The sequence below is a fragment of the Plecotus auritus genome, assembly GCF_963455305.1.
Source record: "Plecotus auritus genome assembly, chromosome: 1".
NCBI lineage: Eukaryota > Metazoa > Chordata > Mammalia > Chiroptera > Vespertilionidae > Plecotus > Plecotus auritus.
Genome location: NC_137770.1, coordinates 177,860,594 through 177,932,682, shown reverse-complemented (window position 1 = coordinate 177,932,682; position 72,089 = coordinate 177,860,594). Strand labels below are relative to the sequence as shown.

The window sequence follows — 72,089 nt, the reverse complement described above, 5'->3', positions numbered from 1 at the left end:
TTCAGAGGTTAGTGGGAACTGTGGTAGATAAAATGGATCTCTTTTCCCAAGACAAGACCCAGATCTTCTCCTTTGAAGCAGTGCATTATTCTATAGATCTGAAAAAAATAAATTCATATGTGAACACATAACACATTCATATAAAAAGAGACCTGTGGTCACAAAGTCAATTGTAAATTTCATGTTGCCTTTAACTCTGCTCTAGAACACCAGTTTATCAAATTTCAAAACTTGCTCCATTGGTTCTTGATCTTAGAGGGTCCTGAATGAAGCTTTCTAGTATATTGGATAGTGCTACTTCTACTATGAAGCAAATTGATTAAATACTTCAATGATACTTACATATTAATTACAAGGACTGAATTCAATGAGCAATGTATGCAAAATACCTAACAAGTTAAGGACTCCATGAATATTAGATATTAATAGTAATAACTTGTGTTTTTCATGGGAAGTAATAATATTTTTAAATTTTGAGGAGAAATCTTGCCATCATTAAAATACTATTTTTTATTTTTAAGAGATTTTTATTTTGTTGCAACATGGAATTTGTATTACCTTGTATTATTTTAAAGTTAATACTTTAAAATAATATTTGGTATTTCATAATACTCATCTCAGTAATTATATTTCTATTTGCCAAGCACATCATAAAATGATTTAAAATAAGTCAACAAAACTCTTGTGGGACATTCCGAGTGTTTGTACTCTGGCTCTCACAGAGAAAACTGGAGTGAACATCTTTGTGGTTTTGGAGTTTGGCTTCTCTTAGGTTATTTCCCAAGAGCCTCAGGAGACATGCAAACAAAATTCCCTCTCCAAGCAAGGTTCCCAGCTCCACAGCCACAGCATCATTGGCGAGCATTTCAGCTCCCTCGACAACTTGGCTGCAGTGTTAAAATAAAAATAAAATGCTAATTGTATAGTAATTAATAGTAACTAATGTGGGTATTTCCCAAAATGGCTCTAGAAATTTAAAATCTTGGCCCGGAGTTCTATGTACTGGTACTAAATTGCTCCCTGCTCCTCATTTTGCAGCTCATCCCCCAACCTGCTTTCAAGTCTTCAGACTATTTCTGTACACATTTGGTGTTCATTTTTTTTTCTTTTTAGATATTTAAAAAATAATGTTAATCTCATCAGTTTGTCAAGAAATTTAACCCTCTGGAAATGAAAGATTTTTAAAAAATGTATTTTTATTGTTGAAAGTATTACAGATGTTCCCCTTTTTACGCCTATTAAACCCCTCCTAGCTGCTCCCTCCCCATCCCCGACCTTCATCGCACTATTGTCTGTGTCCACGGGTTATGCATACATGCATACAAGTTCTTTGGTTAATCTCTTCCTGCCCCCACTTTTCCTCTGAAATACGTCAGTCTGTTGTATGCTTCAATATTTCTAGCTCTATCTGTCTTCTAGTTACAATACTCTCTCTTAGTTTCTTATCAATTATGAGGCCTCTAGGTAAAAAGGAGACGGGTCTCTTGCAGAGATGCTGGTTTTTCCCTCCTAAATTTTGGAGTCAAATGCCAGCACTGCTCATTATTAGCTGAGTAACTGTATTAGAGGTGCCAGTCCTTGCCTTCCTGTTAATATTCCAAGTGAGTCTGTAATTTGTTACAATAGCAATTAAAACTAATGCTGTTTGTAATATGTCCATCTGGTGGCTGTGCGTAGTCATATTGCTCTTTCTGACCACATCCTGGAAAGATTCGCCTATTTTAAAAATACATGTCATTAAATTGAGTCCATATAGACAATCCAAGACAATCTTCTCATCTCAAGATCTTGACTTTAATAACATCTGCACAATCCCTTTCTCCATGTAAAGCAACACATTCATAGGTTCTGGGGATTAGAAGTGGAAATCTTTGGGGGCCATTCTACTACCTACCACAGGGGGGAGCCTTAACCCAAGCTGAACAAAAAATATCTTCTGGAGAATCTGAATTTAGAAGACAGTGCTTGGATTAAAAGGTTATATAAAGTTGGGCTTAGTTACAGAAAAAAAGAGACACACACAGAGAGAGAAGTATAAGTGAGAGATACTCTATGACCCTTTAGAGGTTGACAGGATTACCTTTGGACATTCCAGATGTGGTTCCAGGCCGGTTACATCCCTCTTGATATCGGAACCAATTGTGTATCCTCTGCTCTCTCACTCAGCAATCTAAACTTACAGAAGGCAGGGTAAGGGCTTGTGAGAGCAGAAAACTTTGCCACATGGCAGGAAGGAAGATGCCCTGACTCTGTGGAGCTTGTCCCAATGTGGCATTGGTAGTTCATGGGGCCATGTACTCATGCAGTGATGGAAGGCCATGATTTTGTCTCAGGGCTCCAGATTCACTGGGGCCTGGAAAACAAGATTGTAATGGCTCTAATTCCCCTCAAATTCTAGGCTGTCAGGTGTGGGAGATGAGTAAACAGGAAAATGTGTAAAAGAGGATATTAAGAGAAAAGTATTTATTTGTTTAAGGTTCTCCATTCAAGCTGTTAATTCCATCTATACCTCTCAAATCCAACTCATCTTTCTAGATAAATTTTAATAAAATATTGCCGAAACCGGTTTGGCTCAGTGGATAGAGTGTCGGCCTGTGGACTGAAAGGTCCCAGGTTCGATTCCGGTCAAGGGCACGTACCTTGGTTGCGGGCACATCCCCAGTAGGAGATGTGCAGGAGGCAGCTGATCGATGTTTCTCTCTCATCGATGTTTCTAACTCTCTATCCCTCTCCCTTCCTCTCTGTAAAATATCAATAAAATATATTAAAAAAATAATAAAATATCTTTCCTTCAAGGCTTTCTTGACTCTATAAGTAGAAGTCACTCCTTTAATTTAGTGGACAAATATTTGAGCACTCACTATGTGCCAGGCATTAGGTGCTGAAAATGCACAAATGAAAAGACAGGGTAGAGTCTTCCTCCTTTGAATTCCACTTTGGAAATCTAGGGCACTGACCACTTCCTACCTCATATGAGAGTTTCTCTATCTTGTTGACCTGACAAATGCTGACCACACTGCTAATCTGCAAGCTCTGAAAGAGGAGGTGCTGAATTGTGCTCAATATGGGACTCCTCACCGTCAGCATGTGCCCGCCCTAGGGGAAATGTGCACAGGTATCCAACCATTCTTTATTAAACACCTATTATATACATGGTACTAAATGTAGTTGAGCACATTAATGAAAGCTAAGAAGACCCATGACCAAGGATTTCCAGTAGGATTTGAGAGATTGATCTGTACACTTAATACAGAGAGCAGGCAAAGAAAATGGGTCCCTAATGCCACCTTAGCAATACTGGTGCTGAAAGGATGACTGTGAGATGGAGCTATCTTATCTCCATGGGGGTTGGGGGTATGACCTGGATCTCAAGGTTTGGACAAGATTTGAATGGGCCCAGAGGAAAAAAATTGGAGAAGGAACATGATCAACAAGAGCTGAATGAAGAATGGATTACCGTTTAGGGGATAAGGTGGATACAAGCTTTTAAAGAATATAGGCCCTTTATTGGAGAAGATGGAAAATTAAGGTAGATGAGAAGGTTAGAGTCAGGTAATGAAGATCCTTCAATGCCAGACACAAGATGTGGGACTTTCCTCTTTCCCTCAGTGCTTTCCAAGCTGGAAGCAACTTGAAGTCACAGGGCCTTCCTTTGCCTCTCTGGTAGGTGAGTGCTTCTCAGTTCTCAGTTGTTTTTCAACAAATACAGGGTGGGGCAAATGTAGCTTTACAGTTGTTCATATGGAAAATAATATAATAATCCTATGTAATAAAAGCCTAATATGCAAGTTGACCGAATGGCAGAATGACCGGCTGCTATGACATGCACTCACCACCGGGGGCAAACGCTCAATGTAGGAGCTTCCCCCAGCCTGCAGGACCCAGGCCAGCCAAGGCGAGTGCCAGCAGGGGCCCTCCAGTCACCCTGTTGGTCACCCCACAGATTGGTCCTGATCACTGGCCAGGCCTAGGGACCCTACCCATGCACAAATTTTGTGCACCGGGCCTCTAGTTAGCAAATAATAATACAAGAGTAAACTCGTGTTTCATGTACTCGCAACTGTAAATCCACGTTTGCCCTACCCTGTGTATAATTAAGGCTTACTAACACAGCCATGAACCAGTCATGGAAATGTTCCCTTGGCAATTCTCAATTTCCATAGAGAAACATGTCCTCTATGTTATTTTATTCACCTTGACAGACTACATCTAATTAAATACAAAGGGTTTTAGGAGGCCTTTCAATGTGAACAAAAGAAAAGCCGAATTCCTGCTTTCTGGAAGCCACACACATACTATTTACACTGAACAAAAAACAATAGAAATGACCCAGTGAGGATTTTTCTCCATTCTCCAAGATTACTTAAAGTCTACCACAAGTGCCTGCTCATCTACAAGGCTCCCTCTGAGTCCTTCATTCAGCAGGGCACCTGCATCTCTGTTCCCAAAGCACGAACTTACACCTGTGATATGGCCCTTCCAGACTGACAGGACTGTCTTTTCGCCCATAGATTGATTGTGAGCTTGCTTTTATGCATAATTACTGTTGCTAATATTGACGGTTGTTCTTTCTATCAGTCTCCTTGATAAGCTCTTTAAAGAATTATATAATTTTCTCATCAAACAACCCTTTGAGGTGGTACTATTATTCATCCTCATTTTACAGATAAGGAAATTAAGGCCAAGGACAGTTAAATAATAAGTCCAAGTTCACACAGCTAGTAAGGATAAGGTCTGCCTGAATCCAAGGCTATGTTGTAAGCGCTGCTCTGTACTGCCTCCTCGCAGGGGAAGAGGCCTCTTACCCATCACTGACTCCTCACTGTAACCAGCTGAGTGCCTGGAACAGGGAGGGCTCTGTCAGCTGATTGGTATTGCGTGGAGCAGGAATGCCAAGGTCAGCGAGCACTTCTGCTGTGACTGATGGACATCTGACTTCTCTGCTCGGAAGAGGAGGAGAGTTCTGGAGCGTATATCAGTCTCCGTGGAAATGTGTTGATGTAGTAGCTTTACACTAATGCAATAGGGATTGATAGAAATGAATGTCAACTTAATCAACATGAAGTTCAAGGCTAAAAACAGCTAAGCAAACTTAATCCCTAATAATAAAGATCCTTAAACTGCCTTGGATACAGATCCAAACCCAGTTCTCCTACATAGACGAGTAAGACGAGGAAGAAAATGGGGAATAACAAAAAGAAAAAGTCTACTAGGTTTTTTTTTTTGTGGTTTTTTTTTTTTGATTTCTGCATTTTTTGGCTCAAATCTAACCTAAAACGCAGTCTTTACACACAAAACAAACAACAAAAGAAGCTATGCATGCTAAATTCCAAGTGAAGTACACAAACAGACATCCCCTCATTAGTATGTGAGGAGACAGAATAGTAAGGGTGGAGCAGACACACAGAGAGTGATGGAGAGACCCTCCCAGGCAGACAGGAGGGAGAAGGAGAAGCAGGGAAACAGGAAGCACATGGAACAATAAACACAGACTGGTTTGAAGCATACAATTGAGTAAGGCCATAATAAGGATTATGTAAACACACACAACATCTTTTATGAACCAAATATTGGTGATATAGAATTTCATGCACTGACCCACAGTTGTGGTTAGATAACATGTAAAGGTCTGCATTAGGAAATACAGTCATGAGCTGCATAAAATTGTTGTCAGTGACAGACTGTATATACAAAGGTGCTCCCATCTATAATAATAAAAGCATAATATGCTAATTAGACCGGGCTTCCTTCCGAACATCCTTCCAGACAACCTTCTGGACAAAGCTGGGGCTTTGAGGGAAGTCCGGGTCCAGGGTGCTGGAGGGAAGCTGGTGCTGGCAACCGAGGGAAGGAAGGCCTACTCCTGCACGAATTTCGTGCATTGGGGCTCTAGTAAGATTATAATGGAGTTGAAAAATTCCCATTGCCTAGTGACTTCATAGCCGTCATAATATTGTAGCTAGGAGAAACCAAGATGGTGGCATAGGTAAGCACCTAAACTGCTGCCTCACACAACAATTTCAAAACTACAACTAAAAGACAGAACGGACACCATCCAGAACCACAGGAAAGCTGGCTGAGTGAAAATTCTACAACTAGAAGGAAAGAGAAAAGCTCACAGAGAATTGGAGGTACGGCAAAGGGTCTTTGTGCGCGCAGAGAGGAAGGGCAGCTGAGAGCTGGGCTGACTTTCTCTGGCGGAAGGGGGAAGGAAGCCCCCGACCGCACTGAACCCCAGTTCTGACTGCACTGAACCCCAGTTCCGGGCGAGCCCCTGGGGACCCATGCTCTTACAGGGGGAGTCTGGACTCTCGGGTGGAGACTCAGGAGCTGGGGAAGTCAGAAGTCTGAAGGCGCGCGTGCCAGTGCGCACAAAGGCTGCGGAGGCTGCCACAGGCTTTCCCTAGTGGAAGGGAGTCGGAGGCTCCTGACTGCACTGGGCCCCAGTTCTGACTGCACTGAACCCCGGTTCCAGGCGAGCCCCTGGGGACCCACGCTCTTGTGGGGGGAGTCTGGACTCTCAGGTGGAGACTCGGGAACCGGGGAAGGCAGAGGTCTGAGGGCGCGCACGTGCGTGCAAGGGCAAGGCTGACTGGAAGCCAAGACTGAGACTCCACCCCATCCAAGCTGAGCACAGAGGCTATTGCAATTTGGCAAGTCTAATCCTATAAGGCTGTCTCCAGCACCGAACTTCTGCCAGCATAGACACAGCTGATCCTTACAGCCAACTGGCCTGGAGGTCAATTTTTCCCAGTGATACCAACAACCATCAAGACTTAATTACAACAAGGCTGTACACACAGTCCACAAAGGGGTGCACCAAGAGTGTCCACCTCAGGTTAACTGGGGAGGCAGACCCACTGGGCCATATTGGAAACCTAGCACACAAATCTACCTTACCAACTCAGGGAAGCAGTGAAAATGCGGCGTCAAAGAATCAGATCACAAACGAAAGAAATGGAGGAAAACAAACGACTGGATATAGAATTCAAAACCACGGTTATAAGGCTTTTCAAGAATATCCTAGAAAAGGCTGATAAATATAACGAGACCCTTGAAGATATGAAAAAGGACCAACTAGAAATTAAACATACACTAACTGAAATAAAAAATATTATACAGAGACCCAAAAACAGACTAGAGGAACACAAAAATCAAGTCAAAGAATTGAAATACAAAGAAGCAAAAAACACTCAACCGAAAAAGCAAAAAGCAAAAAAAAAAAAAAAATCCAAAAAGTTGAAGATAGTGTAAGAAGACTCTGGGACAACTTCAAGCATACCAACATCTGAATTATGGGGGTGCCAGAAGAAGAGAGAGAGCAAGATACTGAAAACCTATTTGAAGAAATAATGACAGAAAACTTCCCCCACCTGGTGAAAGAAATAGACTTACAAGTCCAGGAAGCGCACAGAACCCCAAACAAAAGGAATCCAAAGAGGACCACACCAAGACACATCATAATTAAAATGCCAAGAGCAAAAGACAAAGAGAGAATATTAAAAGCAGCAAGAGAAAAACAGTTAGTTACCTACAAGGGAGCACCCATATGACTGTCAGCTGATTTCTCAACAGAAACTATGCAGGCCAGACGGGAGTGGCAAGAAATTTTCAATGTGATGAATAGCAAGAACCTACAACCAAGATTACTCTACCCAGCAAAGCTATCATTCAGAATTGAAGGGCAGATAAAGAGCTTCACAGATAAGAAAAAGCTGAAGGAGTTCATCACTGCCAAACCAGTATTATATGAAATGCTGAAAGGTATTCTTAAAGAAGAGGAAGAAGAAAAAAGTAAAGATAAAAATTATGAACAACAAATACATATCTATCAACAAGTGAACCTAAAAATCAAGTGAATTAAAAACCTGAGGAACAGAATAATCTGGTGAATATAATAGAATCAGGGGCATAGAAAGGGAGTGGACTGATAATTCTCAGGGGAAAGGGGTGTGGGGGGTGCAGGAAGAGACTGGACAAAAATCATACACCTATGGATGAGGACAGTGTGGGGGGAGGTAAGGGCAGAGGATGGGGGTGGGAACCGGGTGGAGGGGAGCTATGTGGGGAAAAAGGAGAAACAATTGTAATAACCTGAATAAAGATTTATTAAAATAAAAAAATATTGTAGCTAAATGCATTAGTCATGTGTGTGCTGATGCTACTGTAAACAAGCCTACTGCACTGCAGCCATATAAAAGTATAGCACACACAATTATGTTCACTGCATAGTACATGGTAATGATTATAAAAGACGATGTTACTGGTTTATGTATTTACTATACTATTCTTTATATCATTATTTTAGAGTGTACTCTTTCCACTTATATGTGGAATCTTAAAAAAAATATCGCAGATTGGTGGTTGCCAGAAGTAGGGAGTGTGGGGTGGGCAAAATGGCTGAAGGTGGTCAAAAGGTACCAACTTCCAGTTATAAAATCAATATATCCTAGGGATGTAGTATACAGCATGGTGACTATAGTTAATAATACTGTATTGTACATTTGCAAGTTGCTAAAAGAGTAGATCTTAAAAGCTCTCATCACAAGAAAATATTTTGTAACTGTGTGGTGAAGGATGTTAAATAGACTTACTGCAGTGATCATTTTTGCAGTACATACATATATCGAATCATTATGCCGTACACCTGAAACTAATATAATGTTATATGTCAATAATATCTCATTTAAAAAAGACTTGGTGGAGTCTGGCTTTTAGCAGCATGTCATTTGGGCGGGAGCCTCTATGCAGAGCAGGGATCCTCTGCTCACTGTTGCTACGGTAACACCTCCCTGAGGGGAAAGGTCACACAAGACAAGGCATCCCACTGCCCTTTCAGAAAAAGGGGTAATAGTTCTCATTTCCACTATCCAGGCATCTCTGGCCTTCCTAAACTTTTCTCAGTGAATATAAGACAGTTTTCAAAAAAATTTATTTTCAGATTGAATAGCATATACCATTTTGCTTTTCAATTTATATATTTTTAATTAATTTTTTGTTATGAAAATAATATAAGAGTGCATTTTAATTGTAATCTCAAAAAATGCATGTTGAGAATATAGAATCTATAGAAGTGTACTGTCCATGTGGTAGCTACTAGCCTTTTGTGGCTATTGAAGATGTGACTATGGCTAGTCCACATTAAGATGTGCTGTAAGTATAATTAAAATAACTAATCAATACTTAAAAGTTTTTAATTATGTGTTGAATTGATAAAATTTTTGTATATGTCTGGTTTGATAAAACATAATATTAAAATTAATTTCATCTATTCCTTTTGACTTTTAAAAATATATTTTTTTATTGATTTCAGAGAAGAAGGGAGAATGAGAGAGAGATAGAAACATCAATGATGAGAGAGAAGCATTGATTGGCTGCCTCCTACACGCCCCTAGTTGGGAATCAAGCCCGAAAGTTGGGCATGTGCCCTGACCGGGAAGTGAACTGGGACCTCTTGGTTCAGAGGTCAACCACTGACCCACACCAGCTGGGCTCCTTTTTACTTTTTATATAGTATAGAGAATTAAAAATTCCACACATGGATTGCATTTGTTTAATTTTTAGTAACTAGCTGGAATACTCTAGGAAAGTCTATTTCCCTTCCCCTGGTGAAGTCTCTGATGTTGCTCCTCTGAGGGCACAGCCATGGCGAACTCCTCATCACCAAGGGATAGCAATGGTTTTGGTATACCTCCATTCTGGCTGTTTCCCTGACCATGCTCGTCCCTTGAGCTCTATGGGTTGCTAGATGATTGCTTTATTCTTTCCCCAATGCCCTTGGGCATAAATTGCTGCATAGACTGAGCTAATTCAATCTGGATTTCTTTGAAGGGATAGTTTTGAAATCCAAGTTTGATATTTGTTTTGAGTCGGAGAAGCCCCCACTTAGCTGACTCTCTTTCCACAGACCTCTCTGACAAGCAAGCTGGCTCTGGCAGAGGAAGGGGAGACCGCCTCATCATTGTCAGGTAGGTCTTTTACCCTTAGGTGGGGCTATGAATCAGGCTCCCCACCCAGCCCTCATTAATTCCCAAAGAGGAGACTGCTCCGTGTTACCTTGGGGCAGAGATGAGAATTCCAGCTCCCCCCCAGGCCTCCTCTGACACCTCCCTGGTTGGAAAGTGCCTCGTTAGCATATGGCCTCAAGGACACCACCGGGCCTTCTCTAACGCCATCTCAGGAAGGAGTGGGAGGGGCACCTCCTTATTGCTGGGTGTGCATGGAAGTCCAGGCTCCCCACGAACACTTTGAGGTGGTTGCTTGTTACTCCTGGATGTGGTTGAAATTCCCAGACGATCTCTGTCTTTTCTGATAGCATCCTAGTGAGTGGGTAGTGGGTAGGGTTTGGTGCCTTTTTACCGTCTGGGGCGGGTGGAAGTATAAGCGCCTTACTTAGTCTTTGCTCCATGGGTACAGGTGGGGCCATGTTGTTGTTGCTGTTGTTACCTTAGATGTTTGCAGGGAGTAGAGCAGTTATTATCTAAAAGCTTTCTGCCTTGCTAGGCTGCCCTTTCTCAGTTCTTTGGCTAGAGAACAGGCCTTTGCTGTGCCTTCTTTTTGTCTGTGCATGTTGGTGTTTCAAGGTTTCTGGTCTCTTCACTCCAACTCTGGGATATATGAGGCTTAAAGAAGACCCAGGGAACACACACCCGTACCCTTCCTTGGTCTCCAGTTCTCTAGCCTTTCTGCCTGTTCTACACCTTTCAGAATTTTCTTATGTTTGTTCTATGTAGAATGTCCAGGGGCTTTATTATATTTAGTGGAAGGACTAGGGAATATATCTACTCCATCTTCCCAGAAGTCCTCTATAACATCATTTAAAAAATTCAATGTGTTGTAATCAGTGAAAGACATTATTACTCTTATTACTTTGGATGCCTGAATTGTCCTAAATTTGGCCAGTGGGAGCCACATCCAGATGGCTGCTGTGTTTTTTTGATATGGTCTTGCTTGTCTTCGAGCATTCCTGTCCCAGCAAAGGGGCTCCCTTTGTACTCTCATTCATGGTAGAACTCCTGTTTCATAAAAAATGTGATACATTAACTTAATAGTATCTTCTAATGTTATAACTCTGTTACTACTAACAATAAATATTCTGATTAAAGTTTAACATTTTTTTTTGCAGTTTTTTTTTTGTACTGGTGAGTTTAATCTGTCTACAGTATTTTGATTGGTAATATTTTTTGAATTATTTTTATCATAGTGAGTTTTTTTTTCTTTTTTTTAAATCCTGCTTTTTCAACTCCATTAAAAAAAATTGTCCTTTTCTGGCTTATTTTAAATTGACTGAGCTTCTGATTCACAAATTGAAAATATATGTTTATTGCAGAGACCTAGAATGTGACGTACTTAGACTATTATAGTAAAATTTCCTGGCAGTTAAAATAAATTCAAATTTAATTCATCTGCGAGCACATCTGTTTTCACAAAATAATAAGAATTTTTTCCCTCTCCAAGGCTATGAAAAGACATTATAGTCTTTTTTTTTTTTTTTTTTTTTCTGCTGGTGGGTGGATCATTTACTAGTCCCTCTGGTTTACTTGAGGTTCAGCTCCTGGAAGATGTGGGATATGCATGAGTCTTCATTCCAGCTCCCCACCTTGTACCAGGTCCAAGCTGCATATTTCTTGCTTTGACTTTAATACCCAACCCACAGTTTATTGATCAGCAAAAACCATCAGGTCAGATGTAAATTTACTGCTCATTTTTAATTTGGTTTCCTGCTCCCCTGGAGCTTTCCCTACTTCCTTGTTAGCTCAGACATATACTTAAAAGGATGTTTGTTACATATTATTTACATTTCTAGGGGTTCCCTAGAATGCTTTTCATATAATCTAGTCTCTAGCCAAAGGCAGAGCCAAACAACCATCTCTTCATTATCCTTGTAACTATACGATTGTTAAAGATATTGAATGGTGATTTTTTTGCCCGAATCCTGCCAACCACTCTTTCTTTATTCCATGGTTTTTGGTTGATGGAATTGGCACACCCAAACTGCAGCCAATTTGGGACCAAATCATGTTGCTAATCATTGGCCAGATTTCTCTATTCAGTCATGGGCTGGGGAAATGGAGCAGAGAAAGGGAATGGAAAAGGCTTAGTTGCACCCCCAAACTGTAGGCCCTCCATGAGAACAACATATTGAGAAGAAATAGAAAAGATTCCTGTGACTATTTTGTACCTATCAATTGGTACTTAATTCCTTCCCCCTTTTTACCAGCCCTCCTACTCCCCTCTCATCTGGCAACCCTCAGTTTGTTCTCTGCACCTAGGAGTCTGTTGCTGTTTTATTTGTTCATATATCATTGTTGTTTGAGAAAGACAGGTAAGACTGAGTGTCAAGGAGTTTGACCATTTTTGAACGACTGTTAACAGCCCCCTCGTCTCCAACTAGAAAAACAACGCCCAAGAAGGCTGACTATTGGTAGATGTCCTTTTCACAACAGGTCAACTCAGCAACATATGGAGCGGTGGAGAGGGTTCATGCTTTCAATCAGTTTTCAAAATATGCAAGCTGTCTAATGAAGCGTATCCATCATATAATACATTTAAAGTGAAATCGTTAGGATGGGTAGAAATGCATTCCATCACTAACAAATCCCTGTTTTTTTCTCTTTAAGCGTTAGGCTGAAATGCAAACATCAGTTTCAAAATAGTTTATTATAACAGTTTTATTTCTTAAAATTCCAGAAGGGCTCTCTTTCCAATTTTGGGTTCTATATATTGCAATGGAGCCATCAAGGTGGTGAAAAAGGAAGCCAATAGCATTGCTGAGGATGTTCATGCTCCATTTTATCATCTGGGAATCTCAAAACAAGAGGACACAGCGGATACTGAAACACAAAAATTCAAACATTGAAATGACTGATTTGCCTGCATAAATGTAGGCAGCATGAAGTAATTGTAGCATGAGCATTTTAAGAGACATTTGTTATCTCTATATTAATCTCCCCTGAAGGCACCAGAGTGTTTCTGAATCAAATTTAGTGTGTAGTCAGTAGACATGGCATTTGATTTTTAGTAATAAGAGGCAAAGATGGTAAGGCAAGAGAGAATTATGCTCCCCTGAGAAGTCATCTCAGGAGAATCCACAGTTACAGGGTGCATTTCATTCCGTGGCTTTTAATCACCCTTCAGCTGGCCATGAGCTTGTCTGGTGGGGACAGAAGAATTACCATAGCCCCCTCTCCCTACTTTTCAGTTGTGAATGGCTACGTGACGACCATCACTTCAAACATTAGCTTCTTAGTTTTGTTCCTCATCTCCTATGGTGCTACACCCTCACTTTTAATAGCTGTGAAACAGTACTCTATCATGAAGAATAATGTACATTTACATTATATATTGGCAGGTATCCTAGATGCATGCAGTTCTAAATGCATTTGTGTTAGGGACCTTGACTCATTAATTCACTCATCTAAAAAATTTTTACTGAGCAACTCGCATATTTCAGGCATTGTACTAAATGCTGTGGTAATGATGATGAATGTGATAATAGAAAAATTAATAGTTTAATAGTACAAACAAATAATCAGACTATTACAATACAGTGTTCAACATGTCATTATGGGGGATGTAGAGGGTGCAATGGAAACAGAGAAAGTGTATGTAACCTGGATTTCTGAAAGTTTGGAGGCCTTGCTAAACTGTGATTTCAACAATGACTGGGAGCTAAGAACACAGCGTTTGGTGGGGTGGGGTTTGGCATGGATGGGTTCCAGAACAAGGAAGTGTGAAGGCTGAGAGACAAGAGGGGCAGGGACTGGGGGAAGATTGAAAGAAGCTCAGCGTGATTGAGGCATGGTGTGCAAGGGGTGAAATGACAGGATGTGAGAGTAACATGGAAGATTCATGGAGAGAATTCATGTAGATCCGTGGTAAGAATGCAGGAGAATTTGCTGAGCTGGTAGCTGGCTATGTGATCCTGGTAAGTCATTGTACTGTACTTCCCTGGGTCTTGATTTTCTTCCCCATAAAATGAAGGCGACAGCCAAGTGGCCCCAGGGGTTCCATGTGTTTATACCCTACAAAAGTTAAGTGCAATAAGGCCCCTTGCACAAAGCTTTCTACAACTGGCTTGTGTTAGTGTGGTTTGGGTGGCTAATAATATTTGAGGCTAAGAGTCTTTCTATAAAACCCGCAGGCTTGGTCTGCATTTGTATTCTTTCATGAAAGTTCATCTCAGGTTCTTTACACCCCACTTTGTTCTATTACCACATACACTGTTAATGTTACAAAGGGTAATGTTAATTTATTTTACCAGTAGTGTCAAAGTCTAATGTTTCTAAATAGTAAATAATTATCAAGCCAATTTCAATAAAGTAAATCTGAAAAGGGGTAACAGTTCCTGATAGTCCAATTCAGCAATGTAAATTGCTTGAGGACTTTGTGAATAAGTTGGTGAAAACTGTCTTCTTCTAGGATCAAGTTCTGAAATTAAGTTTCAAGGTAGAAAATATTACTATTTTACAGGGGAGGAGGAGCGGGCTGGGTGGTGGTGGGCAAAAAGAGGGAAAATGCGGGACAAATGTAATAGTGTTTAACAACAAAAAGAGATTATTATTTTAAATAAACAGTTGGGGCTTATTTGTAGTCACTACCCAAGTTATAGTTAATGTGAGGGGCAAAAATGGCAATGTTTCTGGTCTTTTTGTTTTTAAAATATGTATTTTTTTGACTTCAGAGAGGAAGGGTGAGGGAGAGAGAGATAGAAACATCAATGATGAGAGAGAATCATTGATTGGTTGCTTCCTGCACACCCCCCAATGGGGATGAAGCCTGCAACCCAGCATGTGACCTGACCAGGAATTGAATGGTGACCTCCTGGTTTATATGTTGACACTCAACCACTGAGACACGCCAGTTGGGAATTGTTTCTGGTCTTTTTATGTGCCTGTAAGTCAGGTGTCCTCAAACTACGGCCCGAAGGCCACATGCGGCCCGCCGAGGACATTTATCCGGCCCGCCGGGTGCCGCTGCCTGTCCTGCTTAGCAGCCGACTCGTCCCGTGCCTGCAGTGCTCATAGGAATTTGTTCATAGTTTTTTTTTTTTAAACTATAGTCCGGCCCTCCAATGGTCTGAGGGACAGTGACCTGGCCCCCCGTTTAAAAAGTTTGAGGACCCCTGCAGTGCTGCGATCATCCTATAAATAGCATCAATGTCCAGCTCAGCATCTCAGGAAATTCGATTCATATTTTGCATTTTTTTCCCTTCAATTTTGGTAACCTTGGTCTTTATATTTTTTTGAGAATAATAAATTAACAGTGTTTGAACATCTGTGTTATTGAACTTCCAGTTTATATTTTCTTGCATACAGCATTTATGAACAATTGTGTTAGCATCATGCTCTAAATAGAGGATCTCTCTTGATTTTGCTAAATTGTCACCATGTTTATGTTTTCCTATGAAGGAAAAGCATCTAGTCCACTGGCAGTAAAGTGTAAACTGTCTATTGTTTTTCTAGGACTAATGCTCTCTCACTATTGGCAACCGATGGGATATATTTATTTAAATACTGCATAGGTATAGGAGTGGAATATTTAACTAAAGATTTTAAAGGAGAGCTACGAAAGTGTCCATTTCAATGTCTGATAAATCTTTTTGGGTCACATTGTTTTAGAACCCATAACTCCAGTCTTATCAGCTCTGAACTCAATATGCATAGGAGCATCTCAGAGCTGAAAAGTGGTTTCAAGGCCAAACAATCCAAAACCTATATTTTTCAAGTGCTTTGGAACTTGACTGATTCCAGCCAATCTACTCATTGCACTTTAATAATTTCAACCAAACTATGTTGATTTATGTCAGTCACTATTAGATGGGATGTCAAAGCAATATCATATAGTCAGGCCCAGTGAAGGCAAGATAATACCCTAGGGCAGTGGTTCTTGATCCAGACCTGGCCCACCCTTGTCAAGCCCTGCTGGACAGGGGGCATAGCCTCAGGTACCCTGGCCCGGTGCCAGGACGGGGGGCATGGCCTGAGGTCTCCCACCCCAGACTGGGGTGGGGGGCATGCCTTGAAGTCCTCCATCAAGCCCTGCCAGGTGGGGAGGATGGCCTGAGGTCCCCCGTCAAGCCCCACCAGGTGGGAGGGCGCAGCCTCAGGTCCCCTGGCCCAGCACTGGGAAGGGGGGCACAGCCTCAGGTCCCCTGTTAAGCCCCACTGGGCAGGGGCATGGCCTGAGTTCCCCTGACTCAGCACTGGGGGTGCACCTTGAGGTCCCCTGTCAAGCCCCTCTGGGTGGGGAGCATGGCCTGAGGTCCCCTGTCAAGCCCAGCCAGGCAGGGGGGCGCAGCCTCAGGTCCCCTGGCCCAGCACCAGGATGGGAAGTGCACCTTGAGGTCCCCTGTCAAGCCCTGCCGGGTTCGGGGTGCAGCCTGAAGTCCCCTGTCAAGCCCCACCTAGTAGGGGGCACGGCCTGAGGTCCCCCAGCCTGGTGCTGGGGCAGGGGGAGCAGCCTGAGGTCCCCTAGCCCAGCACCAGGATGGGAAGCACACCTTGAGGTCCCCTGTCAAGCCCTGCCAGGTGGGGGACACAGCATTAGGTCCCCTGTCAAGCCCCATGGGGGTGGGGGAGGGTGTAGCCTCAGGTCCCTGCTGATTTCTTGTTAAGGCTCCTTATGGGACCTTGGCCTCAGCTGTGGGTGCAACCATCTTTGTGATGGAGTGATGGTCAATTAGCATATTCCCTCTTTATTAGATAGTACTAGAGGCCCGATGCACGATATTTGTGCAAGAGTAGGCCTTCCTTCCCCCAGCTGCCAGCACCAGCTTCCCTCTGGCACCCAGGACCCGTGCTTCCCTCGCAGCCCCAGCTTTGTCCAGGCTAATTAGCATATTACACTTTTATTATTATAGATTTGTTCTCTGAGAAGTTATTTTATTATGATTACATTCAAAATGCACTTGTTTTATTTTGCACAATCACACTGCATTTCCATCTCTGATGCCCCTTATTCCACTGCACTGGAACCATCAGGAAAGTGAAATAGGAAAAGAACGAAGTGTCCAATGATTATCTTGTACCTTTTATCATCTTGGATCTTAGAACAGCAGGATACAGCGGATGCTGAAAACATAAAAGTGCAATGTTAAAATGTTTGAATTGCTTGAGAAACAGTGATTTCAGCAAAGCAATTATGCACTATATCATGAGAGTCTGCATTGCCTAACCATGTCCAACCCCAACTCCATCTTCACCTTAGTTCACCTGTATGAAATATCACCACACCACCTGATTGGGATATCTTTCGTATCACCATCTGGACCAGCCATGAATGGAAGCCCCCAGCTTTCAGCACTGTTTCTTCTAGCTGCATGACCACAAAAACATTAAAACCCTCTGCTACAGCTTCTGATAAGCTTTGACTAGCCCTAGAATATAGTCCCATGTCTAGTTAGGGAAGAAAAAATGGGTTCCCTTGGTTCCTTTCCTTTGGCAGTATATTTACTGCTTGCTAACTCCCTTCCCTCCACTCTCCATAATTTGTTCCTATAATTTCATAAGAGATTTCTTGACTTTTCATTTCTGATTTAATGGCTGACATGCTCTGACAAGCTAGGTCAAAACCAACAAGGTATAGCAGTGTGAAATTTAAAAACATAGATTAAACTTATTTAAACATTGTTTAACAAGTAAAGAATATAGGTACAGTTGGAGAAGGAAGATGTGCTTGCAATCAGAATGAGGAAATCAAAACATTCATCACAGGAGTAATTCCCCATTTATTGCTTATTGCTTGTTTTCCACTGTATCTTTAGCACTTAGGACACTCGTGGCATAGAGGGTGCCATCACTACATATGTTTTGACTGAGTAAATGAATGTATGAACACAATGAGTGAAAAATCTATCCCTGAAGGTGTGCTAGCTAAAGCAGACTCACCATTTGTCAGAAATAATGCAGAAAGGATTTGAGTCCTGGGTGGAGTCTAAACTTTTGCCGCTAAGATTCCTTGTAAGACTCTAGTAAAGTCAGCTCATTTATTCTAGTTTATTTCTTTAACCAGAAAAATAACACATCATTGACTAATGTGGGTTAGAATGTTTCTTAGTGTTATACTAAATTCTTGAGCATTTCTTTGAAATAGGTTGATGTGGGTCTTTCCCAAAGAAGGGCCTGAAGATAAAACTGTTTCTTATCCTAGTAGGAAATAGGGTGGAGCATATAAAAAATATTGAAGGTCCAAGTAGCCAATTCTTTCTAACAAAACCTCTTAGAAATGCTTGAAGAATGATTTTCTCTGAATGTAGTTCAGAATATGGAAGATTATAGAATAAAACACTCACACTTTTCCAGCATGGTACAACTCGAAAGCTTTGTGGATTTGATCAAAAGGAAGCTGATGGGTTGCTAATAAATCTATATTAATTTTATTTTGCAGGTAACAAGTCACTAGTTGGGGAATACAGTCTCTGGTTTTATAATCTGCAAAACAAAAAAGCTATTGTAATAAGATCTGAGAAATACCAAACCAACAAAAAGGAAAAAAAATCAAATAAATCATGGAGATGGGTAAAGTGTTCCTCTGAAAATTTACCATTGAACATAAAAAATAATTGATTTGTACATCAGAAGCCATCGACTTCTGCTGCTAAATGTGGCTTCCATAAATAGTTCTGTTATCTAGAACTCTTTTGAAGAAAATGTGGGTTAATCTTTACATGCTACTGAGTGGAAAATGATCCTTTTCACCTACCAGTCTTCGACCCACCTCCTGGGTTTACTATTGCACAACCATTTTCTCCTCTCTTTATTTACACATATGGTGATGGCTTGGGAACTTACCATCAGAAGATGGGAATGTTAATTTATTAAAGCTGTTGCCCAGTGTTGCTCAGAAATCAGGGCTCCTCTGGGAAGGCAATAATCAGTGCCAAAACACCAGGTTGGTGGATATAATTATCCAAAAGGCATTGCTGTTAAAATAGCACAACAAACTGGAGCCACCAATGTAGAACTAAAGTTGGCTGAATTATTTCAAATATTGAAAAAATGCCAAAGCTATTTTGCATGAAATAATATTTTATTTAAATTTTAAAAAGTTGATTATTTAAATAAACTAAAATTGATTTGCAAAATACACAAACTCATTGGAGGAGAAGTCTTTGGAGACTTCTACCATTATAGCTGCATTTCTTCAAGGAGAGGAATTTTGAATTCCATGTTTCTACAAAGTTAAAAATGATTTCATGAGATCAACAAACTGGTTCCATCTATTCATCCACCTACCTCCTAAACATACACCCTTCATTGTCCGTCCAGTGATAATCGTTTCTGCTTCAAGACAAAGCTTTGTGTTTGATGGAGCCACCCCAACAATCAGACAGACACCATAGCTCAGGTTGCAGGAATCCCAAGCAGCAAGCTGACAATGATAATCATCAATATAAGTACATTTCCTTTTATAAACAGCAATTACCACCAGTGGTGGGAGGAATTGTGAAGTTCCTAGATTTCTAACCTCTTCCTGGGCAGATGTTACTTCAACTTCAACTTCAACACTGCCAATGATGGGATCTCATTAGAGAACCAATAGAGTTTAGTGGTAAAAGCACAGACTCGGCTATTTGTGTGACCTTTAGGTAGGTTACTTAACCTTCAAATGCCTCAACTTCTTTATTTGTAAAAAAAATAATACTGTCTACTTCATAGGGTTATGAGAATTAAGTGATTCGTCATTCTTAAAACATTTAGAACACTGTCTGGCAAATAGTAAGCACCATGTGTTTATTAAATAAAATACCCACTGCCTCAAAGACCATACACTATATTCTTTGTCTAACCTTCTTACTTGCCATGACTTTCTGTCCAATTCATTTCTATTACAACAACAAAAAATAAACAAACAAACAAACAAACAAATATGTACATATTTGTGTGTGAAGGTTCATTTTTTTAAATCTAAAAAGTCAATTTTCTAAAGATGTACAGTGTATTTCTTCATATCTATCTGTTTTTACTTCCTTTCTGGTTCTTAGCTCTGCTGTCTTCCCCCTTTTCCTCCATTTTGACTTATTTGTCTCTTTCCTATTGCCTATATTACTACTTCTACTTCATTATTTGGCTAAGTACATTAGCTACATACTGAAATGTATTGAATGTCTATATTCCCTCTTCTAAACTGTAAGATCCAAGAGCGTGGTGCCTATTTTATTCACCCTTGTATCCCTAGAATGTAACACAGGTGCATAAAAGCTCAATTTTTCAAATGAATGGATGATTCTGATATAGGACACACATAAATATCAGATGTGAATTAAATAATGTATATAATGAAATATAAATACATATATGAAGAAAGAGCTAGGAATAAAGAAAACGGAATATTGGTATTATGGGCCTTAGCATGTTTAAACTTTGTATACTATAATGACATATCTTTAAGTATATATTTCTTTTATTTTCAAAATGAATTTATTGGGGTTACATTGGTTAACAAAATTATATAGGTTTTGAGTGTACAATTCTATAATACATCACCTGCATATTGTATTATGTGCTCACCATCCTAAGTCTAGTCTCCTGTCAGCATTTATTCCCCTTTAGCCTCTTCTATCTGCCAACCCCTTTCCCTCTGATAATCACCATACTTTTGTTTGTGTTTATGAGTATTTTGTTGCTGTTGTTAATCCCTTCACCTATTTTACCCAACCCCCTTGCTCCACTCCTCTCTGAAGTCTGTCAGTTTGTCCTCTATCAATGAGTCTGTTTCTATTTTGTTTGTTTATAAAATGAATGCTTTAGAGTAAATTTATGTTCTATTTTTTTGATTTGGAGTTCATAGTTCCAAAACATATGTTCAGGAGATTTTTACTTATCTGCACGAGGATATTTAAGGTGTGTTCATTGGTTAAACATCTACTCATTGTGCCCCAAGCCTACGTACCATGGTATCAGTGAGTCCAATGGCCTCAAAGGCAAAGTCAGCACCAACGACTGTCATTTCCTTGATCACCTGCTGGACTGGCTTCTTGAGGTTCCGAGGGTTCAGACAATCAGTGACCCCTAAAGCTCTTGCCCGGGGAAATTTTTCCTCATTGATATCAACTCCGATGATTCTAGAAGCACCAGAGGCTTTGCAGCCCATGACAATGGCTGAGCCTATTCCTCCAAGTCCAAAGACCACACAGATAGAACCAGGGGTGACCTACAAATTCACAAGACATGTTTGTATTGGGAATCAAACCTGGACATGTGTAATTAAGAAACCAACCAACCAAACAAACAAACCAACAAATAAAAACAACCATTGAGACTTTCGGAACACCAGTTGAAACATTGGTCTAGTTTTAATGTTTTCTAGGCAAATCACCATGACACATACTATTACACAGGGGTCTTCCTCACCTTGGCTGAGTGAACAGCAGCCCAATAGCCTGTAGGTACCTCACAGCTTATGAGACAAATTTTATCCATAGGAGCAGCATCATCAATTTTTGCCACTGCAAACTCAGGCAGAACAGTGTATTCAGTGAAGGTGCTTGTGCGGAAAGCGTGATAAATCTTTTTTCCTTTGCAGGTAAATCTGCTCGTCCCATCCATCATTAATCCAGAACAAGGTAGAGTACTAATCCACAGTGACACAGGCACAGGCACAGGTACCGGCACAGACATGGAGTTTAAAGAGAAAAGTGAGCAACTTTAGCTACAGGCCAATGCTTGCACAATATAAATTATTTAGTAAAAGAGTGAGGGGTTAATCTACTAACTCGTGTTTCTCACAGAAGTTTCCCTTGAGGTGCAAGCAGGAATTGCATTCTCTACACTGTGGAATAATGAGTGTGAGGACTTTATCTCCTATATATAGGAAAAAAAAAGTGATCATTAGTTAAAATTATTATTGGAGCAGAAATACAATAATATGTTTATAAAGATTTCATTGGATGACTTGAAAACTTGGTGTGGACAGATTACAGCAGCCAGTATAACATTTCCCATGGTTGTTTTGCAGAAGAAACCATATAACCTGGTTTGAGAAATGCCATTATTCTTTTGGGAAAATAATGGAAATTTGGAGATATTCCCTGTTTGATAGAGAGTTGTAAGTTGGCTTGCCTCTTTTCTGGCAATAGAATAATGAAATCAGGAATGAACCTTAGAGATGTCATCTAGTTTAATCCTTTTGAAAGATTTAAGTTCCACAGTAGTTGTCACCTGCCTAAAGTGGCCTGGCTAGATAACAGCAGAACTCTCTTTACTGAGTTCCACTGCCCCATATTCATGCTATTCATGTATAGTTCATCAACTATAATGCTATTGCTATCACATATATGAAATAAAATGCCCCTGATTATTATATCCACTCTCACTATTATATTGTTATTAGGAGGCCTCCTCATAGTCTCCCCACACTGACCCATAGCAGACAGACCTCTGACATGTTTTCTTTAGTGAGGCTAAGTTCCAAGACATGGTAACTTCAGAGAATAAAAGTAATCCCTCTTCCTGCTTCTGGAGCACTTCCTATGGAGGGTGGCTTTTAAGTTGCAGAGTTGTGGGAAGAATATTGATTACAGTTGGATCCAGTCACTAGCTAGACTTCCTGGACCCTAGGGTGACAGACTAAGTAGGGTCAGGGAAGAAAATTAACATGATCATCACAACTCTACCATATTGTTCCTATACTGGTCCTTACAAACTTTTATAGTGCAGAAACTACTCCCCTTTGGCCTCTTGCAGAGCTTAGTTGGCATTAAAAAAATCGCTTGTAGGTTTTACCTTCTTACCATCTTACTTTCACTGACCAAAGGTACTGGACCTCATATTTGGAAGTTCTGCTCTCATCCTTTCTCTTCAAGTGCTCATCATTTTCAATAAAACTTGCACTGAAATTTTTCTAGCTGAAGAAGAGTTACAGTATATATCCATCCTATTTGCATTATGTTTTTGGAGATGCAAAGGCCATGACTTTCTACTTTTGTCCCTCCTACTATAACTAGTGTCATATGTAGAGCAGACAGCCATACTTGCTTGACAAATGAATACCTTGATGGCAGGTTGTGAATGTTCTGACCATGCACTTTCCTAACTCTTTGTGTGCATGGCTACTGGCTGTGAGTGTTTCTAGTATCTTAATCTGTGTGACTGCTTTTATTCACTCTGATCATTTCAGACATGCTCAGAATAGGTATGCCAAGGTCCCTTTTGATTAGTCTGGGAAAGAGCGTATACTTGCTTTCTTTGATTCTTTGAAATATCATTATCATGCTATTAATGAAAATTCAAGTTCTATGTTCTAGTTGTTTAGAACATTTATTCATTTGTCACACGCATTCAATGTATTTTACCCCTGGGACAGGCCCTGTACTAAGCATTTGGGAAATATATATATATATATATATATATATATATATATATATATATATATATAAAATCTGTCCCTGACCCTAAGAGCCTTTCAATCTATTTAGAAGTCCACTGGTCCTCTCTCAATTTTCATTTGGCTATGTATTGCTGGTGGTCTTGATCCAGCATCTAGAAGGGTTCAGCAATCTGGAGAAGGGCTGTGTGTAAATTAAATAAGAGTCCAAAAATGAAACATAATTTTGAAAGGCATTTGGGGGTGGGGGTGGGCAGAGGAGCCTGGCTAAAAAAAACAAGTTCTCCTCGTCTCAGGACCCCTTGCTTTTTATTAACACAAATTGTCCTAAGGTGAGGTAGATATACACATCAAAGGGTAGGGTTTCTTATACACAGTCCATTGTCAGAATGGGAAATTACCTCCGGCTGTTCAGGTGTTTGGCCAGTAGGAGGCAATAACTTGTAGATTAAGAGGTCCTGAGCTGTCTGGCAGCAAGCAATGATTTTATGCATCCTTTTCAGGTTTGGGGAAATGCCTTTAGCCATTCCCCACAGGCGATAACATATGTGACTCAGCCCTTGTTGAGTCCCCACGTTCCATCAACCTTTCGATGAAACTCTTGCAATTATGACTTGCTGGAATTGGCTTCCAGCAGCTATGAATATATACTTGGCCCAGCCACTGCCCCTGGATTGCTAGAGATGACAGCAGGGAAACTGTGTGACTCTTGGAATGACTAGATACATTTAAGATCATGATATATGATTAGTTAGAAGAATCTAGAGGTAAACCAAGTTATTTCTTCTATAAATATGTTAATGCATTGTAAGTTTCTTCACTGTGGAAGGATAGCTCTTTGGCAGGTTGTTCATAGAAAGGCTTTTATGGCCCATTACCCACCTGGTTTCACTGAGCTCACTCCTGTGCCAATACTCTCCACAATACCAGCTCCTTCATGGCCTGGGATGAAAGGAAAATGCATGGGGAATAATCCTTTCAGTGCATGATCATCAGAACCACAGATCCCTGTAGATTTTAGCTGCATAGGAATTAAGTGACAAAAGATCAATTGGTTTGGATTTTTTTCTCTTTCTTTTATCTGAGGCTGACTATTAAAATTTTTACATGAATTATCTCTTTGATATTTATAACAGCTCTCAGAGGAACACAGGGCAGGCCTTATTACTCCAAACCTAGAGGTGAGGAAAGGGGGATTCAAAGATTTGGAATGACTTGCCCAAAGTTACATGGTGCATGTTTCAGACCTGGAAATAAACTGAGGTTTTTTTGAAAACTACTTGGTACAGCTCATGTCATAAAACAGTTTTGAAATATGAGGGGCAATTACAACAAAGGACTTTTTGACCACGTATCAATAACACCATCTTTGAGGTGAAAAACTGAAAGCTTTTCCTTTAAGATCAGAAACAAGACAAGGATGCCCACTCTTGTCACTATCATTCAAAATAGTAGTAGAAGTCCTAGCCTGAGTAATCAGGCAAGAGAAAGAAATAAAAGGTACCCAAATTTGAAAAAAAAATTAAAACTGTCACTATTTGCAGATGACATGATTATATATATAGAAAACCCTAAAGATTACACCAAAAGACTATTAGAAACAATACACAAATACAATAATGTTGCAGGATACAAAATCAAGGTATAAAAATCCATTGCATTTCTATATACTACTAATAAAAAATCAGTAAAAGAAATGAAGAAAACAATCCATTTATTATTGAAGCCAAAAAGATAAAATGCCTAGGAATAAAGTTAACAAAAGAAGTGAAGGTTCTATACATTGAAAACTATAAGACATTGTTGAAAGAAATTGAAGAAGACACACAAAAAAAGAAAGATATTGTGTTTGTGGACTGCAAGAATTAACATAGTTAAAATGATCATATTACCTAAAGCAATATACAGACTTAATGCAATCCTCATCAAAGTCTCAATGGAATTTTTCAAATAAATAGAACAAAAAATCTTTGAATCTGTATGGAATCACAAAAGATCCTGAATAGCCAAAATAATCCTGAGAAATAGAGAGCAAAGTCAGAGTTATCATACTCCCTGACTTCAGATTATACTACAAAGCTACAACAATAAAAAAAAGTATGGCATTGGAAAAAACAACAGACCAATGGAACAGAATTAAGAGCCCAGAAATAAACCAACACATACATAGATAACTATTTTTTGACAAAGGAGCTGAAAAAATATAATGGAGAAAGGAATGCCTCTTCAATAAATGATGTTAGGAAAACTGGAAAGTCACATGTAAAATAATGAAACTAGATTGCTATCTGATACCATACACAAAAAATAATTTGAAGACTTGAATATAAGACGTGAAACAATAAAATACATAGAAGAAAACATGGGTGCTAAACTTATGGACCTTGGTCTCAGAGAGTCTTTTATGAACTTGACCAAAGAGGTAAGGGAAGTGGCACCAAAAATTAATGAAAGAGACTACATCAAACTTAAAAGCTTTTGCACAGCTAAAGAAACAATCAACAAAGCAAAAAAGCAACCAACCAAATGGGGGAAGATAATTTCAAACAATAACTCTGATAATAATATCCAAACTGGCTACTATATGACCCCAGTAATCCCTTTTCTGGATATCTACCTGAAAAATCTGGAAACCTTATTTGTAATTACATATGTTCCCCTATGTTCACTGAAGCATTATTCACAATAGTCAAGACATGAAGCAACCTAAGTGTCCCTTGATGGATGACTGGATAAAGAAGATGTGGTACATATATTCAATGAAATAGTACTCAGCCATAAAAAAGATGAAATATTGCCATTTGGAACAACATGAATGGATCTTGAGAGTATCATGCTAAGTAAAATTAGTCAGATGGAAAAGGACAAGAACCACATGATTTAACTCATATGTAGGCTACAGAACAGAGAGCAACACATGAACAAGCAAAACAAACAAACAAACTCATAGACACAAACACAGTATTGTAGTTACCAGAGAGGAAGGTAGGTGGCAGGAGAATAAAGAAGGTAAATCAAATATATGGTGATGGAAGGAGATCTGACTTTGGGTGGTGAACAAACAATGCAATGTACAGATAATGTATTATAGAATTGTACAACTGGAGCACATATAATGTTATTAACTAATGTTACCCCAGTAAACTTAACTTAAAAATAGTACCACTATTGGAAAACAAAGAATTTTAAGCCTAATATTGGGGAATATTTTTCCAATACTTTGGGAAAATAGATTTAAAAAAATTTTAAGTTTTACATTCAAAAATATTCTTTACACTAATAGTGTAAAATGGGTTTAAGTTAAAGTAATTGTTGCAAAATTTAACTAACATAGCTTCTATGTCTTCTTGTCTGTGAATAGGTTCAACCCAATTTTATGAAATGATCATAAAAATGAGACATTTCATGTACCACAGCTTCTATATTATTGCTTTGCCTAGAGGATGGCCAGAAAAGCATATGCCCAGGCATACTGACTAGCTTTCCAGTACCTGTAGTGGGAAACACAGCATTTCTGGCTGAGACACTGAGAACAACTCTGGTATATGATTTCAGTAAATGAGTGAGGAGATATGCTCACAAGAAATATGCTGTGGTTTTGGTTCTCACAGTGCTAAAATAGCTTTAAGATTCAAGGCTAAAAGTATTATATTAGGTATGCAGCAGACTAGAATATCCTTATTAATTTTATTCTACACATAAAATAAAAATATGCAATTATTTGTCGGAAGCTGTCCTTAGTATAAACTGGAGGTAGGATGGCCTGTTTCTTGAGCAAATCCAGTCCTTAACCTTGAATATATATATATATATATATATATATATATATATATATATATATATATTAATTATTTTTTTAAAATCCTCACCCAAGGACATGTTTAGAGAGAGGAAAGGGAGAAAGAGAGAAACATCAATGTGAGAGAAACATATATATACTAGAGGCCGATGCACGAAGATTCATGCAAGAATGGGCCTTCCTTCCGCTAGCTGCCGGCACTGCCTTTGCTCCAGCTGGAGCCACCTTTCTGCTTTCACATGCTGCCCAGAGGCCCAGAGTGGCTGGGGTGGTGCGGCACGCCTGCGTTGTCACCATGGTGATGACACAAGCGTCCCACCTCCTGCCGCTAGGAGACTTTGTATGCAAATTTACCCACCACCTTTGTTGGATTAATTTGCATACTCATTCCTGATTGGCTGGTGGGTGTCATGAAGGTACGGTCAATTTACATCTTTCTCTTTTATTAGTGTAAATGGGTTAGCTTCTGTATGTGGCCTGATCGGGGGTCAAACCCACAAACTTTTATTTTTTAAATATTTTTATTAAGGTATTATATGTGTACATATCTTACCATTGCCCCCACACCCTACCCCACTCCCAAACATGCCCTCACCCCCCATGTTTTGCATCGGTTGGTTACTCTTATATGCATGCATATAAGTCCTTCAGTTGATCTCTTATTTCCCCCACCTCTCCCTAAACTTCCCGCTGTAATTTGGCAGTCCGTTTGATGCTTTACTGCCTCTGTATCTATCTTTTTGTTCATCAGTTTATAATGTTTTTTATTATCCACAAATGAGTGAGATCATGTGGTATTTTTCTTTCATTGACTGGCTTATTTCACTTAGCATAATGTTCTCTAATTCCATCCAGGTGCCTACAAATGGTAATAATTCCTTCTTTTTTATGGCAGCATAGTATTCCATTGTGTAGATGTACCATAGTTTTCTGATCCAGTCATCTGCTGACAGGCATCTAGGCTGTTTCCAAATCTTAGCTATTGTAAATTGTGCTGCTATGAACATAGGGTTTGCATATATCCTTTCTGATTGGTGTTTCTGGTTTCTTAGGATATATTCCTAGGAGTGGGATTACTGGGTCAAATGGCAGTTCCATTTTCAGTTTTTTGAGGAAACTACATACTGTTCTCCACAGTGGCTGCACCAGTATACATTCCCACCAGCAGTGCACGAGGGTTCCTTTTTCTCCGCATCCTCACCAACATTTGTCGTTTATTGATTTGTTGATGATAGCCATTCTGACAGGTGTGAGATGGTATTGCATTGTGGTTTGATTTGCATCTCTCGAATAATTAGTGACTTTGAGCATGTTTTCATGTGTCTCTTGGCCTTCCATCTGTCTTCTTTCGAAAAGATTCTATTTAGGTCTGTTGCCCATTTTTTTATTGGATCATTTATCTTCCTTTTATTAAGTTGTATATGCTGCCTGTAGATGTTGGAGATTAAACCTTTATCAGTGATAACATTTGCAAATATGTTCTCCCATACAGTGGGGTTTCTTGTTGTTTTGTTGATGGTTTCTTTTGTTGTGCAAAAGCTTTTTATTTTGATGTAGTCCCATTTGTTTATTTTCTCTTTGGCTTCCATTGCCCTAGGGGCAGTATCAGTGAAGAAGTTCTTTTGGCATATGTCTGAGATTTTGCTGCCTGTGTATTCCTTTAGTATTTTTATGGTTTCCCGTCTTATGTTTAAGTCCTATATCCATTTTGAGTTTATTTTTGTGTATGGTGTAAGTTGGTGATCTAGTTTCATTTTTTTGCATGTATCTGTCCAATTTTCCCAACACCATTTATTGAAGAGACTGTCTTGACTCCATTGTATGTTCATGCCTCCTTTGTCAAATATTAATTGCATATAGTGGTTTGGGTTGATATCTGGATTCTCTATTCTATTCCATTGGTCTATATGTCTGTTCTTGTGCCAGTACCAGGCTGTTTTGAGAACAGTGGCTTTGTAGTACACCTTGAAATCTGGTATTGAGATCCCTCCTACTTTATTCTTCTTTCTCAGGATTGCTGTGGCTATTCGGGGTCTTTTTTAATTCCAGATGAATTTTTGGAGAGTTCTTTCTAGGTCTGTGAAATATGCTGTTGGTATTTTAATGGGGAGTGCATTGAATCTATAGATTGCTTTGGGTAGTATGGATATTTTAAAGATGTTGATTCTACCAATCCATGAACATGGTATGTTCTTCCATCTGTTTATGTATTCCTCTATCTCTTTTTTCAGTGTCCTGTAGTTTTCCGCGTATAGGTCTTTTACCTCCTTGGTTAAGTTTATTCCTAGGTATCTTAATTTTTTTGGTGCGATGGTAAATGGGATTGCTTTTTTAATCTCTCTTTCTGTAAGTTCACTATTGGTGTATAGAAATGCCATAGATTTCTTGGCATTAATTTTTTATCCTGCTACATTGCCGAATTCATTTATTAAGTCTGTTAGTTTTTTGATGGAGTCTTTCGGGTTTTTTATGTACAATATCATGTCATCTGCAAATAAGGACAGCTTTACTTCTTCTTTTCCAATTTGGATGCCTTTTATTTCTTCTTGTCTAATTGCAATGGCTAATACTTCCAGTACTATGTCAACAGGAGTGGTGAGAGTGGGCATCCCTGTCTTGTTCCTGTTCTTAGGGGAAATGGTTTTAGTTTTTGCCCATTGAGTATGATGTTAGCTGTGGGTTTATCATATATAGCTTTTATTATGTTGAGGTATGATCCTTCTATTTCCACCTTGTTGAGAGTTTTTATCAAGAAAGGGTATTGGATTTTGTCAAATGCTTTTTCTGCATCAATTAATATGACTATGTGATTTTTATATCTCAATTTGTTTATGTGATGTATCACGTTAATTGATTTGCGGATATTGTACCATCCTTGCATTCCTGGGATAAATCCTACTTGGTCATGGTGTATGATCTTTCTGATGTAGTGCTGGATCCGATTTGCTAGAATTTTGTTGAGGATTTTGGCACCTACGTTCATGAGGGATATTGGCCTGTAATTCTCTTTCACTGTGTTGTCTTTATCTGGTTTTGGTATTAGGGTGATGCTAGCTTCATAGAAGGAGCTTGGAAGTGTTCCTTTCTCTTGAATTTTTTGGAATAGTCTGAGGAGGATAGGTTTTAGTTCTTCCTTGAATGTTTGGTAAAACTCCCCTGTGAAGCCGTCTGGCCCAGGGCTTTTGTTTGCCGGAAGCTTTTTGATGACTGCTTCAACTACTTCCATAGTTACTGGCATCTTGAGCTGTTTAGATTCTTCCTGATTGAGTTTTGGAAGGTTATATTTTTCTAGGAATATGTCCATTTCCTCCAGGTTGTCCAGGTGGTTGGAATAGAGTTGTTCGTAGTATTTTTTTAACAATCCTTTGTATTTTGGTGGGATCTGTTGTTATTTCACCTCTTTCATTTCTGAATTTGTTTATTTGGGTCCTCTCTCTTTGCTTCTTGGTGAGCCTGGCTAGAGGTTCATCAATCTTGTTTATCCTTTCAAAGAACCAGCTCTTGGTTTTGTTGAGCTTTTGTATTGTTTTTTTTGGTCTCTATGTTGTTTATCTCCACTCTGATCTTTATTATTTCCTTCCTTCTGCTTACACTGGGCTTTTCTTGTTGCTCTTTTTCTAACTCATTGAGTTGTAGGGTTAGGTAATTTATTGCCATTGTTTCTTGTTTTTTGCAGTATGCTTGTAGAGCTATGAACTTCCCTCTCAAGACTGCTTTCACTGTGTCCCATAGATTTTGGATTGTTGTGTTTTCATTGTCATTTGTTGCCATGATGTTTTTTTATTTCTTCCTTGATCTCTCTAGTAACCCAGTTATTGTTTAATAGCATGCTGTTTAGTCCCCATGTGTTTGATTTTTTGGATTGTTTTTATTGTAGTTGATTTCCAGTTTTATGCCACTGTGGTCTGAGAAGATGCTTGATATGATTTCTATCTTCTTGAATTTGAAGAGACTTTGCCTATGTCCCAACATATGGTCTGTCTTTGAAAATGACCCATGTGCACTTGAGAAGAATGTATATTTTGTGGCTTTGGGGTAAAATGTTCTGAAGATGTCAATTAATTCCATCTGGTCTAGTGAGTTATTTAGGATTGATGTTTCTTTGCTGATTTTTTGTTTAGAGGATTTGTCCAATGGTGATAGTGGGGTATTAAAGTCTTCTACTATGATTGTATTGCTGTCAATCTCTCCCTTGATATCCTCAAGGAGTTTTTTTTATGTATTTGGGTGCTCCTGTATTGGGTGCGTATATGTTTACCAGAGTTATTTCTTCTTATTGGATTGCTCCCTTTAGTATTATGAAGTGGCCTTTTTTATCTCTTTTTATGTCCTTCACTTTGTGATCTAATTTGTCAGATATAAGTATTGCTACCCCAGCTTTTTTTTTCATTTCCATTCGCCTGGAAGAACTTTTTCCATCCCTTCACCCTCAGTCTGTGTTCGTCTTTTTTTCTGAGGTGGGTTTCTTGTAGACAGCAGATATATGGGTCATGTTTTTTTATCCAATCCGTTGCCCTATGTCTTTTGATTGGGGCATTTAATCCGTTTACATTTAAAGTTATTATTGATAGGTACTTATTTGTCACCATTTTTATTCTTTACCCCTGTGTTCCTTCTTCGCTTCCTATTTTTTTTTTTTTTTACAGCTGACCCTTTAGCATTTCTTGCATTGCTGGTTTGGTGGTAATAAATTCCCTTAGTCCTTTTTTGTCTGTGAAGCTCCTGATTTCACCTTCAATTTTGATTGATAGCCTTGCTGGGTACAGTATTCTTGGATTCAGACCCTTCCTTTGCATCACTTTGTATATTTCATTCCAGTCCCTTCTGGCCTGATGAGTTTCTGTTGAGAAATCAGTTGCTAGTCTGATGGGGGTTCCTTTGTATGTAACTTTCTGTCTCTCTCTTGCTGCTTTTAAGATTCTTATTTTGTCATTGGTGTTTGCCAATTTAATTATAATATGCCTTGGCGTCGGTCTTTTGGGGTTCATTTTGCTTGGGACTCTGTGAGCTTCTTGGATTTGTGTGGGTTTTTTCTTCCCTATATCAGGGAAGTTTTCTGTCATTATTTCTTCAGTTTTTCTATTTTTTGCTCAGTTTCCTCTCCTTCTGGAACCCTTATTATGCGGATGTTATTTTGTTTCATGTTGTCCCAAAGTTCCCTTAGGCTCTCCTCCTGCTTTTTAATTTTTTTTTTCCAGAAGCTGCTCTACTTGGGTATTTTTTCCCATCTTGTCTTCTAGCTCACTGATGCAGTCCTCTGCTTCTTCTAGTCTACTCTTGATGCTTTCTATTGAGTTCTTTACAGCAGCAATGTCATTTTTCATTTCTTCTTGGTTCTTCTTCATTTCCTCTTGGTTCTTACTCATATTGTCGAATTTGTCTTCCATTCTTTTCAGCCACCTTATGACCATTTCTCTGAATTCTTTCTCTGGAAGGTTGCTTGCCTCCATTTCATTTACTTCCTTTTCTGGTGATGCCTGCTTTTCTTTCATATGCGGGCTGTGTCTTTGTCTCCCCATGTTCTCTCTTCTCCAGATGTCTGGTTATGTAGTTCTCTCTCTCCTTTCCGTGGTGGAGTGTAGAACTCCTCTGAATCCGCGTGTTTGCGCCAATTGGGGACCGGTGTTCTGGGGCTCGCAGCTGTTCCATGGGTGCCGCAGTTGTGGGTTTTCAGGCTTCCGATAAGCTCCACTTTCCCTTTCAAGATGGCACAGTCTCCGCGTCCGAGCCAGTAGCTCCGGGAGGGGACCCAGCTGCAGTGGGGGCTGCCTGATCAGGGGAACCCCATCTAGCAGTCCCCCACCTTCTCCTGGAGTTTAGCTGTCCCTTAACTTGCCAACAAACACTCCTTGTGCGACCCTCAGCTGTTCTTTCTTTATGCTCCGGGACAAGGCTCGGAATATGTCTGTCTATTCCGCCACCATTTTTTCCCCTCCCCCACAAACTTTTGGTACAAAGAATGACACTCAACCAACTGAGCCTCTCTGGCCAGGCCTCAACCTTGATTTTATTCAGGATTCAAAGTGATATTGTTCAAGTCCTTTCTGTGTAACTTTCACCATGTTAAGCTATTCTGGATTTATTATTTAAGGTGCAGCCTCTGTAGTTAAGGAGCATATCAATGTAAGAACAGAAAACATTGGCTAATTACTAAATATTTCAATGATGATGATCTAGTACACAATAATTAAGGCTTAATTAAATGCCCTTTGTATGAATGAAATAGATGATGTAACTTATCAATAATGGTCAGTTACCAAACACCTTCCTTTGTGTACATTATTATCACCTTTCATTTTTCTTTTGAACCTCTCTCATTGGTGAAAGAAAGTCTTTACCATAACAACAGACAGTTGATAATTTATTTAGTGTTAGTTCTCATATTTTCCTGTTTTTTGTTTCATTGCCCAACTATCTTTTTCTACTTTCCTCCTTCCCTCCATCTCTCTTTCCTCTGGCATCCTTCTAATTCCCTTCCTTCCTTTTCTCTGTTACTCTTTGAACCATCCTTCTATACCTTCTACTTTGATTCATTATGGACTAGAAGCACATAGCTTTAAGTGTTTGTTGCATTCATTGAATCAAGTGTTGAATTTCCTGGTCTTAAATTAGAAGATAGGTGATTTTAATGTTTAATAAGACTTTAAGCAAAAGTACTCTTAATCTTGAGTATTTAATGATTTCATAAAATTTGAGATATACTGATTGAGAGGTTGATTTGAGAGGGGTGAGGGGCATTTGACAGATCAATGTTTTCCAGTCACTGGTCTAAGCTCTGTTCAATAATTTTTAATGCTTTCAAATCACTTTGAATACCATCACGGAGTCCAGCTGCTCGTTCTTAGAAATTGAAATTTACACATGTTGCACTTTTTCAGAGATATTCTGACATTTGTTTTTAACGTCTGAGTACAACATAATTGAGATATAAAATAAGTCTGTTAGTCACTAAATACTCATTTGTATCATAGAAATATGGGGAAATTCATTCTTTGTCCTTTTCCCCAAAATGAAAAGTACGTAACACTTAAAAAACATTCTAGATCACATTGTCAAGTATATTGGCCTATGATATTATATAATTTAAGTAAAAAATTTAATAATAAGTAATACTATAATAAAAGTAATTATATTGGTGAGTGAACTGCCAATATTTTACTATTATTAAGAATATCTCAAACATTCATTGACTGCATTCATTTATCTTAATTTTTAAATCTTCTTTTACTAAGTGAACAGACTAAAACTACAAATTATATAGTTAAATACTAAGACAGGGTTTCGTGCATTTATCTTCAAAGGTAAAGATTAAAAGTCTTAGATTTACCTTAATACGAACTTCCCCAGCCTTTGGAGGCTCCACCTGAACTTCCTCAATTGTAAGAGGAGAATTTGTTTTCCAGGCAATGGCTGCCCGGCACGTAATTGTCTGTTGACAGGACAATAAAACAATAAAACGACATCATTAGCAATAACATTTAACTTTTATTCTGATCACACAAATGACACTAATGTGTTAAAATTTGTAAAAATGTAAAAATAATAAAGACACAGGAAAAAGATCATTGCAATTTCAGGATCAAGCTGTTAAAATTTTAGCATATATCCTTCTAGTCTCTTACAGTATTTTTATGTAGTTGAGATCATGTCACATAAGCATTTTTTATTCTTCTTTTTTTGCTAATAACAGCCATCATGTATTGAACATTTACCCTTTACTTGTTCATAAGCATTTTCTCATGACTTTAAAATGCTTTGAAATCATAATTTTAAGTGGCTACTTTTATTTCATCATTTGAATGTGTCCTAATTAATTAATCAGTAATTACCAAGACAGGTAGTTATTTACATTGTTTTGAGTATCATAAAGAATATTGTGAACAACTTTGTTTATAATTTTGACTTGCCTGACTTTCTTAAGTAAGAATTACTTTGGAAAGGATAGAGAAATTGTTAGGACTAAACTGATTTCCAAATCTCTTTACAGGAAGGTTGAGATATATGGCACCATTCATAGAAATAGAAAAGAATATCTATATCATCATTGATTTCACTCTCCTTAGCATTGATTATAAGTCATTAAAAATATAATATCAGATAGGCAAAAAAAGCTAGTTATTTCATTTAATTAGTGTATTTTGAATGTTAATGATGTTCACTGTTTTTTATGTTTATATTAATTGCACATATTATTCTATATTGTGGAGTGTTTAGTCATATAATTTATGTAAGAATCTACTGACATCTTGCTGTGTTTTCTTTTAATCATTTGACCTCATGAAAGCAGTCACCTGTTGTCTGTCAACTTGTCACATTATTTTCCCCTGCTGATTTCTGACCTGTAATTTTTATGAAGGTATATGCATGCACACACATAAACACACATTTTTAAATTTTGGTTTATGAAAGTATCTTTCTCTTTTTTTTTATTCCATCTCTATATTTTGAATATAAATATTTCTTATCCTCTTTCTAGATTTTTATAGTTTGATTTTAAAATATTTCTTTTGAATTCAACTGAAAATTATTTTGTTGTGTGAAGTTATGGAACCTAAATGAATCATCCCAGGATGAACCCTTATTTCTTCTGTTTCTGCTTAAATTAGGGGGAAAGAGGAAGGACATCTGTAATACTTTCAACAATATAAATAAATTAAAAATAAAAGAACTCAGATGATTCTAAACCAAAGATATCTCAACAACAATAAAAGAAACATGAAACTACACCATTTTTAACATTGCTAAGTTAACTACATCCCTCCCATGGTGGAGACCAAAGAGAAATAATAATGTGTATCAGTAGATATTACAGTTACAAATACAAGATATAAAAAATTAACAACTTTACTATATGTGTTTACATTTACAAGTTTCTTTTTGGAAACTGCTGCTATTCTGCTTATCTTTCTCTCTATTCTTACACCAGCACCTCAATGCTTCAAATACTTAAACTTTTTGATGCATCTTAATACCAGACACTAGTAGCCTTCATAATTTTATGTACACTCTATTTGCAAGTTTACTACCCTACTAATTGTAACATATACTGAACTGGATAAATCTGGTATGTCTTTAGGAATTTAGATATTAAAGAAGAGATAATAAATGCCTTAAAATACAGAGAAAAGGGCAAATGCCACAAAAAATTTTAAAGAAAATATTACTTTTTCCCTGGGGATAGAATTATTCTGCTTTCACTTATCAAATTCAAGTGAGAATATATATTTTATGAAAAAACTTTCCTAATTTCAAAAAGGATACACACTCAAGGAAAAACAACTAGAAAACTCTTCCAGTCAAGGTAGCAGAGTAGGTAAATGCTGTGCTCACCTCCTCCCAAGATCACATCAAAACTACAACTGAATTATAGTACAACCACTCTTGAGAACCACTACATTAGTTGAACTGAACGCCTATAACTAAGGCTATAAAGACGAAGCCATGTTGAGACTGGCTGGAAGGGCAGGGATGTGAAATGGTGCTGCTCCCAACCACGGTTAAGAATAAGGAAGATATCTTGACTGCAGAGGACCCCTCATGCAAACTGCACTTCAGAAAGAAGCTTGCATTGAACTACCTGCCTCTGTACTGAACTGCCTGCCTATGTGTTTCAGCCATCTGAACCAGTCCTTATAAAAGAACTAGAGGCCCGTTGCACAATATTCATGCAAGAATAGGCCTTCCTTCCCCTGGCTTCACTCCCAGCCACCTGGGAGCCAGCACATCTCCGCTCCTGGCCTGCCTGGGAGCCAGCAAGTCCTTACTTCTGTCCAGAGCACTGCTCCTGTAGCTCCCTCCGCTGCCCACCTCCCCCTCATAGCAGGCATCCTGCCCCTTCTGGCAGCTCCGTGCCTGCATATGCAAATTAACCCACCATATTTGTTGGGTTAATTTGCATACTCACTCTGATTGGCTGTGGGCGAAGTGGAGGTATGGTCAATTTACATATTTGTCTATTATTAGGTAAGATTCCTGGAATCCTATCTCAACCAATAGAACTGAAGCTTCCTCCATCCAATCAGAGCGGCTCCATTTTGACCAATCACGACAGTGTGTTTTGAACCAATCAAACTTCGAGGAATGGGAGTCCTCATTTGCATTAGGACAAACCTATCAGGAACCAGGGGTGGGAACTTCTGTCTATATAAGTCAGTTCCCCTGTAGCTGGGGGAGAGCACTTTCCCTTTCCACGGAAGGCTGAAGAATGTGTATCCACTGGAGCAGACCAGCACAAGGCAGACTGGTGCAGAGCAGAGAAGAACTTTTTAGCCAAAGAGGGGTTTGGCCCCAGGACAACCTCTCCCAGGCCCTCCTAACAGCCATGTTATTTTCACAGCTGTGCTGTGTCACAATTGAGATGTTTGGATTGCATAAAGTTTTCTTCTTCACTGCACCCCAAACTGGGAGTCCTGTTGGTTTTGAATTGATTCCATAACCATCGGTTGACAGAAGCAAGAGGTCCCAGCTCCACCCCAGGCTCCTCAGCTCAGCACCAGTGACAGGAAGAGGAATCCCCACCATGTCTGGTTGTGAAAGTCAGTGGGGATCCTATCCGGGTGCGAAAGAGGGCTGCTGTACACCCACAGGGCTCGAGAATAGATTCACAAAGAGTTGCCCTAAGCTCCAGAAACAGAAGCTTAGAAAGAACCAGGGACATATGAAGGAAGAGGAACTGTCTGGCTTACGGGTGAGAACTGGAGGGGCAGCCCTCTCTGGAAGGAAGAGCTGGCAGGCACTATCGTTTGTTTGTTGAAGTCTCCTCACACAGCCATAGGCACTGAATCTGAGTAGTCATTAACCTGGCTGACACTGCTTTGGCCCCATCCTGCTGATTCCCTGAGACCCTGCCCCACCCAACTTGTGCAACTTGTATAGAACAGTCACTTTTTCTGTGACCGTTCTGCACAAGCAGCCAATTGGCCAGTGCTGCGGACTTTTCTAAGATGTCTCAGAGATCCACAGCCCCAAACAAGCAGCAGCTGGCCTTGGCGTGCCCTGTGCTTCTTGCTAAATGGCTCCAAGCCTGGCACTACTGGCAGCCAACCTCAGTTCACAGCATAACCACTCCCAGGTGCTTCCAAGTCCAGGAAAGGCAATGATCAACTGAAGATCACTTTGTAGCTCCAGACACAGGTAGCAGCTAATTGTGGCCTTTACTGGAGCCCCTCCCAAGAGGCTCCAGAACCAACACGCCTTGTAGCTGGCTTCAGACCACACCAGAGTACCACCCAACTAGCACCACAAATGACACACCCAAAGGGTAGACTTGGCAGGCAGAGTCACACTAAAATAAGTTCTGCTTCAGGGAGTCAGCCCCCTACCAAAAGCTCATGTGCTGTAGCCAGTCCTCACAGCCAGCCAGCTGGAGGGCCAGTCCCCACCCACCGATGTGCCAACAGCAATCTAGTCTCAACTACAATAGGAGAGCACACACTACTCACACAAGGGCCACCACTGGAGTACCCACAAGATATCTACCACATAAGATCACTTTACAAAGACTGGGGACACATAGAAGATCTACCTAATACATAGAAACAAACACAGGGATACAGCTGAAATGAGGACATAGAGAAGCATGTCCTGAATAAAGAACAGTGCAAAACCCCAGGAAAAGAACTAAATAAAATGGAGACAAACAATCAACCAGATACAGAGTTCAAAGTATTAGTTATTCTGGGAAAGGAAATAAACATAGAATTCCAGGAAGCACAGAGAGTCCCAAACAAGATGAACCCAAGACACATCATAACTAAAATGCCAAAGTAAAGACAAAGAGAGTTATTTCGTGCAAATGGAAACAAAATAAAAAGGTAGTGATACTTACATCAGACAAAATATTATACAAAATAGACTTTAAAACAAAGGCTATAACAAGAGACAAAAAGGGCATTTCATAATGAAAAAGGGATCAATCCAAGAACAGGATGTAACTCTTGTAAACATTTATGCACCCAATGTAGGAGAACTTAAATGTCTAAAGCAAGTATTGGAACTGATATAATATTGAATGTTAACTATAATTGAAAAATTAAATTTAAAAAAAATTGGAAAACTCAGACAAGGGTAAAGAGGGAAAAACTGCAAGTTTGATAGCAGCTATTACCGTTTTTAACATTTTAGGGTAAGTCTTTTCAATTAACATTCTATGTATGTGTCTGTTTGTATAATCGTACTGAGAATGCTATTCTATAGTCTTCTCTCAGTTAACATTATGAATACTTTTCAGGTAATTTAAAATAACCACTTTGGACTTTATTGACTAATATATCATAATTTACTTAGTTTCCTGGTATTTGACCTATGTTGCTTCCAGTATTATATTCTTAAAAAAAATTAAGAAGCAGTTAACCTGTTTATAAAAACTACATAATTATTTCTGTGGAATAAAATTCTGAATCAAATGATAATTACATTTTCATGGTATTTGATACAATATTGTCAAACTATCACCCAAGAATTTTCTAGCAATTTATTTTCCCAGCAGTCGCGCATGAGTTTCAATAACATTGGTTATTGTCATTAAATTCTGATTGGAGAAAGTGATGTTTTAACTTTGTTTCAATATGCAGTTTTGGGATAAGTAATCAAGATGATATAGATCTATTTTAAAGGTAGCACTTACTTTGCCCAAGGTGTCCATGATGAATTTTCTGGTTTTCTTGGTGTCTTCCAGGTATACCAGAGAGAACTTCACTTGTGGACTCTGCTCCTGTGCAAACAGGGTCAAGTGCTCATGGTTTTTATACACTGAAACTCGTTAAAAATCATTACACAATATGCGGAAACCAGAGAGGTGAAGTGACTGGCAAACGTGTGAAAGTGAAGGACACAAAGAAATGTAAAGGAATCATTATGGAGGGGTTTGAGAGCAAGGATGCTGAATGAGGAGAGAAGCAGTTTGAACAATGGTGACTTAAAAGAAAGCATGACAGATATGAACAACCAAATAAGGTCAAGGGCAGAAATGCAACTGGGAGCATAAACTCAAATCAATTAAACTTCAATAGGATTTTGCCTCTCTTTCATGTGAGTCAGTACAGCATAGTGGTTAAAAGCATGGACACTAGCACTAACAGACCTGCATTCAAGTCTTTGTTTTGTCTTTTACCTGCTATGAAAGAAGGCAAGAAATCCAACCTCGCTGTGCTTCAGTTTCTCCATCAGCACGGTGAGGGTGATTATAGTAGTTCCTACCTCATAGGTTTGTTATAAGCACTAAGAGAGTTAACATATGATAAATGTTTAGAACTGTGCCCAGCCTATAGCATGGCATGAATACGTGTTTTCCATTATTACTATGGTGTCTCTCAGCACACTGATTTCACTTTCTCACCACTAGCTTGCTTTTGCCAAATGGTGAGAAATATGGTCACAAAAAGACCATTTGATTCTTAAATCTAACAACTGCAACAAGACAGTTCAGGAGGTCTGTCTCTCATCTTAAGTAAAAAGTGTAAGGAAGGCTCTCCTTGCTCAGCTTTGATCAGGTGTTCACTCCTGGACCAATGACATCTAGACAAAGTTGTGGGTTTGGGGTAGAATTTGGCAGCTACTGTCACAGCCACGTTGATGCCCCTGAGCAGCTGAAGGTGGGTGGGGAAAATCACAGGGCAGGTTGGTTCCATTGTAAATTCTTTTATATATATATATATATATATATTTTATTGATATTTTACAGAGAGGAGGAGAGAGGGATAGAGAGCTAGAAACATCGATGTGAGAGAAACATCGATCAGCTGCCTCCTGCACACCTCCCACTGGGGATGTGCCCGCAACCAATGTACATGCCCTTGACCGGAATCGAACCCGGGACCCTTCAGTCCGCAGGCCGACGCTCTATCCACTGAGCCAAACCGGTTTCGGCCCATTGTAAATTCTTGTTCACCAAGATCAAATGAAGTCTCAGCATTGCTTGACAATCCAACATTGTCCTAGCCAAGCCGCTGTGCAATTTCCTGAAAAAAAAAAACTGGCAGTCTTGCAACACTCATGTCAAATATCTCACTATCCCCTGCACCCCTCATTCCTCCTTCATTCCCCTTTCTCTCAGGAGATAAATGTACAATACAGATAATTCATCCAGTAGCTCCATATCCAATCCATTAACAAGTTCTGTCAGCTCTGCCTCCAATATATTTCTCAAATTTGTTAGTGTTTAATGTCTAAATCCCTCCTTTATAATATAATTTTTTTTAGAATAACATCCTTGAATCTCTTCTTAGATTTCTCTACTGCAATTGTCTGGAAAATTGCCTAATACATAGTAAGAGCTCAATAAGTATTAAATTAATTAAATGGAAGTTATCAGGATGTCCCTTAGATGCTAATTACTAGTCATGTACCTGCATCTATACTCATATTATCCTCCTTCCTCATCACCTATCTCTGCTTAGGAAACTCATTGTTAATAATTTTTTCGCCTCTCAGTGTGACCTGTCAACACTTTAACATATCATCCCTTCACTAAAAAGAAAAACAGAAACAAACTTCTCACTTCTCCTTCTGACCACCACTGGGAGTCAAAATGGATATTTATGTGGCACTTTTAATTGAAGTTTAAGAGTTCTGAGCCAAATATTACTAATTAGGGCTTTCGTTGACTGGCCTTGATAAATTATAATTGTTCTGAAGAAAATAGCACTTTGCAATTCAACTAATCTGTGGGTTGACTTTCAAGTTTAAATAATTTGAACTTGCCAATGTATAATTTGACTGTAGTTTTTTTTCTTTGTAACTTTGGGGAGTTTCTAGAGTGATTCAGGAGGTGTATGGTAGGATTACAAAGTCAGCAATAAACCAGAGTCATAGATTTTAAGAAAAGACCTATTACACTTGTCTCCTTTTCCTCACCTCCCTCTTACTCCTTCACATGTGCAATTAGGTTTTGTACCCCCAGCACTTCACACAGCCATATCTAACGTTATCAGCAGTCTCCTGTTCTGTAAAGCCAATGGCCATCTTTTTTAGTGTTCATTCTGACAGTTCATTACTATTGATTGCCCCCTTATTGAAACACTCTTCTTTTGACTTGTTGGCTTAAGACTATCCTAGTTTTTCTTCCATTATATTTAGCTGTTCCTTTTCTGACTTCTAAAAATAATCTTTATCATCTTTTTCTTGGCCATTAAGTCTTCCCACCCAGGTTCCTGACTTTGGCAGAGCAGACTTGCTGAAGTTGAGAATTCAGACTCCTCTGGAGTTCCTGTACCCCTGTAAGTAAGTCTTAGGCATGATTGATTCTCAGTTATGGTCTGCTTCCAACTTCAGGAGATTAGGAATAAAATGTCTAGGTTGGAACTATTCTTTTGTACTTTGTCCTCTTCTTAAACCATCATATTCAGTGTGGATGACTTTTAGACAAGATACTTATCATGTCTCTTTATTAAAGTAACTAGAAGCCCAATGCACGAAGATTCGTGCAAGAATGGGCCTTCCTTCCCCTGGCTGCCGGCACTGCCTTTGCTCTGACCGGAGCTGCCTTTCCATCTTCCCATGCTGCCCAGAGGCCCAGAGCGGCTGGGGTGGTGCAGAATGCCTGCATCGTCACCATGGTGATGATGCAAATTCCCGCCCCGCCCCCGTCCACTCGGGACCTGTGTATGCAAATTAACCTGCCATCTTTGTTGGGTTAATTTGCATACTCACTCCTGATTGGGCATTGCAAAGGTAGGTCAATTAGCATGTTACTCTTTTATTAGGTAGAGTAGAGGCCCTGTGCATGAAAATTCATGCACTGGAGGGGGGGGTCCCTCAGCCCATCCTGCCCTCTCTCATAGACCAGGAGCCCTCAGGGGCGGGAGGCGACCAGGCGATCAGGGGAAGGTGATGCCCACATCACACCTCTGCTGCTGCCACTGTCGGTAGCGCAAGCCTTGGCCGGCCCTGGTTACCTGAGTCTCGGGTGGCTCTGGGCAGCTGGGCAGCAGCCATCCAAGGCTTGCCTGTGCCTTGGGCTGGCCCTGGATGGCTGGGGGACTAAGGGGACTGGGGGACTCTGAAGGCAGGCAAGCTGGCAGGTCTGAGGGGACTGGGCGCCACCATCTTTGAGGGCGTGGCAGTCAATTAGCATATTCCCTCCTTATTGGTGTGGGTGCCGTCATCTTTGCAATGGTGTGAGGGTCAATTAGCATATTCCCTCTTTATTAGATAGGATATTTTTCTTATTATAAGTGATATAGGCTCATTTTAGAAAATATAGGAATCAAAAAGGGAAAAAAAGTCTCAAAATCACATCACTGTAAGTATTTTATAACTTTTTTTCTACACATATATAAATTTTATTTCTTAAAGTTAAGACTATATTATATATACAATTTTGTATTTTGTATTTTGTATTTTAAAAACCTAAAATTACATTATTACTATGTCTTATACTGTTAAATTTTCTTCTAAAATGTAGCTTTTAGTGGCTTTATTGTACTTCATCCATAAATGTATTCCTTCCACAATTTAAATGCATCTTTTTTGTTGTACTATAGGGTATTTTTGATATTATGAATAACAAATAAACATTCTTAAACAAAATACCGATTTGTATCTTATATGATTTTATAAAATAGATTCCTAGAAATGGGATTGCTAAGACTAAGGATATGAACTTAAAAAAACACAAAAAACGCCCTACCTGGTTTGACTCAGTGGAGAGAGTGTTGGCCTGTAGACTGAAGGGTCCTGGGTTCGATTCTGGTCAAGGGCACATACCTCGGTCACAGGGCCCTCCCTGGCTTGGGCCCTGGTCAGGGCTTGTGCAGGAGAGCAACCAATTGATGTGCTCCTCTCACATTGATATTTCTTCTGTCTTTCCCTCTCTCTCCCACTCTCTCTAAAAATCAATGGAAAAATATCCTCTGGTGAGGATTAAAAACAAACAAACAACAACCCATATATATGGTAAAATGTATCATAAGTAGCTAGAGTTAATGGATATTTACCTATTTATATATCGATAATAACCCTCTTCCAAATAAAAAATAGAACACTTTCTGTACATCAGAGGACTCCTTTATATTTCCACTCAATCACTATCTTCAATGGAAAGCACTGACTTCTAATATCATAGCATAATTTTGCTTGTTTTTGAATTTTATTATAGCAGAAACACACAGTATTACTCTCTCTTTAAAACACATACTTTGTCTATAGTAAATAATACATTTATACTATTTATTGAAAAATACAGGATGTCCTTCCAAAATGCCTACACTCTTTAACAGCTGTTCACTCAATTTTGAAAATGAAATGTATTTTTAATAAACATTGCTTTATAATTATTCAAAATGTGTGTATACATTTTGGGGGACACCCTATATTTGCTTATACATAGACCAGTGTATTTCAAACCTGTGTTATTCAAGGTCAGCTGAAAAGCCAAAACTGCACTCAACCTCCTTTCACATAGGGACTTTATCTTCAGACTTAAACTGGTGATACCAGTGCAGCCCACTGAAGAGCATTATCAACAAAACACAGTATTTACTCTTGTGTCAACTACTTTCTCTCAACAACCTAACTTTGACATTCATCCGTATTGTTGCAAAAAGTTGTTCATTATTTTTAATTTCTGTGTAGTATTCCATTCTATAAATATACAACTTATTTATTCTACTATTTTTGGATATTTGTGTCATTTGCAGTTTTTATTATTATAATTAAAGCTGCAATGAACATTCTTGCACATGTCTTTTGGTGGACATTGCATTCTTTACTTTGAACACATTCCTTAGGGGTCCCAAGGTATCTATAGATGTAGATATAATAGATATGTATCTATTAAACCTAACCATAAGATTATGTGAAAATGCAAATGACCTAGAATAGTCAATGCAATCTTGAATAAGAATAAAACTGGAGGACTTAACTTCTAGATATCAGAACTTATTAAAAGTAGGAGTAATTAAATCAGTTTGGCACTGGAGCAAGAAATAAACAAGTCAATAGTACACAATAGAAAGTCCAAAAATAAATCCACATACATACATTCTTGATTTATAATAAGAGCATCACTGGAATTCAGTGGGGAAAAGGGAGACTTCAATAAATGATGCTGGAGCAATAGCATAGCCATCTGTTTCATTAGTTTCAGGTGTACAACATAGTGATTAGACATTTGTGTAACTTATGAAGTGATCACCCTAAGTCTACTACCCATCTGACACCATAACATAGTTATTACAATATTATTGACTGTACTCCCTATACTATACTTTTCATACCTGTGACCAATTTTATAAGTGGCAATTTGTACTTCTTAATCCTTTTTAAAAAGCAATATTTTAATTTTATCTAATTTACTTGCAGTGAATAGTCCAGAACACCTTCCTCCCAATGCAATACACCTTCTCTGTAAGACTGTCTTTGGGAGCCATAAAGTTTAGGTTAATGTGGGAGTTAAGTTAGAGAGAGTTGCTCGCAGTTTAAATAGACAACAACTTTTTTCTTCCCTCTTCATCTGCTAATAGCTATGTCTAAAAAATATGCCATTCTTAGAAAGGTACCACTTCTGATTTTCAAAAATTATCTGTAAACTTTGGAAACTCCAAAATTAGCACGTCTTAAAAATCTGTACAGAAAACAGAAATTACGCCTAATTTCAAATTTACTAGTGTAACCACTCAATCTTAAAAAAAAGGGGGGGGGGGCTCTAAAGGTAGTCTTATACCATTCTTTAAAAAGAAACCACTCCTTTTAACTTTACACTCACTCCACACCCCAATTTCAAATCACACCATTTACTTATCTTAGTCATTTCCAAGATGAGATGTTATATTTTGCTCCCAGAGCTTCTGGTTGTTAGCATAGGTAGCTAATTATTAATATAAGGAAGGAAGCAAATGGGAACTAAAGAATAAGCTTAATAAACTGGGATGCTGAGGCAGGTAGCAGGACTCAGGCCCAGGAAAGGTCAGAATTGGGTTAGTCTGCATGGTGCTTTGTTCTTTAGGGGAAACAAGAAATTAAAGGGCAGAATAAGGAAAGACTCGGGACAGTGCTTTTAGAGCCGCCCACTCTCTACCTCCCTAAGGGTGAATTAATTCCTTTAAAGCAAATTAAAAGCCTTGCCATTACTTTTGAACTTCTCCAGGCATGGGTCTTTGAAATACTTTTCTCACGACACCGCAAAAAGCACTCATTTTTCACCAGAAACAGGTTGGCGACTCTGCCAGGGCTGGAGAAGCAGCCAGCTGTGGTGGGATCTGGGACCCTCCAGGTGGCCAGAGGCCCAATCTCCGCATCCGTGTCCCTGCCTCCATCTCCTGCCTGCCTCTCTCGCTTTTTTCCTTATTCCACCTTTTGTCCAGGTGTTTTCAAGCCACAAATTGATGGTGGGCACAGGTCAGGCATTTAAATGCCATTAGGGTGCCTGCCACCAAATAAAGAAGTCACCCGTGGGGGGATGACCAGTGTGAGATGGGCAGAGGCACTAGGCTGCCCGCCAGGATCAAGACAAATTCAACCAAATTGGACAGATACAGGCAAAAAAATGAAACTAGACCACCAACTTACACAAAAATAAACTAAAAATGGATAAAGGACTTAAATGTAAGACGGGAAACCATAAAAATACTAGAGGAATCCACAGGCAGCAAAATCTCAGTCATATGCCAAAGCAATATCTTCACTGATACAGCTCGTAGGGCAATGGAAGCTAAAGAGAAAATAAACAAATGGGACTACATCAAAATAAAAAGCTTTTTTCACAGCAAAAGAAACCATCAACAAAACAACAAGAAAGCCCACTGCATGGGAGAACATATTTGCCAATGTTATCACCGATAAGGGTTTAATCTCCAACATTTACAGGGAACTCACACAACTTAACAAAAGGAAGATAAACAACCCAATAAAAAAAAAAATGGGCAATGGACCTAAATAGATACTTTTCGAAAGAGGACATAAGGAAGGCCAAGAGACATATGAAAACATGCTCAAAGTCACTAATCATTTAAGAGATGCAAATCAAAACAACAATGAGGTATCATTTCACACCTGTCAGAATGGTATCATCAACAAATCAACAAATGACAAGAGCTGGTGAGGATGTGGAGAAAAAGGAGCCCTCGTGCACTGCTGGTAGGAATGCAGAGTTTCCTCAAAAAACTAAAAATGGAACTCCCATTTGACCCAGTGATCCCACTTCTAGGACTATATCCCAAGAAACTAGAAACACCAATCAGAAAGGACATATGCACCCCTATGTTCATAGCAGCACTATTTACCATAGCTAAGATTTGGAAACAGCCTAAGTGCCCATCAGCAGATGAGTGGATTAAAAAACTGTGGTACATCTACACAATGGAATACTACGCTGTGGTAAAAAAGAAGGAATTTTTACCATTTGCAACAGCATGGATGGAACTGGAGAGCATTATGTTAAGTGAAATAAGCCAGTCAGAGAAAGATAAATATCACATGATCTCACTCATTTATGGAAAATAAAGAACAACATAAACTGATGAACAAAAACAGATCCAGAGACAGAGAAGCATTGGTCAGACCGTCAAACCTCAGAGGGAAGGTAGGGGAGGGTGGGGGTAAGGGGTAGAGATCAACCAAAGGACTTGTATGCATGCATATAAACCTAACCAATGGACACAGACACTGCGGCGGTGGGGAGTGAGGGTATGAGTGGGGGGGTAAGGGGGGGCAATTGTGGGATAAGGACACGTATGTAATACCTTAATCAATAAAGAAAAAAAAAGACAAATTCAACCACCAAGAAACACTAGTTCCCAAGCAAAGACAGAGCCCAAACCTGAGGCAGTTCCCGGATAGGATTAGTGGAAGACACTGGGATGCTCTAGTCCAGCCGTGGGCAAACTACAGCCCGCGGGCTGGATCTGGTCCATTCAGCTGTTCTATCCGGCCCGCGGAGCCGAAAGAGCGGAGGGTTCTCTTGCTCTCCCCTCCACTCCTTTACTTTGAATTTATATTAGTTCACACAAACACTCCATTCATGCTTTTGTTCCGGCCCTCCAGTCCAGTTTAAGAACCCATTGTGGCCCTCAAGTCAAAAAGTTTGCCCACCCTGTCTCTTTCTAAAGGCATCTCACACTCCTTGTTTAGCCTCTGCTGCCCGTCTAAGTGGTATTTTAGTGCCATTTTGCCCCTTAGGTGGGGGATGACATTACTGATCTTTTTTACAGGCTGTCAGGTCAGGGGTGTGCTTTATATCCTTTTTGCTGTATGAGCCCCTCCCAGCAGCTCCCTCTGGTGCCTGGAGATGAAGGGCTGCTTTCCTTTACCCAGCCTGCCCCCTCTGGCCCAGGACCCCCTTCATCCCTGCACTGGCTGCCGCCTGCTGCCTCTGGCTAGGGCTTGAGCAGGCTGCCTCTGCCGATTTCTTGGGGCCCAGGACACGGAACCCTTCCAGGGGTTGGGGGATGGGCAACTTTGGTAGAATTCTTACTGGTCCATGTGCCTCACTTACCTTCATCCTCTCCCAACAAGAACTGGTAACTCTGCACAGTCGCTTTGCACTAAGACATTTCTTCTCCCTAGTTAGCGAAGCTTCCCAGCTGGAATTTGCTCTGATTGCTTATTTGGTAAAATACCTCATATTGTGCCATGGGGACTTGGTTCTGGGCACCTCATGTTTGGGACAGAGCGAGGGACCTCTGGTAAAGTAAGAGATCAACCGAAGGACTTGTACGCATGCATATAAGCATAACCAATGGATACAAGACACTGGCGGGGGGTGGGGGGGCAGGTAAAGGCATGTACTGGGGGTTAGGGGAAGCCGGGGGGAGGTCAATGGGGGGAAAAAAAAGGAGACATATGTACTACTATTTGTAATACTTCAAACAATAAAAAAAAAATGGGACATTGAGATGTTTATCCAGATTTGGGTGGAGCCCTCAAGCCTCACCAGAGGCCCTCTTCACTTGTGGCCCTGGCTGGTCTCTCCCTACTGGGGGCAATTTTGGAACAAGGAAAACGGGATCTTTAGAGATCTTGGGTCTTAACAACCAATCCTGTGGTCTGCATCCAGCAACTTCTGTCATTATTGTGGGGCATAAAGCTTACTGCATTCTTCACTCTTCAAGAAGGTCTCGGCCTTCTGTGTGGGAAGGGCCAGATTTGAATCTTGGGTCGCTGAGACTGAGAGTGGGGAGTTCTGCATCAACCTAGGCTCTGATGACACAGCTGCGGAGCTTGGGAAATTGGGGACCCTCATGTTTTTCCTCAGCTACCCAAATACCACCCTCTTTTACAGGAAGGAACTTTCTGTCCTTGAAGACAGTGGGTAAGGTTGCCTCCACAATGGTCTCCATATTTGAAGGTCTAGACTCAGAGATTCCAATACAAGCATCTCCACTTGATCATTCACCCCCACATCTCTTGAATTATCTATATGTCTGATGACTATCTGGAACCAAGCCTCCTCTGCCTCCTATAGGAGGTGGCAGGAGGGTGGGGCATCACCTGAGTTCACACACCCTTCTCTTTGTTAGATTTAAGAGATTGCAAGGCAGGGCTAGGTTGATTCTAAGAGGACTCTACAAGATTCATAGAGGAATTTCAGAATATAACTCAAACCGATAGGGGGGGACTTATAATCTGATAGATAGAGTACCTGAATTAATCTGAAAATTAATCATATTATTTTAAATCTTAGAACACATATACTTATGTAAAATAGGGGGTTAAGTTTCTCATATGTAAACTAGAGGCCCGGTGCACAAATTCATGTACCAGTGGGGTCCCTCGGCCTGGCCTGTGGGATCAGGCTGTAACCAGCTCTCCAAAATCCCCCGAGGGGTCCCAGATTGCAAGAGGGTGCAGGCCAGGCCAAGGGACCCCACTGATGCACGATTGGGGCCGGGGAAGGATATGGGAGGTTGGCCAGCCAGGGAGAGACTGCAGGAGGGCTCCACGGCTGGACCCCAGCAGCAAGCTAACCTACCGGTTGGAGCATCTGCCCTCTGGTGGTCAGTACACGTCATAGTGATTGGTCGACTGTCTACCCCCTGGTGGTCAGTGCACGTCATAGCAAACAGTTGAGCAGCCTTAGCATATCATTAACGTATTACGCTTTGATGGTTGAACGGCTGACTGGATGACAGGACACTTAGCATATTAGGCTTTTATTATATAGGATAGGGGGTTAAGTTTCTTATATGTGAAGAGGGGATTAAGTTTCTCTTAAGTTTCCTTTTCAAGGCCTGTGCAAAGTGATTGAGGAGGTGACTCAGTTGTGAATCCAGCAAGCAGAATTGCTAAGCATGGTCAGACCAACCCACCAGGAGTCAAAACATCATCTCATCAACATCATCTCATCACCTGATGACTAAAGGACAATAGCTGACATCTGGGGACCTCTAGGGCTACATGTAGCTGCATTCTGTTCCCTAGCCCACTCCCCTTCATAATCCTGTCCCCTGCGCCCTGTTGTAAGACAGGATTTGAATATGTGTAAGCACCCTGTGTTCTTGGTTGGCTAGCCTTCTCAATAAATGCCTAATATTATTCAACCCTGCCTTCGTTATCGGACACAGCGACAGGCAGCCTGAGCCCAACTGGAGGTTTCCCGGTAACAAAACCTATGAATTAGTCTGGAAGGACTTAATCGTCCTTCTCTCCCAATGCTGCCAACTTGAGGAAAGGCTCTAGATTTGGGGGGCTGCCCAGAAATGTGCAGATACTTTACATTCAGCCCAGCCAAACAGGTTCCCCATAGGAATGACTGCAGTCCCCCAGACTGACCCCAGTTGGTCTTAAACCAGGGCAAGTAGGACTTGCCTGCAGAGACCACATGGTTTTCTGCCTTCTAGAAGGCATGAAAAGAAGTAGCATCAAGGCTGTCAGTTAGGACAAAGTAAGAGCAGTTACTCAGCTCCCAGAGGAGAATACTCTCTTTTCCATCCTCTAACAAAGCCCCTCACAAGTATCCCAGTGTGGACTGGATTGGCCAGGAGGAGAAACAGTGCTAGCGATACCCTTTGTTAATCAATCTGCCCTTGATATACGGAGGAAATTGCAGAGACTAGCACTACGTCCCCAAACCCCAGTAAAGGAATTAGTAGATGTGGCTTTCCCTGCCTTCGACATTCAAGATCAAGTTGAGGAAAACAAAGAATAAAAGCGTGTCAATCTTTGGCAGCTGCCTTATGGTTGGCATTGTCACCCCAGGGATGGCCCACTGGTCGCCCCCCGTCCCTAGAAGTTGCCAGGAGAGGGAGTATGTTACTCCTGTAGGGGCCTGAACCAGTGGAACCCAGCATGTCCTGAAAGGGGCCACAAAGCAATGGCCCCAACAGATGAAGACACCTTGCCCCCTCCATAAGAAAAAGGGGCACTGGGAGAGGAGCTGTCCCCTGTCCTGAGGAGGACGGGTAGAGAGCCCCTCTCAGAAAATGGTACCAGGGTCGTCAGATGCTCCCAGAAGCAACATAATGATCAAAAGTTAAAAGCTAATAATGAGCAGTGCTGGCATTTGACTCCAAAGCTAAGGAGGGAAATCCAGCATCTCTAGGAGACCCAACTGTTTCCTTTTTGCCTGGAGGCCTCATAACGGATAAGAATATTGTAACTGGTAGAAATCACCCTCAGTCCAAATCCTTCATTTTTGGGGGTTAAATTACTTCCCCCAAATGCTGAGGTGAATATAAGTTTTAAACAATCTAGAAAGAAAAATAAATGTAATTTTTAAACAATCTAGAAAGAAAAATAAATGTAATTTTTACATATATGCATAAATAGTCTGCAAAGTTTAAAGCATGTTGGGGGATGAGGTTCAAAATGAAGATTTGAGGATGGAATTTAGTACTAAGACATAGAACTCTGGGCCAGAAACTTAAATTTTTAGAGTAATTTGGAAAATATCCACATTAATTACCATTAATTACTATACAATTAGCATTTCATTTTTATTTTAATACTGCAGCCAAGTTGTTGAAGGAGCTGAAATGCTCGCCAGTGATGCTGTGGCCGTGGAGCTGGGAACCTTGCCACGAAGAGAACTGAGAGGGAATTTTGTTTGCGTGTCTCCTGAGGCTCTTGGGAAATAACCTAAGAGAAGCCAAACTCCAAAACCACAAAGATGTTCACCCCAGTTTTCTCTGTGAGAGCCAGAGTACAAACATTCTGAATGTCCCACAAGTATTTTGGTGACTTATTTTAAATTATTTTGTTGATGTGATTAACTGAGATGATGTAGAAACACCAAATGTTCATACTACTTTAAAAAATACAAAGTAATACAAATTCTATTATTGTAAGAAAATTAAAATGTCTTAAAAACTAAACATGGTACTTTAATGATGGAGATATTCCTCCTCAAAATTTATAATATTGTTATTTCCCATAAAAAAACACAAATTACAATCAATATCTAATATTTATGGAGTGATAAATTTGCTGGCTACTTTGCATACATTGTCTCATTGAATTCAGTCCTTAAATGAAAGAATGAGATGGTATCATTGTCATGAACATCTAGCAGGGGTGGGAAACCTTTTTTCTGCCAAGAGCCATTTGGCATATTTATAATATTATTTGAGAGCCATACAAAATTAGCCTGCTATATTTGGTCAAACATTTAATTAACTCACCCCACCCCTGAGCTAGAGGAAGACACTGAGAGTTATTGAGTTTATTTAAATTTCCCAAGGTGAAACCACTAGTGGTAGGGCCAGTATTCTAGGAGGCCTAACTCCAGAGTTTAATAACCTGCCTAGCAATAATAATAAAGGCTAATATCTTTGCCACTCCCACAATGCTCCAGGTGCTGTTCTAAGTGTTTTACCTTTAATCCTCACCCTAACTCTGTGGTAGGTTCACTATCATCCCCCTTTAGAGCTGCATGTTTCTCATCAATGTCTTTCCCATCACTAAAGCCACTTTCTGATTTTTATAGCACATTTTCACAGAACATGTCAACTTTACTTCCATCTAAGGTGATTGCAGCACCTTTTCAAACAAGAGTTGAAACAGTGCTGGAACTTAGATTCCCAGACACATTCCCTACTGAAGTCTTGGGCTTACTCCCGCATGTGCTAGGGATGCTTAGTGCCTGAGCAGATCCACTTCCTGGATCTTCCCCCTCTTAGTCCTGAAAATCCCTTCACTTTCTCCAGGGTGAGAGCACCTGCTTCCTAGATCCCATGTCTTTCTCTTGAATTAATTTATCAATTTCGGGGAAGTTCAACAGGTAACTCTCCAAGACAAGGTGCAGTAGGAGACAAATTTTTAAAAAATATATTTTTATTGATTTCAAAGAGGGAGAGATAGAAATATCAATGATGAGAGAGAATCATTGATCAGCTGCCTCCTGCACGTCCCCTCCTAGGGATCAAGTCTGCAACCCAAGCATGTGCTATTGACTGGAATTGAACCTGGGACCCCTCAGTTGGCAGGCTGACTATCTATCTACTGAGCCAAACCGGCTAGGGCTTGGGGGTAATTTCTTGAAATCTCTTATATTTCTGTTTGATTTTCATTTCTGCTATGACAATTCTATTTACTTATATTATTATTATTATTTTAGAGAGAGAAAGGAATGGGGAGACAGAAATATCACTTTGTTATTCTACTTACTTATGCACTCATTGGTTGTTTCTTGTATGTGCCCTGACTGGGGATCAAACCTGCAACCTTGGCCTATTTAATCAATTTGCCCCATAAAAAAGTTCCTTTGAGAAGGCTAAGCCCTATTTTGTAAAACTACTGTTTGAAATTCTCTGCTATTTTTTAGACAGCCTCTTATTCTGGGAAAAAACACACAAAAAAACAAAAACCACACACAAAAAAACCAAAACACTTTGCTTTCTAGTCTGCTTGAATAATAAGGAAGATAAACTTAGCTGTCTGACCTTGTAGGCCAGAGACTAGATAAGCCCATACTCTCATGCCATGCCAGGTGTACTTTTTAATTGGATAGAACTGTGTTGTTTTCAAGGCCACCAGTGAGATGACTACTAAGCACACACAGGGCTGGCTCTTTAATAAAAAGGGAAGTTCTGCTTGTAGCTTTGCTTGGAATTTGAATTCATTTTCTCTAAGCCCACTGGTGAATAAAGTGTAATTCCAAGCTCTCTAAGAGTTGTTTGATTTTTTCCCGATTTTCTGCAACACCTTTATCCAATATTTGTGAAAGCCTTGATGAGAGACATGATAATCATATTCAATAACATTCTTTACTAATTTGTAAGAATTTGGAATTGAGGGTTTTCAGTTCTGAATGCTATTGTCATGTGGTAGACAGAATTCTCAGGTCACTTCTAAGATTCCCCTGGTGTACATTCTTAGTATGATCCCCTACACTTAAGTGGAGATGGAACCTTTGAATATAATGGGCATGGGATAGTCAGACCCTTGATTAGATTATGCTAGGTTATGTCCTATGACAAATGGTGATGGCTTAGTCAATTCCTGACTGTGTTGTAGTCAATTCCGTGACTGTGTTACATTATATAAACTGGAGGGGGATTGGAAGTCAAGAGATTGGAAGTGTGAGGGGCCATGGAGTGAGCCACACTGAGATTGCTCCTGGCCTACAGCCAGCAAGAGCACAGAATCCTTAGCCCTCCAACCACAGAGAACTGAGCTTAGGCAACAACAATGTGAACTTAGACGAGGACCCCAAGTTCCAGAAGAGAAGCTTGGCTGACACCGTGACTGCAAGCTTGAGAGACCAGTTTAGCTCTGGCCCGGCATCTGACCTACAGAAACGGTGAGGTAATTAGTGGGTGCTCGTTCAAGCCACTGACTTTGTGGTAATTTGTACTGGGCAATGGAAAATACACCTGTGAAGAAATGTTTCAGGCAATCATTAGGCAACTACAGCTGTTAATTTTTCAAGTACATTTTCACAGATGAAGAGTAAACTTTTATGTGTAACCAAGGGAGATGTTTAGAAGGGGATCACTTTCAGTTAGTAAGAACAGGCTTCAGGGTGTCCTGGAACTTTTGGGATGATGTGAAGGAGACATGTGAGTAGACATGGGGAAGTCATTTGTGTAAGATTTTGACTTGTAGGAAGGCATAGTACAATACTGCTTGCTAAACAAAAATTTTAAATGGAAATTTAGTTTAAAATAGGAAAGATATAAGAATAGAAACAAGCACAATTTAGAAAATCCTATATACTGGCTAAATGTTAAAAGTATTTATTTCTATTTGTGATATATACACAAAGGAGTTTTAAGTAGAGCATTTAATCAACAATTTTTATAGTTCTTAAAATGTAACAAGGAGACCTGAGGACTCTATTACCAGTTGGGGCCAAAGGCCCCTTCCTCCCAAAGATTACTAATGTCTGGCCCCACAACAGCGCTTCCTCTCACCCCCAGTGTATGTAGAAGATTGGACAAGGGGAAGGGGAAAGTGTCAGCGTCATGAGTTTTTGTCCCAGTGGGGAGCATTGTAGCTCTTCCCTCCCTTCCTTCTTCTCTCCCAGCCTGTGGGAGAAGCTGCAAGACATGGGCCATGCCAGAGATTTCTACTTTTGTAAGTAATGCACATTATATATACATGATGGCTAGGCCCCAACGTGTTGTAAACCCTCAAATTGTGAATGTCTATTATATAAATTTCCCTCTTCCCCAATTGCAGGAACATAGCTGAATATGTTGAGTGACATCTTTCAGGCTCTTAATATTTACTTCTCACTTAATGTTTAATTTTGGCACAGGCCAGGACACTCTGTTTCATGAGTCATTTTTGTTCTTATCTACCAATTTCCCAATTGCCCAGATGGTAGACTAGTTCATAACAAAAAATGAAACTACTTTCAATGTTATCATTCGTTCTTTATGTAATACTAATTTTCAATGTACAAATTATCATTTAATTGGAGTTCTGCCTTTTTCTTCACTTATCAAAGTAGACAGAAATGTAATTCCTTTTGACAGATATTTTGGAGAAAAGAGAAGTTTTTGGTTATTTCACAAGAATTGTTGTATCTTTAATGATGTGTGGAGAACCACAGAATTGAGTAGAAATGTAGACCCCAGGCAATCAGCCAGCAAGGCTCATTCATGGGCTTAAAGTAATTTTTACTGCATATGATGAAATGGGATTACTCCACACTGATGTGATTTATTGCTCATTGCAAATGTCTAAATTGGCAAAAGATTAAGCTGCAAATCAACATTTACTGGTCCCCTACCCTGTGTATTGCAGTGTGTTAGGTGCTGGGGGAATGAGATACACACAACATAAGCCTTAGCACTGTAAGGCACAGACCTTGAAAGTTACCTAGTAGTAAGAGTTTCAAGTAAAAGTTAAACATAATTTGATACAATATTAAACATAATAAAGATTATATTAAAGGTTAATGTAATCTTTAAGTTAACATAGTATTAAAGGCAACATATGAACATTTGACATAGAAATTGTAAAACCATCCATTTAGGAGTCAGAGGAGGAGAAATCTCTCACTGCCATGTCTTGTGACGTTCATGTCCTTATTGTGGGGCAGCCGTTGTCACAATAAAGGAGCTCTGGTGCCTCTTACAGAAATGTCTTAGTGGCTCATATTGTTTTTTCCCTTTTGTTGTTCTCTTCAAAGTTGATCAACAATGAAAATAACAGCAGTTATTTATTAGTAGCTTACTATGTGTAGGCAGTGTGCCACAACAGTGGGTATTAGATGGCATTTTGTGTTTGGCAGGCTTACATGAGGGAGGAGGAGACTAGGTAGTGGGGCTCAAGTTCAAATTTTAGATAAAACACTCAGCAAGGTGGGAATAGGGGAAGCATATCTCAACATAATAAAGGGCATATATGACAAACCTTCAGCTGACATCATATTCAATGGGCAAAAACTAAAAGCATTTCCCCTAAGAACAGGAACAAGACAGGGATGTCCACTTTCACCACTCTTATTCACCATAGTACTGGAAGTCCTAGATACAGTGATCAGACAAGAAGAAGAAATAAAAGGCATCCAAATTGGAAAGGTGAAAGTAAAACTGTCATTGTTTGCAGATGACATGATATTGTACATAGAAAACCCTAAAGACTCCATCAAAAAACTACTAGATTTAATAAATGAATTTGACAATGTAGCAGGATATAAAATCAATACCCAAAAATTGATGGCTTTTTTATGCACCAATAATAAATTCTCAGAAAAAGAAATTAAACAAACAATCCCATTTACCATTGCAACAAAAAAAAAATTAAGATACTTAGGAATAAACTTAACCAAGGAGACAAAAGACCTGTACTCAGAAAACTACAGGATGTTGAAAAAAGAGATAGAAGAAGATATAAATAAGTGGAAGAATATACCATGTTCATGGATTGGTAGAATCAGCATCATTAAAATGTCCATATTACCTAAGGCAACCTACAGATTTTATGTAATCCCTATTAAAATACCAACAGCATATTTCACAGAGCTAGTACAAACAGTCCAAAATTTATAAGGAATCAAAAAAGACCCCCAATAGCTGCAGCAATTTTGAGAAAGAAAAACAAAGTTGAAGAAATCACAGTATCAGATTTCAAGTTATACTACAAAGCCACCATAATCAAAACAGTCTGGTACTGGCACAGGAATAGGCATATAGATCAATGGAACAGAACAGAGAACCTAAATATGACCTAAGCCATTATGCTCAATTAATATTTGACAAAGGAGGCAAGAGCATACAATGGAGTCAAGAGAGTTTCCTCAATAAATGGTGTTGTGAAAACTGGACAGATGCATGCAAAAAAATGAAATTAGACCACCAACTTACACCATACACAAGAGTAAACTCAAAATGGATAAAAGACTAAAATGTAAGTCGTGAAACTATAAAAATCTTAGACGAAACCATGGGCAGCAAAATCTCAGCCATCTCTTCTAGCCATATGTTTATAGACTCATCTCCTAAGGCAAAGGAAACTAAGGAGAAAATAAACAAATGAGAGTACATTAAAATAAAAAGCTTCTGCACAGAAAAACAAACAAACAAATAAACAAACAACAACAACAACCATCAACAAAATGGAAAGGGAGCCCACTGTGTGGGAGAATATATTTGGCAATGATACGTGTGATAAAAGGCTAATATCCAAAATATATAAGGAACTCATACAACTTAACAAAAGGAAGATAAACAATCCAATTAAAAAATGGGCAAAGGAACTAAATAGACACTTCTCCAAAGAGGACATACAGAAGGCCAAGACGCATATGAAAACATGCTCAAAGTCACTAATCATTCAAGAGATGCAAATCAAAATGACAATGAGGTACCATATCACACCAGTCTGGATGGCTACCATCAACAAATCAACAAATGACAAGAGCTGACAAGGATGTGGGAAAAAGGGAACCCTAGTACACTGCTGGTGGGAATGCAGATTGGTGCAACCATTATTTAAAACAGTATGGAGTTTCCTCAAAAAATTAAATATGGTACTGCCATTTGACCCAGTGATCCCACTTCTAGAAATATATCCTAAGAAATACGAAGCACCAACCAAAAGAATGTATGCACCCCTATGTTCATAGTGCAATTTACAATAGCTAAGATCTGGAAACAGCCCGATTGCCCATCAGTACATGAGTGGATAAAAAAGCTGTGGTACATTTATACCATGGGATACTATGCAGCAGTAAAAAAGAAGAATCTCTTACCCTTTGAGACAGCATGGAGGGACCTGAAGAGTGTCATGCTAAGTGAAATAAGCCAGTCAGAGAAAGACAAGTATCACATGATAGTACTCATATGTGGAATCTAAGTAACAAAATAAGCTGATGAAGGGAGTGGATCCAGAGACATGGAAGCATGGAACAGAGTGCAGAATCTCAGGGGGAAGGTGGGTGGGTGGGAGGTAATCCCATGGACACAGACAATAGGTGCTGAAGGCCTGGGATGAGGGCAGGGGGGAAGGGGGGCTGCAGGGGGTGAATGGGGGAAAAGAGGGGAATTATGTAATACATTTAACAATAAAGAAGTATTTAAAATAAATATCACGGGCCCCATTCTCTATTGTCTGTACATAGCCAAATCCTCCTCATTCTGTTTCTCTCCTCATCTCTAATACCCCCACCCAGGGCTGCAAGAATGAGATTCTAATATGTTAATCTAATAATACTACCAATGCAATCAGAAAAAATATTTTTAAAATATTTTTATTGATGTAAGAGAGGAAGGGAGAGGGAGAGAGATAGAAACATCAGTGATAACAGAGAATAATTGATTGGCTGCCTCCTGCTCACGCCCTACTGGGAATCAAGCCCACAACCCAGGCAGGGAATAGAACTGTGACTTCCTAGTTTATAGGTTGATGCTCAATCACTCAGCCACTTTGGCGGGACAGAAGATTTTAATAGAGCTCCCTTTATCCAGAGGATAAAATCTAAAGCTCTTTAGAGGAATTCAAGAATCACGGTTACCTGACCCAGACATTTCCCATAGTGAAGTTTTCAGGTTAGCAATACTAAATGCTTATAATTTCCTAAACACATTCTGCTCTTTCATACTGAGCCCTCTATCTGCAGAACCAACTTTCCTTCTTCCAAACTATTCTTCATCCTTTAAATTTAGGTGTAAATATTTCCTCCTAGGTAACAATCATTGTAATCACAGAATGCAAAATTCAACTTAAACATTGACAATTTTGCCTTTAGGTATTAGTTTTGGATATAATTGTTATCCTTTCCCCTTCTTTCTTCAATCCTTTTTCTTCAGAACTATTGCAGAGATGGAGGAAGAGTGGCCAGAGAGCCTCAAATCTTGCTCACACTGAAAAAGCTAATCAACATATTCTTCAAAGTCCTATCTTTAAATGTCCCTGACGAGGGAAAGGAAGCAAATGAAAAATAATGGGTCATTAACAGCTCTAATTTTTTTCTGCTACTCATTATAGTTTGAAGATTTTGGAAAGATAAAACAAATGCCTTAGTATTTCCTTTCATTAATGAAGGAATTTATTTCACTCAGCTTTTTTCACTTCTAATTTATTGAGGGTTGTTCAAAAGAAATACTTAGTTGCCCAGTTATTTCCCAATCTCATTCTCCCATCCACTCTTATAATCAGAACTAAGGTTCAGTGCCTGCTGCCATGAAAGCCAAACTCATGAGACAGATGCTGGTGAAAAAGGAGAGTGGTTTATTCAAGTGCCAGACACCTGAGAAGATGGGGGACTCTTGTCACAAAGCCTATCTCTACATCTTAGAACTGACAGTTTTTATAAGGAGGGAGAGGGAAAGAAGAACAAAGAGATCAAGGGGAGGCAGTTGAAAAGTTGCCTATATGCAGACCAGTACAGACCATTATGATAAGATCTCAAAAACTGGTCAAGTGATAGTCTGGTGTGCATCATCCTGGCCTTTGTCACCCTGGTTTTATGGTTCAAGGTCAGAAAATTTCTCATAACTGGGATAATTGATGGTCAGAGTCTTCATTTTCTGAAGTTAGTTCCTAGGATTATTTTAAAAAATTATCTTTATTGTTGAAAGTGTTACAGATGTCCCCATTAACCTGGGTCTTGCCCAGGCCTTCACCACACTATTGTCTGTGCCCGTGGGTTATGCATACATGCATATAAGTTTTTTGGTTAATCTCTTCCTGCCTCCCTGTCCTCTCCCCTCTGAGACTATTATATAAATATGCTGCTTATTTACAAGCGACATATTAGAGTCAGTATTTATAGAAACAATGTCAAAAGAAGGGTGTGGTGGATTACAATTCCTCACTGTTACACTTTGAATTATAAAATTAGCTGGGGAATATTTATTACTTAAATTTAGAATGACCTACATTTATTTTTGTTTCAAAACTATAGTAATGACTCACCCTTAAGGTAATTATATATCTGCAAAAACACTGTGAATGATTGATTTCTGGGTGAGTGGTAGTGTATAAACAACATATTTAGATAAGTACTAGAGGCCTGTTGCACGATATTCGTGCAAGAATAGTCCTTCTTTTCCCTGGCTTCACTCCCAGCCGCCAGGGAACCAGCATGTCCCCGCTCCCGGCCCGCCCAGAGCCAGCAAGTCCGGGGAAGCCAGCAAGTCCTCGCTTCTGTCCCGAGCACGGCTCCAGTAGTTCCCTCCGCTGCCCTCCTTCCCTTCATAGCAGGCGTCATGCCCCTCCTGGCCACTCTGTGCCTGCATATGCAAATTAATCTCCATCTTTGTTTGGGTTAATTTGCATACTCACTCTGATTGGCTGTGGGCATAGTGGAGTGATGGTTAATTTGCATGTTTCTCTTTTATTAGGTAGTTTTATTTGGCAATCTCTCTGAACTTGTTTTCTCTCATAATAAATCTACTGACACACCAGATACTTCAAAACAAGCCTGGAGTAGGAAATCAGATGCTTTCTCCCTCTGGTTATCCTCTCTCCTGAGTTAGCATTGTTAGCGAGTAATGAAGCAACTTCTGGGTTCTCTTGATGATTGTGATAGGGCTGTGCAGATGGGCTTCCAGACTCTGGGTCTTGAGTGAAAGGAGGTAACCAAGTCCACACATCTGACCATTAATCTCATCTGAATAGTGTTTGGCCTCCACTGTAGTGCTCCCACCTACTTTTATTCTTTGTCCCACTAATATTGGTTTATGGTTTATCTTCTTATGCAATGGCCCGTTTCATGAAAACTGCTAGGTATTTGACAGATAAATAGAATGTAATGTACTTCAATAAAATTGTTACTTTAGAAACTTCAGAGAAAATGTATTGAGGTTACTTATGCAATAATCATTTGCTATCAGAATTAGGCAGTCAGGTATCTAAGAATCTAAGAATATAATTATGAAATACCAGAGGCCTGATGCACGATATTTGTGCAAGGGGGTTGGCCACCACCCACTGTGGCGGCCGCCTCTGCCTTGGCCCCTGCCACTGTGGCTTCATCCAGAAGGTTGTCGGAAGGACATCTGGAAGGATATCTGGTCCAATTAGCATATTATAGATAGGCTTGCTCTCACTTTAACTTCTGATTGATTTTCTAATGATTCTGTCAAAATGACTTTCTAATCTTAGAGCAGCTTGTGTGATTTATAAAGCAACAAAGGGTTAATTCAGAGTTGAATTTTTGTTTATTTATTATTTCAGGAGAACCTAAGTCATTGTATTAGAGCAATTAGTTAAACCATCAACATGAAATTCTTTTTCTTCAAACTGGAAATTGTCTTCATTTTGATTGAACTTTTTGTAGCTGGCTAAAAATGAGTGCAAACTATATGCATTTACAGTTACATTTTTTTACAAGAAGATTAATAAACAAATATGGAAATTCTTTTTAAAAATATATTTTTATTGATATTAGAGAGAGGAAAGGAGAGGGAAAGAGAAACAGCAATGAAAGAGAAACTTTGATTAGCTGCCTACTGCATGCCCCTTACTGGGGATCGGTGCCGAAGCCTGGGCATGTGCCCTGACTAGGAATCAAATCAGCAACCTCTTGGTGCACAGGCCAATGCTCAACTAACTGAGCCACACAGGCCAGGGCAAATGGGAAATTCTTGATTCTAGAGTCAGGATTTTCATTGCTAGAGGCCAGCAGGACACCGGGTCCATGGGCCCCTTACAGGCTTATCAGGATACCAACAATCTGGAGTCCCATTTTTATATGTTGAGTTCAGCTGTCTCCTTCCCCACCAATGTCAATGTATACAGAGAGCCAGTGTACAAAAAACACCCACCCTCAACCTCTCCACACACCCCATGGAGGAGGACTGTGCCACTGACATGCCTACCTACATTCCGCTCTCCACTTGCTCCCCGAAACCTGGGCGGTAGGAACGATGAAGCTGGATGTAGGCCTTTGTGCAACCAGCAGAATATTATCCTCACTATTGTGACATGGGCATTTAGAACCATCATCTTTTTCTCTGGGTCTCACATCATCAGCACCAAAATAAAAACATTGGAGCACCCAGCCACATGGACCCAAAGGGACATTCTACAGCTGCCTGGATCCTCAATACCTCCTTCAGCCTCTTACAAAACGATTGTACTATCCCCTGCATTTTCATGGCACTTCATAGTTGAGAAATCTCTCTAATTAGCATCATCCCAACTAAGCTTTCTGAAGCTATAATGGGTTAGTAGAATAATTTTTAAAAATAAAGGGTGCAATGGGCTCAGAGAGGTTGAGTAAGTTACAGGAGGTCACAGAGAAGTGGGAGATCACTTGTCCTAGTCTGCAGTCCTTTCCACAATACCAAACAAATTATAGACACAGAAACAAATATACTTTTGGAGAAAGCTTAAACTCCTTACAGGAATAAGTTTTCCATTACACATTTAGAGATAAAGCCAAAATGCAAATCTTTCCCTGATTGTGGGGAAGCATTAACAATGTACCGTAGGATTTCACATATTTAAAAATATTAAACTAATTCCAGCGTTATCAGCTTGATTTAAGACATGGTAGTTAATAGAAAAGTTCTAGATAGAAAATAATTTTTGCAAAAATGTACATCTGTATATATGCACACATTTAGAAAACACATTGCTGTTGATGTTTGTGCCATTTCTAGTTATCATTTTACATGTCCACGCCTGCTTCATCCATATACTTTAACCCACCATATTACTTTTTAGTTATGTATGACTCATTTTCAGTTAATGAGAAATAATTAAGGTAATAATTAATATGTTTTAACCAATGAAGCACTTTCATGAGTAAAAATTCCAGATTTTTAAAATATGTTTCTAGGAATAGCTCAGTTTTCACATTTAATATCTGAACTTCACATCCTTCTCAGGTAGCACGAAATTGCTTTTATTTTAAAGAACAATCATATATTCAGTGCAAAGGGTATACAATCAATAAATACACTCCCCTGTATCATATAAAATGTGTGTGCCACAGTTCCCTAAGAAATTTCCTGCATTTAGACATCCTGGTCCGTATTCGCTTAAAAGTCTGAGTGTACCCTTTCCCCGGCACGTTTTACCTTGGGGCTTTGGTACATTTCATAGGAAGGAAAATACAGGCAGTGGAAGTAGAGGCAGAAGTAGAAGACTTCAAGCACAAGAGCCCATCAAGTGTACGCTGGGGGCAAGTAAAATGAGGACCCCTTCCACTGGGCTTCAGTGACTAAGGGTGGCAAAGGTACAAAAAGTGCAAGAAGTCAAAGAAATCCTTTTCCTCAATGGGAAAGACGACACCTTGCAACGTGAATGGAGTGATTAAGAAGAAATGTTTATTGGATTCAATTACTCATCTAACTTTCACTTGGATTTCAAATATTTGCCTGAAAAATGACTTCACATCATTTGTATGGCCTCAAAATGTCAGGACGGTGCGGATACTGAAACACAAAATAAAAGATATTCATTATTTTAATATTTATGTAGTTCACACTCTTCCATGTAAGAGTCCAAGGGGCATTTGTTGTGTCTCAGTGAACAGGTGTCTGTGTTTCCTGCCACTCCCTTCCTGTCCCTATGCATTCAAGTCAACGACAGTTCACCTTGTCGGGTTTGGTCTTGTGTTTTCTCCAACCTTAAACTCAAACTTGAACTTGGTTGTCATTTAGGCTTTATTATGCATTAGGATTCTCAAAAAACATTTTTAGAGTCTACATGCCTGGCTTAATAATGAATTGAAAACAACAATGGGTAATGAGTTCTTGCTATTTGTCACGTACTCCATAGATGTTCCTTGTGCATTTTATCACTTAAACTCAACAATGCTATGAGGCAGGCTTTAAAGACTAGAGATTAAAAATTCTGAGGCTTAGAGATATTGTAACTTGCTCTAGGTTACACATCTAGTGCAAATTGCTGGGATTTAAACCCTAATACAAAATTGCACCAATTACAAGATGACTGGTATCTTGCCTGAAGGAAGCAATGATGTAACAGGAAATGATGAAGATTTAATAGAGCTCTGATAAAGTGGTGCTTAAGGAGCATTAGTAAGGAGATAAAGCTGATTTGTATTTAGAGAGACTCCATTCTTGGGAAGATCAGACAAATAACATTTACACTACAATTCATGTTCTGTCTCAAAATCATCTTCTGATAAATAAATACTTTTAGAAAAGGTCTTCATGCCTTTAAAAATTATTTATATTACATATTATATTACATTAATATTTAATATAACATTTATATTAAATGTTCCATTATATTAAAGCAATCCCAATGTAGCTCCATCTACTCCTATATATAATTTACATTACATTAATATCAACTTTTTAGCTGGCCAGGCAGAGGCTGCAGTGACTCCATGTTATGCTTATGACTGTGGGACTCTGATTCTTTTTCTTAGCAAGGGTGAGTGTTCTTTTGTATATAAAGACTAGAGGCCTGGTGCATGAAATCGTGCACTGGTGGGGTCTAGCCGGACCGCCCTTGATGGCCCCCATTGTGGGTGGGGCTGGCCGGGGCGAGGGGCCACAGGCATTCTGGTAGTTCTGCTGTTCAGTCGATTTGCATATTACCCTTTTATTATATAGGACATATCATTTAGATTCACTGTAACCAACATATGTAATTTCATTTCAGCAGAACTGGAAAGCAAAACAACTGTTTCTAGCTTCTCACAATATGATCTTTAAATGTTCTACATGCAAAGACTGAACTAGTGATGGAAAACCAAGGCACTCCAATGTTTTTCTCATACTTTCACCTCTTTTCTCTGTTAACCAACCTTCCCCCACACCACCACCACCATAAAAGGAAACTTAAAAACTACCTCTTTCCAGCGCGAAGCAGGTCAAATGCTTCATTTATTTTTTCAAAAGGTAAAACATGGGTTATTAATGGATCCAGTGAAAACTTCTTAGCCATAAACTCAGTCACAAGTCTGGGGACAGAATCTTTACTCTTAAAGCCTGAAAAGAACGTGACATCATTGTCAGATGCAGTCAGGGGTAAGAGAACTGGAGAGGAGACTTTCTGAATGGAATTAAAATGGAAGTTCTACTGCTACTCACTTCTACTCAGACTACTATTACTGAGGTCAATGAGAGACTGAGTGCTTCCATATACTCTTGCAGCTTCAATAGCCTCCTTTTTTTTTTTTGTGACTTAAAAAAATCTGACTAGCTAGACTAGGGTCCTTGGTTATTAGCTCTCTCACAGAGACATTATTGTATGCATGGTTATTCCCAAAGTCAAGGAGCAAAATGTGCAACTGTCTAGATTTGGGCAATGAGAGTAAACATGAATTATTGCTATGGATTTCCTGCATTCTACTAGGTATATTCCATGCCTTGTGTAGTCACATGTATAAAGAGAAGTGGTGCTGAAAGACCCTAGTTTATGGGGACACCAGAAAAGCCTGTCTTGGGAATGTGTGTATTAGTTCTACTTCTAGTTAATTTGGAGCATATAGATACAAATGACTTAATTTATTTTAACCACGTTGGTTTTTAAAAACTCACCTTGGCACTTGATAAAGGGAAGAAATCCTACATAATAAAAGCCTAATATGAAAGTGTCCGTTTGTCTGGTGACTGGTCAACTGTTCAACCAATCAAAGCGTAATATGCTAATGATATTCTAAGGCCGCTCAATGCTCACTATGACAAACACTGACCACCAGGGGGCAGACAGTCGACTGGTTGACCAGTCGCTATGACATGCACTGACCACCAGGGGGTAGTCGCTCTGACTGGTATGGTTAGCTTGCTGCTGGGGTCTGATCGGAACTGAGCAAGACAGGACAAACATGCCCTGGAGCCCTCCTGCGGTCGGTTCCCAGCTGGCCAACCTCCCGTGTCCCTCCCCAGCCGGTGATCATCTGGACTGGGTGAGACAGCTGGACATGCCCTGGAGCTCTGCTGTGGGTGGTCTCTCCCTGGCCCCAACTGTGCACTGGTGGGGTCCCTTGGCCTGGCCTGCACCCTCTCGCAATCCGGGCCCCTCGGGGGATGTCGGAGATGTCTGAGAGCCAGTTTCAGCCCAATCCCGCAGGCCACTCCCCTTGGGAGGGCGCCAGACAGGGCTCATGGCTGGTGAGCGCTGCTACTGCTTCTGCTGCTGCTTCTGCTGCTGCTGCTGCTGCTGCTGCTGCGGCACAAGCCTCTCCTGATTGGACTGATTGGGCGCAGTGGGGCCGGGAGCCGCAGGTAGGAGCTGCAGGCAGCTTTGGACTGCAGGTTTCGGCCTGATCCCTGCAGGCCACCCAGAAGGAACTCACCCATGCACAAACTCGTGCACCAGGCCTCTAATCAAATGATAAAGGTTAATAAAAATTCATCCCTCAAGCCTAAATACATACCACCAAAAACTGCTCCTTTCCAGGTACGCCCACTCAATAGCAGCATGGGGTTAATGGAGAGATTCTGGGAATCCGGAGATACTCCTACAATGACACTTACACCATATGCCTCTTGACAGCTTGCCAAGGCAGCCTCCTGGAATAAAATTAATATTTGGCATCATGAGTCCTCACTCATGATACACGGAATCACGTAATATTGATTTAGCTAGATTGCAAACATGTGGAGGGAAGAGATTATGTTTATGGCTTCTTCTATCCCTATACGCCCAGAATAGTGTTTTAGAAAATGCCCATGAAACACTTTTTGAATGAGACAATGGATGAATGAATTTGTGTACACTTAATTCTTCCTTAATAATGTAATGAAGAGGCAAACATCATTACAAACATATCTACTTAAAGTCTGATTCCGCAAATACAAGTAATGCTTTGTCATCACATGACTCTAAGGCAAAAAATGAGTTGGTTTACTCATTTTTATTTGTTTATCAAATAGATATTTTGAACTCAGTACTTTAAACCAGGTGTTTTGATGGTGCACAAGATATAAGGTCAATGATATCATCACAATTTGTCTCTTGTCCACTTGATGATCTCCCTTTTTCATGATTCCCTACATTACTGTTCATTTCTAATATGGACACTTTTTCTGATTTCTGTATTTTTTTCCAACTTTGTTGAGGTATAATTGCCAAATAAAAATTGTATAAATGTAGGTTATACAATGTTATTTTTAGGGTCTACAATATGATGATTTAATATACATATGCAACGTGAAATCATTATCATATTCTAATTGACACATCCATTACCTCACATGGTTACCATTTTCTTTTCTATAGTAAGAACACTTAAGATCTAGTCCCTTTGCAAACTTGAAGATTAGAACACAATATTACTGACTATAATCACTATCCTGTACATTGCATCCTGACTTTACCCATCTTATAACTGAAAGTTTGTACCCTTTTACCAACATTTCCTACCCAACCCCAGCCCTGGCAACCACCGTTGTACTCAGTGGTTCTAAGACTTGAACTTTATTCCACATATAAAGGAGATCATAAAGTATTTGTCTGTCTGTGTGTGGCTTATTTTACTTAGCATAATGTCCCCAGATTTACTTATGTTGTTGCAAATGGCAGGATTTTCCTCTTTTTATGGCTGAATAATAAGCCACCATATACATATCACCATTTCTTTATTCATTCATCAGTTGACGGACACTGAGGTTGTTATCACATTTTAGCTATTGTGAATACGCTGCAGTAAACATAGGGGTGCAGATACCTATTCGAGGTAGTGATTTCATTTTCTTGGGGTATATACCTAGAAGTGGGGTTACTAGATCATATGGTAGTTTTATTTTTAATTTTCTAAGGACCCTCTATTCTGCTTTTCAGAATGCTGAACCACATTACATTCCGACTAAGAGTGCACAAGGGTTGCCTTGTCTCCACACCCCTGCCAACACCATTTCTTTACCCTTTGATAGCAGCCATCCTAACAGGTGTGGTGCGGTATTGACTCTGTAATTGTGATTTGCACTGCCCTGATGATTAATGATGGAGAGCACTTTTTAACAGACACGCTGGACTGAAATGAACATGTTTTAAATGGGCTTTTACCTCCCAAAAATGTATATTGGTTTTACTTTAAACTATACCTATAATTCTGGAACTCCAGAAGAAAGCCTTCCTCTTCCAGTCAGAGTTTTAAACATGTTGTAGTAGGACACTTTTTCAGCATCCCCCAGCAATACATACTGATTAGTCCTTTGATTTTGGAGTATGACATCTGGAAAACCAGGTGACTTTGGGACATGAGGTTACCAGACATTTGGTGCCTTCAAATAAGGTAACAATCAATCCACGTGAGGACTTGGAAGGCATTTAGCTGGAGAGGTCTTCCTCGTGGTAATTGGTCATGTGTGTAAGTATTTGAAAGTAATATTCTGCATGCTGTAGAGATGATGGACGCACTGCTTCACCGAGAACATTATTTCCCATCAGTAACACCAGATGACATTTATTAGGAGCTTTCCACTGGACAAGTGGCACTGGGCTAGTATTTTACGTGCATTGTCTCATGTAATCCATCGCTATGAGATACGTATTTCTTAAACTTTTTGGTGAAAAAAATCGGTTGACTTTTAAAAGTATTCAGTCTAACACATAGATTTGGTGCTTAATATGTGTGCCAGGCATGGTGCTGTATGCTGTGGTAAAATGGGGCATGTTTTATGTTAATAAAATGATACTTGTCTTAAATTGCTCACTATTTCTTTTGAGCAAATTGTGGTTTATGAAAAAATTCAGAAGTCATTAAAACATAAAAATTATTAAACCATTTTGTTTAAAAAATGTGAGGAGAAATTGGAAAATAAAATTTTTCAATTTGAGAACAGCATTAGTGTTATTTATATTTACTTGATTTGAATATTATAACTAAAAATTAACAAAGTAAATTTTAAATGGCCTAATACTCTAAAAGGGAAATATTACTTGAGCTAGGATGGCATAACTGATGGAATGAAACATTTCTTATAATAATAAATAATCCAGGCATTAAATAGGAGGTGAAAAAAATCACTATTCATAGTTTGAAAAATATTCTGTATGTATAATATTTATATTCTGCTGCCTAAAAACACACTCCAGAATGCAGAAACACGTATTTCAAAGCATTTGATGGTATGTACATACCATGGTGTCAAGCCGACCAATGACTTCAAATGAAAAATCCACACCTCCACCGCTCATTTCCTTCAGCACCTCGTGGATGGGTTTCGTGAAGTCCTGTGGGCTGATGCACTCAGTGGCACCCACTTGCTTTGCCTTCTCAAATTTGTCTTTGTTGATGTCCACCCCAATGATCCTGGCTGCGCCAGCCACTTTACAGCCCATGACAACAGACAGGCCGACTCCTCCAAGGCCAAATACTGCACAGGTGGAGCCTGGGGTCACCTGTGTTTCAGAAAATGCAAAAATGAATTAAGTAATGATTGTTGGAAAGTGCCTAAACTGTATAAAGTGTCCTGTCTTATCCACTGTCAGGACTATTCACACTCTTAGGTCCAACCTGCTGTCAAAACCTGTTTTGGCTCCAGTTGCTTCGTATTTAAATTGAGGGATTTGAACTAGATCAGTGGTTCTCAAACTTTGCCAGACATTAGACCTTCCTGGGGAGCTTTAAAACCTCTCAATGGCCAGGTCACAGCCCATAACAATTACATCAGAATCTCTGCAGGTGGGGCCGGTTCCCACGTGATTCCAATGGAAAGAAAGCCCAGTCTGGGAGCCAGTGGATTGGATGATCTCTGAGCTCTAAATGCCAATGACTCGCATCTTGAAGAGAATCCAGTGGCTGAAGTCCATTGACAGGCTTCCGTAAATTGTACATACACAGAAGCAATTTTGGGAAAGAAAATAAGTGGGAAAGGTTATTCCAGGAGACCACAAATAATCTAATCAAACTCTCAGTGATTAACCCCTTGTTTCATTAGCTTTAGTAGTCATGGCCAGTACAATGAGAACAGAAATTAGCTGTAAGGCAGAGAAGAGTTATTCTCAGCTTCAAGTCAAACCTAACAACCGGGGAAATGTAACTGGAAACTTTAATACAGCTTGAGACCAATGTGATCTTAGTGGGTCTTTATCTTTGCTTTTTAAAATACACTAATGAAAAATAATGCAATAAAAGTTGGCCTACATTTTAATAATGGATGAAATTCATTTTCATGAATGTGCTTGTCTTCTGCTCTGTGTGTAGGCTCAGTTAGACCACCTGCTCAAATAGACGAGGCAATTGCACAAGGGACTTAGTGCTAGAGTCACAGAAATTTGAAAAACATGTGCTCTCAGTTGTTGACATTGGCTAGGGACTGTTCAATGCACCCAGTCAGCTATAGGAGTCAGCCTTCAGTGTGGGTAAAATATTCCTTCTGTCCCAAGTAATCAAGCATTCTCTGGGGTACAACATTAATTTTTACTTTACTTAGAGAAATATGAGACTTGTGACTGTGATTTTAAAATGCAGGTAATTATATATTACTAGAGGCCCAGTGCACAGATTTGTGCACATTGAAAGGAAATTAATGAGAAGGTGGCTGGTGGGGCAGGAGTGGGCGAGAAGGTTCGGACATACCCTGGAGCCAACCTCCTATGGTCCCTCTCTGCCAGCCACATGTGGGGTGGTGCTGGGGCTCGAAGGGCATCTGCAGAGTGAGCACGGTCTCTCTGGCAGGTAGGGTCCCTCAGCCTGGCCTGCGGGGATCGGGCTGAAACTGGCAGTCCAACCTCCCCTGAAGGGTCCCAGAGTGCAAGAGGGCACTCTGCAAAGTTGCTGTCACTCGGCAGCTGCTGTGTTGTGTCTGCCCTCTGGTGGTCATTGCGCGTCATAGCTACCAGTCAGAAGGTCGAATGGTTGGACAGTTGCTTATGCTTTTATATATAGACTAGAGGCCCAGTGCACGACATGCATGCTCTCGGGAGGCAGGGTCCCTCAGCCTGGCCTGCGCCCTTTCTCAGTCAGCAACCCGGGCATGTGCCGTCAGCCTGGCTTATGGCTCAGCGGTGCTCCAGGGGGTGTGTGTCCCTCAGCCCAGCCTGCACCCTCTCCAATCTGGGACCTCTCGAGGGATGTCTGACTGCCCATTTAGGCCTGATCCCACGGGTCGGGCCTAAACCAGCAGTTGGACATCCCTCTCACAATCCGGGACTGCTGGCTGGCAACCGCTCGCCTGCCTGCCTGCCTTATTGCCCCTAACCACTCCCGTGCCTGCCTGATCGATGCCTAACTGCTCCCCTGCTGGCCCGATTGCCCCTAACT

The 72,089-nt window shown here is 39.8% G+C and overlaps 2 protein-coding genes across 6 annotated transcripts in view; both read right to left on the bottom strand.

The window, feature by feature from the left end:
* Nucleotides 1-12,644: 12,644 nt before the first annotated feature.
* LOC308236919 (alcohol dehydrogenase 1-like) lies at nt 12,645-39,836 on the bottom strand. Of its 2 annotated transcripts, XM_080647090.1 has the most exons (10): nt 39,750-39,836; nt 34,452-34,553; nt 24,208-24,346; nt 21,716-21,803; nt 21,354-21,573; nt 20,893-21,153; nt 19,236-19,371; nt 18,293-18,431; nt 17,030-17,072; nt 12,645-12,833 (listed from the first exon to the last, which is right to left on the bottom strand). In XM_080647090.1, the coding sequence occupies exons 1-9, from the start codon at nt 39,765-39,767 to the stop codon at nt 17,048-17,050; spliced, it is 1,128 nt and encodes a 375-aa protein (XP_080503216.1). In that variant the 5' UTR covers nt 39,768-39,836; the 3' UTR covers nt 12,645-12,833; nt 17,030-17,047. The 2 variants fall into 2 exon arrangements, with proteins under 2 accessions (XP_080503216.1, XP_080503215.1); XM_080647089.1 differs by lacking the exon at nt 12,645-12,833 and having other exon boundaries at nt 16,858-17,072.
* Nucleotides 39,837-63,783: 23,947 nt separating this feature from the next.
* Nucleotides 63,784-72,089, bottom strand: part of LOC308236936 (alcohol dehydrogenase E chain) — a 17,473-nt gene continuing 9,167 nt past the window's right edge. For all 4 annotated transcript variants that reach the window (XM_080647161.1, XM_080647158.1, XM_080647159.1 and 1 more), the window contains 4 exons: nt 69,965-70,225; nt 67,257-67,392; nt 65,727-65,865; nt 63,784-64,335 (listed from right to left, as the gene is read on the bottom strand). In XM_080647161.1, coding sequence (XP_080503287.1) covers nt 64,311-64,335; nt 65,727-65,865; nt 67,257-67,392; nt 69,965-70,225 — 561 coding nt within the window. In that variant the 3' untranslated portion in view covers nt 63,784-64,310. The remainder of the gene's footprint in view (nt 64,336-65,726; nt 65,866-67,256; nt 67,393-69,964; nt 70,226-72,089) is intronic.

Excerpts from the sequence above, each read along its gene's own strand:
- LOC308236919 (XM_080647090.1), bottom strand. Across the intron at positions 21,154-21,353 it reads CTGCTGTTCACTCAGCCAAG|GTCACCCCTGGTTCTATCTG; the intron begins GTGAGGAAGACC and ends GTGAATTTGTAG. Across the intron at positions 19,372-20,892 it reads TTGGACTCACTGATACCATG|CTTGCTGCTTGGGATTCCTG; the intron begins GTACGTAGGCTT and ends TATCATTGTCAG.